Below are 72,089 nucleotides of genomic sequence, written 5' to 3' on the forward strand. Positions count from 1 at the left end.
CTGGCAGCTGATATAAATACTTATAATTGATTGTAACTAACTGTTTATACAGATTTCTCTTTTGAGCAAACTACTTTACATAAAGACTTTTTTTTATTAGTCAGCAGGATACCATTAAGAGCTCACGGGAGAGATGAGTTTTCAGCAGTTTCTTAAACTTTGTCAGGGATTCAGCTGTCCTGGATAGGGTTGGGAAGATCATTCCACCGGCAACGAACAGTGAACAAAAACGTTCTGGAATGACTTTGTGCCGCTCTGAGAAGGAACCCTGAGACGGAGTGGGTGGAGGACGGTGCGGAGCCCGTGGCTCTTCTGTAGGCCAGCATCAGTGTCTTGAAGTCAGTGCAGAGATAAACAGTGGTGTGACGTGGCTCTCTCGGGCTCACTGAAGAGCAGTCGTGCTGCTGCGCTCGGGATCATTTGGTTTGACTGCAGCCAGAAGAGCATGGCATCAGTCCAGCCTGGAAATCACAAGGTGATGAGAAGCTGAGAACGCTCTGATCTTCCTGATGTTGTGCAGCACAAACCTGCATGACCGTGACCTTACTTAGAGTCAGAAGATATTCTGGTTGCCAGAAATTCTAGTTAGTAAATATATTTAATAAATATAAGCAGTGTACACAATCAATGCTCATTAATTCATTCAAAAACCTGTTTATTTAGACATCACCTTCCACAACATGTCATTCTAATTTGACTATTCTTCAGTTAATGTTTGCAGCAGTTTTTTTCACTCATTCATAGCCATGATGTATTTACTACACTGTAATTTCACTGAAAATGAACATCGTAACACCACAAAACGAAGGTATTATTAAAGACATTATTATTTACACATTAGTATGAAACATCAGTTCAAAACAAACAAATCAAATAATTCTCTCTTGGCATCAGTATCAAGTGATCATGCAGTTATATCCAAAATAAATTAGAAAAAAATTGTTAAACTATTTTAAAAGACCATTAAAATGGGCAGCATTTATTTACTTAGTAAAGATGTCACATATTTGCCTCATAGTACAGCACTACTCCAACTGTGTGTTCCCTCATTTCTCTCCAGCTGGTTTTGTGTAAGTATGTGTTTAGTTTGAATAGAGAGTGTGTGTGTGTGTGTGTGTGTGTGTGTGTGTGTGTCTGTGTGTATGGCTCAGCACTGGCCTGAGCAAGAGAAGACCCAGACCAGCTTTTATTTTGTTCACACAAAGTAGTCTTTGTCTGTCAGTGCCTCTGCTCTCTCTCTCTCTCTCTCTCACACACACACACACAGAAGGATTCAGTCCTCCTTCACATTATTGTTGGAATGCCGTGTTTTCAGGCTTTCAGGCTTGAAGCCGCAGGGTTTGCTGGGCAGGAGGATCACGGTCAGAATGCTGATGATATGCACATGAAAGTACATCGATCTGAAGGACAGAGAAGAAACCAAGAGATGAACATTACCAGCACAAACAACAACATCCAACGACACTTTATAAGATAGTCACATTACACCCTAAAATAAACATGGCAAAATAAAATGAGACCTAATTTTAGTACTATTAACTTTTTATTAATTTTATTTATTTTTTTTGTATTGTGACAAAGTTTGTGAGGTTTGTGGCAAGGTATTCAGAGTGTTGACAACTAGTAGTATGTAATAATAATAATAATACATTTTATTTATTAGTGTCTTTCACAGCACTCAAACACACCTTACAGCATAAAAGCAACTAATCACCTATTTAAACACTATATAACATATAATATAGACATACTGTACAAACAATAGCAAAAGGGAAAAACAAAACAAAACATGGATATCAGTTTAATAAAGAATAAGTTACTTTAAAAAGATTTTTGTAATCTGGGATTTGTTTTAATCTGGGATTTAAACCCTGAACGTTTATAAATATGTTGTTCTTATTGTGGTCTGCTTTATAATGTACTACAATACATTGAGGTACAATACAGATGGTTTCAAAGCAGCTTTACAGGGATAAACAAGAAAATAATGATCAATGATGCAAACAGAGTCCATGGAGAAGCCAACGCAAATATAAGAATCTTAAACCTTCACTGAACAAAGCTTTCATAACAGAAGCGGTAAAGCAGCAGAAGTGGACAGCAGCGTGTAAGTGTGTGTTTGTTTCTTTTCTCATTTGATTTTAGCGTAGTTTTCATGGCTTGGAAACATTGTTTTGTTTACTGTCTGAAGTCGCGTTGTTCTCGTGGTCTCTGGTATTGCCAGTCTGCTGCAAACAAGGCAGACTTCATTACATCTATTACTAGTCATTCAGGTCTCAACCTCATGGCCCTGACAGAGAGCTGGATCAGACCAGAGGACACGGACACACCTGCAGCCCTCTCCACTAACTCCACTTTCTCACACACACCTCTGACCATACCATAATTCAGTCGGTTCACTCAGAGCAGAATCAGTATTTTAACGTTTCTGTTCATGTGTTCCTTCTGTAACATTATCATTCTGAAAATGGCTTGATTAGAAAAAAAAAACAGTTAATAACGTTATTTTCTAATTATATTATTGTTTTTTTTTTATTTATATATATTTCAGAGCTTGAATTGAACTTTATACTAAGAGCTTGTGACTAAAGCTCGTGACTCCAGCAGATCTTTAGACTGTCGGTTTTTGTTCAGAATGTTTTGTTTTTGTTTATGTTCCTGTTAAAGTTTCATTTGTTTCCAGTTTTTTTTTTTTTTTCGTTCCTTGAACCGGTTCGGAGCCCTGCTTCCTCCTCACTCTCAACCTCAACCTGGCTCCTGACACAACACACACTCCTCCACAGGTCACCTTTCAGCATAACCTACGCTCACTCTCACCCTCGGACCGATCCTCTTTGGTCTCGTCCACACTTCATCCACCTAATCAATTCTCATCACTACATACTATGCTCTCTTCTCCATTCTAAAGTCTCGTTTAGACAACTTTTGCCCCCTTTAATCCAGGCCAGCCCCCGCCACTCCACCCACCCTCTGGCTATCTGATGTTCTGCTGAAATGACACACTACCACAACAAAATGATCAATTCGTCTCTTGCACACTTTCCAAAACCTTTTCCACTCTTTATAGTCCTCCTCCTCCTTCATCAACCCTAACAACTGACGACTTTGCCATATTCTTCATAAATAAAACAACCATCAGTGGGCATTTTTCACACCACAAACTGACACACACATCTTAACAGCAAACACACACATTCTCCCCTCCTTCTCTCCACTCTCGGAGACAGAAGTCTCCAAACTCATCCTTTCCAATCATCCTACTACCTTGTCTGCTTGATTCTATCCCCACTCATCTCCTTCAAGCCATTTCTTCTTCAGTTGTACCTGCACTCACTCACATGATCAACAGCTCTCTTCACACTGGTACATTTCCCACAGCATTTAAACAGGCTCAGATAACCCACTGCTTAGAAACCCACTCTAAATCCAGGCCTTTTAGAAAACTACATCTCTTCTTCTATTCATTGCTAAGACACTTGAATGAGTTGTGCTTAACCAAGTCTCTATATTTATTTTACAGAACAACAACCAGGCTGGTTTCAAAAGTGGCCACTCAACTGAGACTGCCCTGCTTTTGGTTATTGAAGCTCTGAGACTGGAAAGAGCTGATTCAAAATCATCGGTACTCATCTTGCTGGATCTGTCTGTTGCTTTTGACACAGTCAACCACCAGATCCTTCTGTCAACCCTCATGACGAAGGCCATCTTAGGAACCACACTCCAGTGGTTTAAGTCTTACCTCTCAGGTAGGTCCTTTAGGGTGTTGTGGAGGGGTGAGTTTGCAACATCTAACAACTGGGGTGCCTCAGGGCTCAGTGCTTGGACCACTTCTTTTCTCCATCTACATGTCATCATGTCATGGATCTGTCATTCGGAAACATGTTTTTTGCAATCACTGCTACGCCGATGCCACACAACTCTACCTCTCATTCCAGCCAGATGATCCAATGGTTGCTGCTCACATCGCAGCCTGCCTGACAGAAATTTCAAACATTGCTGGCTGAAGGACCACCACCTTCAACTCAACCATGCAAAGACAGAACTGGTTGTGGTCTCAGCTGACCCAACACTTCGTCACAAATTCTCCATTCAGTTTGGTTCCTCAACCATAACTCCATCCAGGACAGCCAGGAACCTTGGAGTTGTGGTTGATGATCAGTTAAACTTCACAGATCACATTGCTATATCTGCCCTGTCCAGAAGATTTGCCTTATAAAACATTAGGAGGATGAGGCCCTTCCTATCGGAGCATGCTACACAACTCCTTGTCCAAGCTCTTGTTCTATCCAGACTGGACTATTGTAATGCTCTCTTGGCAGGCCTACCAGCATGAACTGTCAAACCTCTGCAACTGATCCCGAATGCTGCAGCAAGAGTGGTCTTTTTTTAATATAAAATCCCACCTTGCTACACCTACTGTGCTAGACTAACTGGGACTACTCACAGCACTTGCATATTGTTGCCCTATTGTTGGTTTGATTGCTTCTATTGTTCTCCTCATTTGTAAGTTGCTTTGGATAAAAGTGTCTGCTAAATGATTAAATGTAAATGTATTTTATGTAAAAGTTAACGACCCCTAGTTACCAAGGTGCTTTAAATGAAAGAGTTCATGACACGAGAAATCAAATTTTCCTAGATCTTTTTACATATAAGATGTCTTTGTACCATTAAAAAATCCTGGGTACATGCAAGGTTCATAGCTTAAAATGTAAAAATGTATTTATTATAAATACTATGCCAATTGATGGAAATGCGGAACACAAAGTCTACAAACAGTTCCTCGTGTCGTCTGTAGAATCGTTTATGGGGACTATTGTACAATTTTTGAAATAACTTTGTTGTATGCCACAGTCTTATTGTGGTACAATTTTTAGATTTACCCAACCCTAAAACTTGCATAAAAACAAAAAATAATTTTATATGTTGGCTAGATAACACTTTCCCTTCTTCATGGTCAGTTCTTGACCAGAACAAGCTGCAGCGTGGACCAGACTTTATGCCAAATGTATGACTACACAAATCACATAACTGAGCCTTTACCTGTAATACTGCATGGTGGGCTCGACGGCCAGCAGAAGGAAGGGCATTACAGTGTAGCAGATAGTCATCTGAGTGGCAGCCCAGGTCACAACATCATAGCAGATCTTGAGCAGGCGAGAAGACAAGAAATACTCCCGGAAGTTTCTGCGTACCTGATTACATCAAACCAAGGCAAAAGGCAATAGTGAGTGAGTGGCAGGTGTGGCTGAGAATGATGGGCAATAAAGTCATTTATATAAATGTGTGACTCATACTGCTGTGTGTGTTGTGAGGAGAAATGGAAAAAGACAAAAGAAAAAAAAATCCCTCGCAGGCAAAATACAGAAAATACATTCTGTAAAATCCTTTTTATTTTGATGATTTATCTGGTCAGAAAGGCAACACCTTGTTTTAACATGTCTTAAAAGCACATTTTGTGGAGAAACTCTCCTCTTATTCCGTCACACCCTACATCAGTTTCATGGGAGAGGCATGTGGGAAAGGGGAAGCTTTTGTTTTGGTGCACCTCTCATAATGAGTATGCGTTAGGTGAGTGGGCAGCGAGTAAGCTGTGATTCACTTCTGTCCGAGACACATTCAGGAAAGATAGTTTTCCAGTATAAATGCGATGCAGTTACGTGTTTTTTCCTTCCATATGTGGAACTTTTTGCACCCCATGCCCATCTGACATCGTGTTCACTGACTACTTGTAATAGCAGGTGGAAACAGGGCCTAACTACTTTTTGAAATAATGCAGCTTTTCCAGTAACAAGCTGCTGTTAACAAGTAACGATATATCGCAACGAAAAACCCTACGGAACAGTTTTCCCCCACTGTGTCGCACACAGCTTATGTTCTCTTTGGTCTCTTAACCTCTGCCATGCTAAAGCTATGTTGGTGTGACGCTGCTGTAAAGCAATCCGCCCTGTTCACAGTTTCTTACCTGCTGACTAAACCTCCATACTCCCAGAACAGACGTTTGGGGGCAGTGGTGTAAAGAAAGAGAAGCTTTTTGCCTTATTAGAAGTCACTGTACCATCAGAATGATTTTGAAAACTGATATTTCAAGGTTAAAATAAATAAATAAATAATAATAATAATAAAAAAAAAATAATAAATATTTATTATTATATAAATAATAATAATAATAATAATAATAATATATATCTCTTACATACACCCCCAGTTTGACAGACAAGGCTTAAGATAGTCCTAGACTAAAATGCATGTTTGAGCTTTTTTAACTGAAAATAACTTGCACCGAAACATCTTAAAATATGTCAGTGCCATTGTTTTGTAAACCCCTACCTGTTATTAGTCAAGTCAAGTCACCTTTATTTATATAGCACTTTTTACAATGCAGATTGTTTCAAAGCAGCTTTACAGTGATAACTGGAAAATAATACAACAAAGTTTGTTTTGGCTGTACAGCGGCTCTAGAAGAAAACAGTGTAATTGTTCACCTTAAGTAAGTTCAGTGTTGATTCATTTCTGTTGCAAAAAAGTTATTAACTTAGTTAAAAGACAGTGATGTCATCATCCAGCTCAGTTCAGTTCTCATACAATAGTGTCAATGCAGGCAGATCAGTAATATTGCTGAATATTAAGTTAATATTAAGTTAATTTAATTGTTGAATTAAATCTTTGAATATTAAATTAATATAAAATTTAATATCGACTAACCGAGGTGGAAAAGCAGCAGCTTTAGGTTTCAGACACAGCCACAGAGAGTGAGATTTGCAGTGTTTTTGCAGTATGTGACAGAGAATGCAGTTCAACCAGACCAACAGCACAAGTTAGATGTGAATGGCACAACAGTGATGCGGGTAAACCAGTAACCTGCAGTGTCTGTACAGGAGAAATGGAGAGAATCTGTGTGTGTGTGTGTGTGTGTGAGAGAGAGAGAGAGAGAGAGACTCACAGTGCGAGCTGCTAAGGTGATGGGTATAGCGGTGATGAATGTAAAGTAGTATCCCGGGTACACTCCATGCCAGATGGCCGACAGCACAAATGTGAGTGGCATGCGGTAAAACGGCGCTCGATCATAACACACACTGGAGCACAACAGATGAAAGTATGTGAGAAATGGCAATGAACAGATATATGCTAATATATATACACATGAGAATTTAAAAATACCTATATACAGTATAGCAGTTTTGGTAACACTTTAGTATGAGGAACATTTCTCACTTTTAACTAGTTGCTTATTAGCTTGCATATTAGCTGCTTATTAGCAGTGATGGGAATAACAGCGTTATAAATAAATGGCGTAACTAACAGCGTTACTTTTTCAGTTACGCTACGCCTTCCCTATTCAACTTAAGACGGCAGTTAAGCTTTCTTCATAATTTGAATACGGAAGGAGGTCTGGCGGAAGCTGGATATTTTACTTTATAACTTGTTAAATATGGATTATTTTTTTACACAAACGCATCGCTTCTCTTCAGAACGTCTTTATTAACCCCCGGAGCCGTGTGGAGTACGTTTATGATGGATGGATGTGGATGGAGACAGTTTCTTCAGCTCAGACTCGTTGTTTCCCGTTCACTGCCATTATAAAGTTCGGATGCGTCAGGATATTTATTAATATTTCTCAGATTGTTTTCATCAGAAAGAAGAAAGTCATATGATGGCTTGAGGGTGAGTAGAGCTTGGGCTAATTTTCATTTGAAAGTGAACTAATCCTTTAATACTGTAATTCTGAGTGGATGAGTCAAGTATAACTATGAACAACAAATCTCCACTTCCCGTTGCGCTTCAGTTGGTCACTTCAAAGCAGCGTCAGTAGTTGATGTTATGGGTAACTCTGCCCCGGAGTAATTCTCTCTGAAACCCGTATAAGATCACACCATTGCCATTCATTGGCAGATGATGCTTGATCCTCCGCTCCACATGAGAGCGTCTCCGCACACACATAAGCACGATGTAATTCTAGTCAGAATTTTCTGTATTTACGTTTTTTTTTTTTTTTACATCATGTCTCAGCAAGCCTGTCTTTGCTTCATTTTGTTGTTTCTTGCACAATTTCAGTGAATTTAGATTATTATTCTTCTTCTTATTTTTTTTTAAATGCAGAAAGATGCATTTCTGCTCATTGCTCTTAGTATTATATCTCTGTACTTCTGTACTTGCATTTTTAAGGATGGCGTACCACATATGTCCGCCTCTATGTCTGTATTCATTCAGTTCTCCGAGGGGCAGGAGCGATGTTCGAAACGCATCGTACACCCCGAGACACACAAGGGACTACCGTGCGGTCAAGGTAAGAAAGAGCACAAAGACTCAAGGGATGATTTGATAATGACCCAGACCTTCTTTTCCTCTCCCTTTGAAGCAACACTTCTCACTGAGTTCTGTGTTCACCATACAGTGTCCTATCATGTCCTACGGGTGAGGATACGTCTATAGACTCACTGTCGCTGGAGGCCTCGGACCGCAAAATCTGCTCTCAGTCAGATGAACCAACCCTCCGAATCTACCTCGAGGGGCAAAGTGACAAGAAAAAGCAGCATCTGAGCAGCTTAAGCTAGATTGTCCCGATCCTGATGTGTCAGAGCACTCTCGGCTGGATGATCTACGCATCATGATAAAAGGCTTCTACAGCTACTGTTTCCTGGTCACCAATATCAGCGGAGGGTTCCAGGCCATTCTGGATCTAAGAGGTTTGAACTGGACACCGAGAAAGTCTCTGTTCAAGATGCTCACTCAGAGCATTTTGTTCTTATGTTCATCCATTGGATTGGCTCATGTCAGACCAAAGAGAGGTGGATGTTCAGAGAGACGATTGCTGAGATTCTCTGTCAGGTGTGAAGGTGTGGCACACTGAATCTCCTCTCCTCTCTCTGCACATTTCTGAACTACTCTTCCCTTAGGGCATTACACCGGGAGAATGGAGGCTTCATCTTCACCTCGGCTTCCCCAAATATCTCCCAAACATTCATGTGGTAAAGTTATTCAATAAATGACATCACAATTCAGTCCGTAACAACAGTTTATGTTCACACAGTGCTTCTGTTGTTATTTCGGCGAGCTTCACATAACCAGGAATTGGAGAGAAAACGTCAGCCAATGCATTGCTCTGACGGTATACAGGCGTCATAGAGCATCACTCCTGAACAGAGTTCCTCAGCGCGTCATCATCTGAGCTACAGACTCATTCCCTCCTGACAGCGAACACTGGTTACACTTATAGCGGAGAAATTCTTCCTTGTCTTGACTGGTTTGGGGGACATTATTTGCACTGGTTCAAAACTTTCCAATAACATTTTCTTGTCAATAGCAACAACATTTAAAACTCACCTTTTTAGCCAAAAAGCAGTCTGTATATTCCAGTTGTCAATAAATGATTTAAAACTTGTCGCTGTCTGCAGACAGAGAAAATATTATATTAATTCATGGAATGAGATCCACAGCCCTTCTGTGGCATTAGAAAATGCAGGACTGAATACACTGTTAAAAAGATGTGAACAAACCTCAATCTCCCAGATGTGAACATTGGAGATGAGGTCCCAGGACACTTCTCCTCTCTCGTTCACACCACTGACTCCAAACCCCGCTGCATTATGGACCGCATCCGCTGTAAATGAAAACAACAACAACAACAAAAAAAAACATTCATTTACTACACAGCGCTAGTCCTTTTAGATAAGGTGTAAGGATACCCACACTAACACACTTCCATGACTCTCCAATCGTTCATTATTAGACAGTCATTTCTCTCGGCAAACACAAAGCCACATCGCTCAAGCGTAACCAAACATTTTTCTGGTCTTCACGTAAACTTATGAAATGACTAAAACAAGAAAGCAGAGCAGTCTGTTTTTTTTTTTTTTTTTAATTAAATTCATATTATCACTGAATTTGCACAGAATTACACTTTCTAAAGCAAAACTGTACCCCAAACGTCTATGGGGTAAAGTTATTCCATAAATATCATCCCAGTTCAGTCTGTTACAACAGCTTATGTTCTGGCGGGCTTCGCTTCAGAAAATCCTCCGTTCTGAAACCAACGAAGGTGACCGGCTTACTGACTGAGGGGCGAAATCAACAACAACAGGAGCTTTAGTGACACCCAATCATGTGTAAGGACACCCACACTAACACATTTTCACGACTTTCCAGTTATTCATTAGTAGATTTGTAAGCACAAGACCAATTTTTCAGATTTAAATGATTATCCGTAAACTTTAATGTACAAACTGATGTCATCACGCTTGAGAGTCAGTTGTGCTCTACACGATCACTCACAAACAACAATTTCTAGCTGAAACAGACCATTGCAAAACAACATTTCCATGATGTTTTAAAGATGAAGGGTATTTTGTTTTGTTTTGATAGTAAGAGTACTTTATCTGATCCAGGCTTAATATGTTAAACACTCTGTGGCTCAAAACATCGTTTGAACATCCTAACCAGCCAAACACAACAGCCGATGCCATGAGTTCGGATTGAACCAATGACAGAAAAACAGTCATTAGTTTTGTAATTCCATTTTGTGAGGCTAGTGATGCAGAAATTACAGGCTTCATCTTTTTTTTTTAATTTTTTTTTTACATGATTTCTCAAAGCCTGAAAACCATACATTTAAAATTCCCTGGCATTGTTCTCTATGACTATAGTAACCCTGTTATCTGCCAGTTAGTTTTAATATTCTGGAACAGATCTATGTTTTTCTGCCAACAATGCATGACAAGAAATATCAGTATGTCTTTCATAACACGTTCTCCTTTCAGCCAATCACACGGTCTCAGGTTTCTGTGCCCATCTGCTTACCGAGGGTCCATGCAAAGTAGAACTTGGGTCTGGCTGCCTGGACGGAAATTAAAGCATAGGCCAATCTGGTAACGAAAGAGGCCTCGCTGACGAATTGCGGGTCCACATTGTACGTTATGGGGAACGCTTTGGTGATGATGAAGAACCAGAGCAGACAGCAGACGCACACAAGAAGCTTGTTAATCACAGTCCTCTGTAGAAGAACAGCAGGAATTCATCTCAGTAGACAAAATTAACACTCAAGAAGCTTCCTGAGAAATGTGCAAGACAACCTGGTGATGTTGTAGTTTAATAGTTTAATCACCCTAAACCTTTCTAAGCATTGATTATTTGATCCAAATAAACATGCCACAAATTAAACAAAGCACACATGTAAATGAATATTTCACCTAGCAATGAATATTCTGTCATCACATAGTCATGCTCACAAGACTTTCTTGCTTCATTGGAATACTAAAGGAGTTTAGCAGAATGTAAAGGCTGCTCATTTCCATACAATGAGACCTGGGACTGTCAAGATTTAAAAATGACAAAAAAAAAAAAAAAAAAGTATGGTAAAAGTACTACAAAAGTTTTTAGTGATGCACCGATATGAAAATCTGTACTGTTAACCGATAATTCTTTATATTTGAAAGCCGATAACCGATATATTGGCCGATAAATCTAAATCAACATTTTTTTATATCATTTTTGAGAGCCTGATTACAAAAACACAAGTTTCACCATTAAAAGCCACATCCCAAGCACACATTATAATGTTCTCATTATAATTTTATGTATCTTATATGACAGACTTGCGCTGCATGTTGCACTGTGTTTTCCTTTTTGAAGTGACTCCAATCATATTTCAAGCAATTCAAAACCATCATGAAGGACAGTGCACATCTGAAGGAAATAATCCATTATTTATTAGCTTTAATATAATCTTAACTGGCCGATAACGATAACATTAAAAATGAACATATATCAGGCGATACCAATATGGTGGCCGATATATCGTGCATCCCTAAAAGTTTTTGTTTCACAGAAGAAAAGAAAGCAAGAGTTTTAATGGCATGATGGTGTTAATGATGGCAGAATTTCATTGTTGGATGAAGTATTCCTGCCCTGAACACACATAAAAGCCTAATTCATGCTGTTCTTAAAGAACTGATTGCTCTTCTTCTGTTTGTGTGTTAATGTGTTGGGTGTCCTGTGTGAATAGCTTTATTTCTACAGCAGTATTTGGATGAATCTGTCTGTGTCTCACCACAGGCGACGGCTCGGGCACTTTATTCCAGCCGTTCTGCTGTGAGCCGATGTCTTTGACTCTTTTCAGCCTGTGCTGCACATGCTGACCCTTTATAAACTCAATGTAGTCTTTATAGATACAGCAGGGGCCCACCAAGACACTCAGGAAGTTGATATTGTAGCTCAGGTACTCCAACAGTGACGGCCTAGAGCTGTAGATGGAGGAAATAGGCGGGTCAGTAGAGAAATATATGACTTATCTAAACAATAATCACTGTTTCAGTCATAAATATGGTCTGCTTCTGTGGGGTGAAGCTGTTATTTCCAAATGAAAGTAGGATGCTCTTTGGTTCACATCTGCATTCATGTTTGTTTTTATTATTTTACACCATTGTGCAAGCTGATATTGTTTAAATATATATTACAAGTTTAATTTGTTAATGAAGTACAAATGTAGGTAACTAAAGGTCAAGGGCTTGCAAAAGTTTTTTTTTTTTTTTTTTCATTTGCATCATGTCCAAATAGGCTGTAATCGCTGCCAAACATAATCGCATAATGTAATCGCTGTCTTCTTTTACTTTTTTCATTTAATAAATTTGTAAACTTATCACAAATAGTTTTTGTGTTTTCATTACAGGGTGTGGAGTGTAGACGGATGACTTTGTGTCCGGGATTTTCCACTATTTCTGACAACTGGCATGAGTAACCACCAAATATCTGCAAGTTTTAGAACAGATTTTGCCCTGTAAGAAGTTGTGGATTCTGCTGAGAATTAATACTCATACTGTACTGCCAGACGCCTCTGATCCTCTTTAAGTTCCTCTCGCTTTCGACTCATACCTGAAACACAGAGAAAGGCAATGAGTCATATTTTCTGAAATCATCAATAGAATTCTTTTCTAAGATGTCAGTGACACGACAATTTGTAGCAAAAAATTCACAAAAAAACTGCATCAATGATTTCTCACCGTCATGCACCTGAAAGGCGAGAGTAGTGACCTTCTGTGTTATCATCATCAAAGGGCTGAAAATAAGAGAAGACAAAGTAAATGAAACTAATGAAACATTTATCATTAAGAGAAACAGTGTTTAAATATGACTAATGTCCTGCTACATAAGCAGAGTGGTTCATTTTCCTTCAGTTAGCGTACACACTCAAGTATAGTGTCCAGCGGAGGTCAGATCCACACTAACAGTCAGCGGTCACACTGAGTTCGACAAGCTTTGAAAGAGAAAGACTGATGCTGATTCAGTAACCAATTCAGTTCTTTCAGTGAAGGATTCACTAAATGGGTTTGATCCAGTAACGTGAGTGAAAACAACCCATTAAAACAACTGAACTGAGTGATTTGTTCGTGAATCGGCTTTTGCTCCACAGGCACAAGACAACTCAGCATGCGCAGGACGAGCACAGTGTTTTCTGTCCCCAGCAACGTTAAAATCAAACTTGCACCCTTGAATTTCGGCAGTACAGACGTCATCCCTGCGTGTACTAACAAGTGTTGTTAGTTTGCAGTGAGAAGCGGTGAACCGTTACAGCCAAATGTACAGAATTAGACTTCTGTATAATCCGCTGTGTTATAAAGAAAAATAAATAATATTGCTAAGTATCTGCGTTGATTTTGTTTGTTTGTTTGTTAGATACCTCAACCTCTAAACGTGACACTGGTGTTCGTGTTTGTCAACTGACCTCAGTTCTGTGTGATTTAGTCAGAGGAACGGCTAATGCAGAGGTGCCAGTAACTTTTTTAGCCATACTTGTCAATAAAACAAACACACAAAATAGCAACTTAAACATCAATTTAATAAATCGTATGATGGGTTGATGTATGTGTTCATCAGAAGTGGAGTGGAGAGAAACAGATGCTGCTGGTTCTTTTATGTTCATATGCTGCAGTTTTGTTTTCTGTTCACAATTTATTTTGTTATTAAATTTTCATTGAACGTCAGCCTCCTCCTTATCTACACAAGGGACTTTGTTACTATTACATTTAAAGAGAGAAAGAGACATTGACAGCCTGACAGCACTGCTGCATGTTATCTCTCCTCTTGTTTATCCAAGGGTGTGTACAAAAACCTTAGTGAAGGAAAACTGACTAAACTGGTAGATAAGAAACTAAGTCAAGCCTCGGGGAGTGGCCACATCACAGAAATCAGAGCATTTGAGTGTATGACGCTGTTTCACGCTAGATGCCAAGCAATGTGTATTTTCAGCGCCCATGTTAACATGTGAGAACATTCAAACAGAAGGAAAGCCGCAAATGTCCATCTTTCCTTCACTACTTACACTGAATTAAAGTGACAGTGCGTTGTTCATGATCAAAATGACAAAAAACATCATACAAATGCCCTCACCCTGAGAAATCTGTGGACAGGACGCCATAGTCGAATATGAAGACTCTGCTCACTTGGCAAAGCGTGAGGTATCCGAGCGAAGCAATCAGAGTATATCTGTAATGAGAACACAAATGAATTCAGTGCTTATGTTCTGAAAAACTCTTCTGAGAAGTGTGTGAGCAGACTGAACTGATACACTTCTACAGATTGATAAAAGATAAATTAATTTACACCATTAGTACTGTACAGCTGTGACCACTGATTCATCATTCATGGACTTCATTAACACACGGTTTTAATGTCAAAATTATAAGGATGTCTCGAGCTGATCTCATGGCCCATTAAGCATTTTTTAATAAATCTAGAAAAACTGCTAATTTTGCAGTGTTGTCTTAATTTTATACCTATAAATGTGATTAGTGTAGTAATTGTTATATTGGAATTGCTCTGTATTTTACATTTGAGCTCCTGAGAAACTCTCTGTACGTCCCTGTAGACACTGGATTGATTTTAATAACTTTAATGTACTTGAAGTTGCAACAAGAACTAAGAAAATACAAGTATAGGATTGGGATGCGGTATCAGCAGAAACTCAATATTCAATGACTCGGATCGGATTGGCGGCTCAAAACACTCGATGGGGTCATCCCTAGTCATAATGTAGGAATTATGATAGTAAACACTTAAAGCATAACCATGAACCGCACAGGTCATTCGTGGATGGAAGGCTTCAGTGCTTTCACCTCGTTTATCCTGGTTTACAAGACAAGAATTTTGCAAGATCCAAACAAACAAACAAATAGCAAAAAACAAAAGCACACTACTCTGAATTATGTTGGACAAGCATTGGGGAAGACTGTGGTTTAGTCCCAACAATATACATAACAAAAACTGTCAGAACATCTGCTGCTATAGTCAGAAATAGAAAATATACATTTGTCCTTTGCTGTGTATTTTTAAGCACTTTGTAGAGTGACAATGTGCTTATATCAGCCAAGTCAAAGAGTTCTGCAATATTTATATAAAAAAAAAAAAAAAAAAAAAAAAAAGAATATTTTGAAAGCATTTTAGAGTTGAAATGCTATGGGGGTAATGCCATCTTAAGAAAGAATCACTTATAAAATATAATATTTAAAATGATTAATTTATTCTAAAGAAAGTCAATTAAAATAATTATTTTCAGTATGTGGTTTCATTTTTTGGCCAGGATTGTGGTTTCTCCCCCAATAAAAACACGTCTGGGCAGAAAACGGAGACGCTGCTCACCTGTGAAGATTGTGGACACTGGCTGTGATCATAATGCCATAACAAGACAAGACCAGGATGAGGACATGCACAGCATACCTGTCACAGCGAGAACATGCCGTCTGATCAGAGAATAAACGATTTAAGATCAAAAATAGACAGACAGACAGACAGACAGACAAATGGATGAAGTGGTCGGTCTGAAGTCTGACCCGAGTTTGGTGTCTGTAGCTTTAAATCTTTGTCTTTTTCTAGGTGATTGATCTAGTGTAAATGGGAAAATTAATACAGATGGCTGGATGTAGAAACATGTAAAAGTGCATACAGCATACTGATCTGAATGATCCATGCTATATATGAAAGTACTATGGTATTACCATCTCATATCTACAGTGACCAGGAGGGGACGTGTTCGGTTCACCTAGTTTTGTCATGGCCACAAGATATTAATTTGTGGGAACGTCATATTAACTTGTGGGAACGTGACAATAGTCGAACCACTGCAGTCATGTTGACTATTTTAACAATAGACCCTGATTTGGACCCTGAATGTGGTAATTTCGTTGCTTTCTATGGGGGATAAAAAAAAAACCTCTCAGATTTCATCAAAAATATCTTAATTTGTGTTCTGAAGATAAACGAAGGTCTTACGGGTGTGGAACGACACGAGGGTGAGTAATTAATGACAGAAATTTCATTTTTGGGTGAACTAACCCTTTAAGAAATGCACAATGTAGCCTATAGACAGCATTCAAATTTACAGTATTTACAAAACAGGCTACATGGTCATGTAAGTAGGCTATTATACACTGCCCGGCCAAACAAAAAGTCGCTGTTTGGATTTTAATAGGCAAATACTTAATAATCTATGAATAGATCATTATTGCAGTGATTATCATATTTATAGCATGTTATATGTTTGGCGAAGGGTCTTTTAACCCTTAAAGATGAAATGTGTTGCTTTTCATTTCTTAAACAACCATGTAGGAAGACACATCATGGCCATATTCCAGAATGACAATGACAATGTGTTAAAATTGTGAAAGAATGGTTCAGAAAGCATGAAAAATAATTTTCACACATGAATTGGCACCTCTGAGTCCTGACCTTAACCTCAGTGTAAGTCTACAGAGTTTACAGAGCGCAGGACTGCATGGAAATAAATGTTGTGAGGTTATTTCCATCAAGAGGTGCATCATTTTTTGGTCAAGATCTTGTATTGACAATGCAAGAGGTGAGCACTCTGTAAAGTCTCCTCCAGCACATCCCAAAGACTTTTAATAAAATTAAGGTCAGGACTCATAGGTGCCAATTCATGTGTTAATTAAAATCCAAACAGCAGGTTTTTTTATGGCCGGGCAGTAAGTATGTATGTAAATTATATATATATATATATATATATAATTATAAACACAAGAAAAATATGTTGTTCCCTCGACAAAATGATCTTGTGGCCACTACTATTATCACCTTTCCACAAATGAATATGTCGTGAACCGAACATGTTCCCTCCCGGTCACCGTACATATCTTATACAGTAATTTTTAGGGTCTTTGTGCAAACAAAGTTAACTGTGAAAATACAATGCATTGATTATCATATCATAAAATGATACATTTTCAAACAGAAAAGGCGTCTCCCTTACCAGCCAAAGCAAAACATGATGATTGAAGCTCCAAAGACGAGAGCGACTGCATGTCGAACCTCAGCGGTGACACGCTGCGGACTGAGAAAGAGGCGAAACCAGAATGCAAGCGCTAGTCCAAAAACCTGGCAGGCAATGAAATTCACCTGAGGAAGTGAGAAACAAAATAGATCATATGCAATAAAACACAGTCCCCCGGTTTCACAAACCAGGCTTAAGCTAGTCTCAGACTAAAACGCATGCTTGAGCTGTTTTAACTGAAAGAAACTTGCACTGACATATCTTAAAATATGTCAGTCATTGTTTTGTCTCACACCAGTAATATTTTTTTCTAAGACACGTTTATAAAAGCTACTTAAATGCCCTAATTGAACTAAGGCCTAATCCTGGCTTAGGCTAAGCCCTGTCTGTGAAACCGGGCCAGTATGTCCAGGTCTCACTTTGTTTTCTCTATATATGCTGCTCTTAGGGTCTCTTCACTGCTTCAGTGCCCTGTGAAAGTATTCAGACCCCTTCAGATTTTTCCACATTATGTTGCAGCCTTACGCTAAACTGCTTTAAATTCCTCTTTTCCACATCAGTCTACACTCCACACCCCACAATGATGAAGCAAAAAACAGATGTGACAACTTTGCAAATTTATTAAAAAGAAAAACAACTTAATTACATTGTACAAGTATTTGGAGTAAATTATATTTTATAGTACTCTATAGGACTGCAGTGATAAAGACTATGTCGATTAGCACTGAATTATAAATATACTTTATTCTTATGAAAATACCCGAGATGTCTAGAAGAACTCAGATAAACCATATATCACTGCAATTGTTAAACGTCTCTATCTGTGTTTTATTCAGCCACAGTGATCTCTGGATGCCTTTGTCCATATAAGGGATTTCCTGGAACGTCATAAGTTTTGGCTGTTTCTCAATATGCGTTCTTCAGCGATCTTGCTCTACGTCATCATCAACCATCGAAGTTCAATTCCAATACTCAAGAATGCAAGAACAGAGGACGCATGAAAGTACCCGGATGTGTTCTTGATATCGAGGATGCATCGAATGCAGACTTGAGAGAATCGAAACGTTAAAAATCCCAGAAGACGCTGCGGGCGGTTGACGTACGAAGCCCTGCAAGCATTAAACTTCTTGTTCTCACCAAGTGGCAACAAAGCCACTGGAGGGCAAGCCTGCAACCTTTAGCCAAAAAAGCGTAACGGCTAATGCTAACGCTCCGCCCCCGGCAGTACGCAGGGAAGGAGGGGCTGTTTTTTGAATGGATGTCAATGGATGAGAGGCTTCACTATGCTGATTAAACAGCTTTTGTGGGGAAATAGCTAATCATTTAACTTATCGACAGCCTGTTTTCTAATCTTCAGCATGTTTTACACTAAACAATACTTTCGTTGGGAACTATAAGTAGATTTTAGCTCGATAAAAATGTATTTTTTTAAGAGAAGGCAGACTAGGGAATGTTGCGACAGGTAGGACTCATTTATGGCATTACCAACAGCAAATGTGCCGCATTACTGTTTAACAGATAGAGCAATAGATGTTGTGTAAAAGCCACTGGAAGGCAAGCCTGCAACCTTTAGCCAAAAAAGCGTAACGGCTAATGCTAACGCTCCGGCTGTGGCGGTACGCAGGGAAGGAGCTTTGAACGGCGGGCACTGATGTCACTGCCATTACACGATAGGCTGAGAGGTGCCGCATGTGATTAAGTTAGCCGTTACGCTTTCTCCAATGGTAAGAGATACAGACCCACTCCCTATAATATACAATCTCTGGCGGCAACCTCCCCCAGTTTCTCGTGAAGCCAATACGGAAGTGACTTAAACTGCAATTCATCGACTGGCCACTAGGGACAGGCTCCAAAAGAGAGCAGAATCTCATTGACCCACATGTTAAAACGGCCAGCAGAAAAACATGTTTACAGCTTGGTACAAATTGTGGTTTTGGTCTATACTGCTAATTTTGCCCTTCATCACAACTCTGAGGGGGGTGAATTTTTTTTATAACTCATCCGTTTAAATTATATTAAGCCTTAAAGTTCTGCATAATTAAGGGCGTGGTCACTTGAGTGACAGGTAGATTGCGCTGCTGTCTGTGAGCCATCGTTCCAGCCGCTGAATTTGGCATCTCAGCCGTATTTGTGCTTTTTTCTGGATTATTTTATACAATTATAAAATAATATAGCTTGCTGCGTTAATGATTGAGACTCGAGACAGATGTGTGTCTGTGTAGATGTGCTCGCATGCGGAAGATAAACAGAACACACGTTGTTGGATCGTGGCATTGGCTTAAAGTTTTGTTCTTGAGATTTACTGCAATGACAATGGCGGGAGGATATGACAGCACTGCTTGGATATTATAACTAAAACTGCTGCATTTCGAAAAATTATATTTTGGACGCAGACTCGTTTGTGAGAGTTTAATGTACGATCATATATAGTTTTACAACATAAACGCTGCTCAGGTTGCATAATGTCTTGAATAACGATGATGGAGAGTAGCATTCAGAAGAAATGTGATGCAAACAATGGATAATCTATCAATATTTCATGGATTTAATGCTTTTGTGGACAAAAAGTACTGTTTTTTTGTCTTGCAATGGACACTCATGGACATTTTACCAAATTAAGCGCCACGGATTGGATTGATCTCGTGATCATCATTTCATTATAAAGGTATGGAGTCCCGTTTGATTTTGCGTGTTGTTATTTGCACACCTGACACAAATTAATTACTGGTGTTGGAGCATCTATATCTTAAAAAAGACACCGTAGATTGACATTACACATTTAGAACTTTCTAATGATATAACTTACCTTTAATAATATTTTAGATAGTATCTTACATGAGCACATGAACTCCATCTGCAGAGTCATTCACCATTTCCTTTAATAAAACTATCATCATATCAAATGCTGCTTAGCAGTGGTGTAGTCTAGTTTTTTGTAGTGAGTATACTGTGATTTTTCCCTCCCAGCCTCATACTCACCCGTCCCAGAGCAACACCCTATAAGCACCGCCACACTCACTAATGCATATAGTATGTATCTGATCTAGGCTACATGTAATTGAGAGCATTCTGAAAGACTGCTTATGTGTGTTTTATCAACATGTCAATTTATTAGAAGCAACACAAGACTTTAACAGCCAATGACATCTACAGCTGAAGAGACTCTGGACTGATTTTCTACTATTTAGTGTCAATCACCATCTAACTCAGCCGTTAAGATAGACTGAGATGTTATATGAATATGGTCCCTGGAGCATATTTTATCAGCTAGGCAAGTTTCAATGCACATTTAAGAGTGCAAGTTGCAACTATCATTACTCTCTAAAAAATGTTTGGTTAAAAACAACCCAAGTTGGGTTGAAAATGGACAAACCCAGCAGTTGGGTTAAATGTTTGCCCAACCTGCTGAGTAGTTTCATTTAACTCAACTATTGTGTAAAAATTGCTGTATTGCTTGCTTAAAATGAACCCAAAATATGTTGGAAATTAACATTTATTAATATTAAATATAATAGCTAAACAATAACCTTTTATTAAATCGTTTAATAAATGTTCACCTTTTGATTATTATTGTTGCCTCTATAATTATGTGTCTGATTTTCAATTTCCAACCTATGGGTTCATTTTAAGCCAGCCATAGTCATTTTTAAACAATAGTTGGGTTAAAAAACTACGCAGCAGGTTAGGCAAACATTTAACCCAACTGCTGGGTTAAAACAACCCAGTTGCTGGGTTTGTCCATTTTCAACCCAACTTTAACCCAGCATTTTTTAGAGTGTGACAATAATGGAAACATAAAGCTTATCAGTATGTCACAAAATCACACTGTTTTGCACCATTTCCTGCCAGTCTGTCATCATAGTTATGCATTTCAATTCACTAACTTGCAATTCGATTCGATATCAGTTATTTTGGATATACTGTATATCAGGTACAGTACATGGCAAATTTTCTCAAGAAAAAAAAAACCTCAACTAATGCTGTAAAATATACATGGGAATCAGTTGGTTATTGAAGGTTAAAATGAACTGATTTGTATACAAACTTAAATTACACTCAAGGAATTTTTTATAATAATAAAGTTATAATAGGCCTACTAACTTTAAATTTATTTCTACTCCAATTCGTTTTTTGAAATATAAACATTTAAATGGTGGCTGTCAACTTGACAGATTTATTCAAACATGCATAATATAGGCTATTAAAGAACATTAAAAATTATGTTAATATGTAATATGGTGTATATATTTAGCTAAATGCTCCTCTCTAAAGCTCCTCTCTGTCACTTAATATGTTTGTTCTGCGGTAAATGTGATGTTACGTGACATTGTTTACAAGCTGTTTTTAACGTCTTTCCGTGGTTGAAACACTGATTAAGCGATTATACAAGACATGATATGGATTTTGTTAAGTTGTACTGTATCTTTTAACATACCTTCAGAAGTTCATTCATGTTTATTTCGCGCTGTAACTGGTATTAAAGCGGAGGAGAGGATCAGTTCACGTGCGCGTCAGGCTGCCGCCTCTCTTGAACTGCTGCTGCGATCTGTCACGATCACATTAAAGAGCGCCAAAACGGTATTTGTTTTTTTTTTTATTCCGAAGTAAAATGGGCAAAATATGAAACTTGAGACTTTGAGAAATATGAGACTTTGTTTCATGTCAAAAGCAACAAACCACAAATCATATTTTGTGATTTATTGGATGGTTACGTATCCTCGCGCTTTTTTAAGTGGGGGTACGGAAATCCTTGAACATTCCTAGTGGGTATACGGCGTATACCTGCGTATCACGTAGACTACACTACTGCTTAGAGACGACAACATTCCCGGAGCTCTTCTCGGAGCTGTTCACGTCAAATTCAAATTACGCGTTTCTGTGGCAACACTATCAACACCAAAATTAATCTGCAGTGATCAGGTGGTACAAGTAAGAGCTCTCAGCAAATTCCCAGTTTACAAGTTGTAATTATGAGTTCTACGAGGACGTGAACACTTTTTACAAGTTTGAATCTTGTAATGACGACATGGTGTGAACACATATACACAGAATCTCAAAGGTCTTCACAACAAGCTGTCAAAATAAAAGTTTGGTTTAACTTATAACAGAAATTATAACAGAAATATATTACTATTGCACAGTAGACTGTACTTCAAGTAATAGTAATAATACAGTTTATTAAAACCCACAGAATCTCAAAGGTCTTCATTACAAGCCGACAAAATAAAAGTTCAGACTAACTGTAGTAAAAATATTTTACTAGTGCACAGGAGAATTGACTTATTCAAGTAATAATCAAAATAATAATTATAAAACAATTTTAAGGAATAAAAAGTTTGCACATTTTATTTCAAACCGTAAACTTGCAAAAAAAATAAAAGGAATTATTACATTTCAATTTGATTATATTTTAAAAGGTTTAACTATATTGTTTGTTTTATAAATTGAAATTTGTAAGTGACATTACAATATTTTATATTCTATGTACTCCTGATGGTAAAATAAGCTGCTATAAATCATATATAAAGGTATATATAAAATAACTGCGATACACTGTGAAACTGACAGAATCGTATAAAATACCATGACAGAGATGTTCGGCCGTACCGCCCAGCACTAGAGGGCAGCATAACAAGAAATTAACACTTTTGCAAGACACAATAAACGATCGCTTGCGGCCAGCTGTCATACACAAATGACGTCAACAGAGATGGGTTATTATTCTTAAAAAGTCTTAATTTGTGTTCATCTGAAGAAAGAAAGTCATATACATCTGGAATAGCCTGAGGGTGAGTAAATGATGAGAGAACATTCATTTTTGGGTGGAGTATCCCTTTAAATACTGGATACCTCTGTCTCTGGTTACCCAATGCAAAAATACTGCCTGAACCAGCCTAACCAATACTAACCAATAAATGCTAACCAATACTAACCAATACTCCTGAACCATCCTTACCAACCATCCAGAGCTTTGATTAATTGCTGTGACAGGTTAAGTTTCTTTAATATTTGTTCCTTAATGGTGTATATTTCAACTCGGAAGACACGCCCACTGGCGTGGAGCTGCGGTCTGACATGGAGCACACCTGTGCGGCGCAATCACAGAAGTGTGTTAGTGGCTTTATAAAAAGCATGTCTAAGTGTGCCGTTGTGATTCTTCTGTGTGCATGTTGTGGGCAGAAAAGGTCTTTTGGCTTATATTTCTTGTTGCTTTCCCCTGGTGAGTCGCCTGATTTATTGCCCTTTTTCGTAGTCGCAGATCACAGTCTAAATATGTGTTTGTTATCAGGGATGTGTGTGTGAAGTGACAATGGAGCGCAGGTAGCATAAAGTTACAATAGTCTGAATCTCGCTTGGGAGGTAAGACACTTTTATAGTGGGTTCTTTTTGGGAAGGGGGAAATCATTTGAAACGTTTTTACTATTTGTTTTTTGTTTGTTTTCAGGTGCGGCCTAAGAGCGCTAGCTGCTGTTTTATATGTACGTGTTTTATACCTGTTTCATTGACTGATTTCATATATCCGTTTCATATTGCTGTTTCACAGAGGATAGGACTGACTGTGGACGTCACGGTTTTGAACCGCTGCTTTACAGTGTTTTAAAGATTATTCTGCCTAATTTATCTGTAAGACAAGTTTGAATAAGTGTTGGACGCTTTCGTCCTTTGTGCAAGTAAACTAACATGCTTTGTATTCTTCTTCAGTGAAGCAGCTTGGACTACTTTTTAAAATATTAATTGTAATTTATCAGTTATTGTTTCTTTATTTTGTTTGTATAAATGTTTGTTGCCGTGTATTTATCCACGTGATTATTTGATGAGCTGTGATATTGAGGTTTAACAGAAGGGGAGAGAATATTTGTCTTTTTTTGGTTTGGTTTTGTCTTTTTGTTTGATTTATCACTTGCTTTAAGAATTATGCACTGATTTGTTGTGTGGTTTGTCCCTTCTGGTAAAGTGGACTTATACTAGTCTCATAGTAACTGGGTAAATAACTGGTAAACTGTTTAAGAAGTTCCTTTTTTTAAGAACATTTTAGAGTAAATGATTTTTGTGGAATAAATTTGTACTATTTTGGAAAGTCACGTCTCTGTCTTTAATTCCATCCAAACCAGCAGGGTCCTTCATCTTATTGTATTTCTGTACAGTAATAAATACTGTATTTATTTTATTTTTCCTAGGTAGAGAAATAACCTAGGTGGCGTAGTCGGGTTTCTTTTTCTACTTTTAGCCAAAGGTTACATATGTCCTTGTTTGTTTGTTTGTTTGTTTATTAGGTGTCCAAGCACCAAAAGTACTAGCTCTCTATTGTATTTGTTTGTGATTTTCTTCTTTCTCTCATATTATTATCATTCTTTTATTTCAGTTTGTATTCATTCATTCATTTATTCCCAAATCAAGCAGCCCTACCGACCACTAAGAAATCTGGCAGATTTTTAGATGGTGTCTAGATTAAATTCCATATAATTAAATAAAGTTTAACCTCAGTTTGCAAAGAAATCTGTATTCTCCAAAATATTCAAAAATCAATAAAGATGCATTTCTGTCCAATTAAATATTATTTGTCTCTTTTAACATCTTCTATAAAGAGACTTTCAACACTCAACAATATATTATATTTGATTATTATTATTATATTTCAACAATATATTATATTTGATATCTGATACGATATATCTTAATGTTATTGTTTTAAGGCACATTGGTCAACAGTCTGTTTTAATGGTGCTAAATAAGTGAATTAAATCAAACTGAACTGAAATGTCAAGTCAGTTGAATGCTTTACAGAAGTTGTATACTGTACATCGTTTCAAAGCAGCTTTACAGAAAAATATTGCATTATGATGTGAAATTCAATAAGTCATCATCAGTTCTATTGAAAGCTTCATAAAAAATTATGCTTGAAATATACTTGTTATTCTCCCAGTAAGCAGGACAAAGGCGACTGTTGCTAACGAAACACTCCAGAAGGTGATACTAGCATTGGAGAGAACAGAAACTTGTGAAACCAGTTCTCCTGAACAGAGCGAATATCGTGTCTGAGTTAACTACTGCAATATGACAAAAGTTTGAAAGTTTTATCTACTTGTTACTGGTCTGGCAAAGACCACTTTAATGATTGTTTACATCTTGACCCAAGAGAAAAACTAAATCAAAAGTGGCCGTCTGTTGTAAAGTTTGACTGGCTTACCTGATCCAGAGGAACGCCAACCTGATCGCTGACTGGACCTAACCAGGTGCATCCAGTGGTTTTAAACGCGATGTCTGTCTTTTCCTGTTCGTCCATCCTGCATGGTGTAGATCCCTGTATCACCTCACTATTATCGATGTCGCATCGCCAAACATTACGGGTGAAAGTGTCATGAATCAGAAGTTCAGTATGATGAAGAAAGACTCAAGCTGAACGCTCCCTAACACTGGAGTAAAGTTGCATGTGTGAAGTATGAAGGCGGGGCTGCTGGAGCTGAGCTGTCAGAGGGCGTGTGGACTGATCTCATTGGAGTGTGTGGAAATCTCACATTACACAACAGCCTCGTCTGAGATGCCAAACGCCTCGCACTGAAAGTAGTCAAGACGGCTGCAGTGAATGAGGTCCAGACGGACAGTTCTCAGCCACCAACCACATCAAAAGCAGATCTCGCGTGATTCACACTCATGCGCTGTGCTACACTGGATAAATATATTTAACAGCTAATCAATGGCTGTGTCCGAAATCGCCACCTATAGCCTACCCTTAAACAGGGCACCATTTGAGGTGCTGTCCAAAACGTTATTGAGTGCACTCATTCAATCCCATAATGCACCGCAACAATCAGTGTAGACTACAACTGATGTACTTAACACTAGAGAATACACTGCGGAAACACTATATTCAGGGCTCGGACTAACATCTGAGAGCAGAGGCGCTGTTTTTTTTTTCTTTTTTCATAAAGGTAATATAATCATATTACTGTTTTGCATTAATAAGTGCAGTTACCAATAATATTTCATGTTTATCTATTGGAAATTTGACAGTAAAGCACTGAGCTTGAATCGAGATGCAGATAAAATTAACCTATTAACAGTAATGTGCAAAAATATTTTTATAGGGAAAAATTTAAATATTCTATTCTTATTAAATATACCATACTGAACTGACTAACAGCTTCAGTGATTATAAAAGGAGCGCTCTTTACTTGATTTCTGTGTAATTTATCCACAATTAGAAGAAGTTTTTGTTTTTCATGAGACTTTTCCTAATTTTCCATATATTCAGAGTCAATAAGTGCTCCTCTGCTGCCATCTAGTGGTAATTTCATGTCTTTTTTAAAAGTGTTTGTTTACCTAGAAGTGTTAGTTTTCCTTCATCTTTAAACTTTTAGTTTTACAAATCATCAAATTAAAAATAACATTAAGTTTGGATAATATTTAGAGCTTTGAAATGCAAGAAAAAGTGTGAAGCACTTTAAAAAGTCCTTGAAAAGTGCTTGAATTTCACTCTCAAAAGTTTGCATGAACCCTGAAATTAAAGGTGCAGTTAGTAGATTTTGAACAATGCTGTTGGACATTGTTGATATTTGAAATCAACCGAAACAAACTCACCCCTCTCTTCATTGCTCCGCCTCCAAAACTCACACTCTAATCCTAACCACCCTCCTCTGAGTCGGTCTCAAACCCCAGCCCGTTCACTGCTGGCATGCGAGGCGAATGCACTAACAATGACGCTAAACACCTCATTCTCTAGCGGCCGTCAGTGCGCAGTGGTTTTCCTGCTCAACTCTCACTATCTGGCCACTGTTACACACACAGTGCGAGAGTGGATGTCTGTTTATCACAGCTGATGCACAACAAAATAATGCTTCAAGAAAAATAAAGTGCAGATGATGAATGAATGACAAGGAAGCACAAAAAAATGTACATACAGTACACAAGAGTAAATACAAACAAGAGTTTGTTGTTAGTGGCAAACAGCACAGCAGCTCCAGACACTCAAACCCAGTGTTACTCATGTGTGGAGCGGAATCAAAGCAGCCTCCGTGTCTGTTTTCAGGCCTTCCCACTTAGCTCTCTCCAGCGCTGGAAAGCTTTTCTAATATTAACGTGGATCCTAAAGATCTTGCCCAGTCATAAACCTTCATTCCAGTGATATTCTTTTGAGCTCTTTTGTATTGTGTCTCTCTTTTTGCAGTTTTTTTATTTTTTTATTTCAAATCTCCCTCTTGCTCGTTCTCTCCTCGGTCTAAAGCAGAGAATTCTGCACTGAATTTAAATGTTTCCCACAAGATCTCGCAGCGATGTTATTAATTCTGTGGCGAATTCAAACTCTTTCTCACTGGATCTCCCAGCGCTGTGTAGTAACGCTGTCGCGTGCTTGAGATTGGCGCGTAATTAAACCTGTTCTGAGCTTGCGCTTCTGTCCATTATTGGTCCGAGCTGATAAATGACCTGCGCTGCACATTTCAAATGATTAGCGCTGTTTTGTTTCATTTTCGTTTCGTTTGCTGTTTGATGTTTCTCATATGAAACAGAAATGGCAGCTCTTATCAGCTGTGCAACGTGGTGGTCGCACCACTGCGAACTCCAACAAAATTTAGTCGCACCGGCATGATGAATGAATTCCCGTGCCTGAACAGAAGAAGGCGCCCGCAGCTGAATCATCCATCCATCTTCCAAACCGCTGGTCCAATGTGGCTACAGCGTAATATCATACACTTATAAATTCCTTTTTAATTATTGAATTGTTTAATTAAGGTTTATGGTAGTTTTTTTTTTTTATGACAGTTCAAGATAAATCTTTTCATTACTACTGGAGCTGCCAGTTTGCTAAATTTCTAATGATTACTGAACAGCAAGCACAAACTATGTAAAAGCGGCAGCCCTTCCAGCCCACTTAGTGTCTGAATTCACTCTCTCGTTTTCATTCACTTCTTCAAGTGGACTATATTAGTGGAGTAATGTATATTTAATCATGTTTGGTAATTTAAAACAATGTTTTATTGGGGTCTCTACAAGTTCAATAAACATTTAATGATCAATAGGCATTTTGCAGATTTCCGTGTACACAAATTATATAAACTATACTGTCAATACACCATACAAATAAACAATATCATTTATTTTCATTCAAAGGGATGGAAACTGATAGAAAAACATTAGGCTTCCTTATCCTGTGGCTCCCTCTAGTGGACAACATTAATATCACAGACTTCATCTTTCAGTTAACATGTCTGATATTTTGGAATTTGCTGTTAGCCTCCCAAGCATAATAAATTCATGAAACTAAGCATGTTTACTCAGAATGACTTGTTCTCCACATGTACAATTTTTTTATTTTTTTTATTTTTTTCATAGTAAAACATAATTAAATATACAATTGACTAAACAAGAGTGGAGTTGTGGAGTTATTAGTGAAAACAAAGTTGCTTATTAGATATTTCCACAAAATTTGGTACACATTCATTTTGTATAAATATTTCTATTTTTGTAATAGTAGGCCATTCAATGTTATTGAGAGACTGTTGGACTGGGAACTGTTTTTTTAATGCAAGTGTTCATGATATTACTGATATATTACATCCTATTTAAATTTCTGTGAAAGCAGTTGTGTTCAAGGTAAAACTGTGTGTATCTACCCAAATAATAAGAACTTATTCACCAAAGATCTAAAATTATGCCTTAATGAGAGGAAGGTAGCCTTTATAAAGGGTGATAAGGAATTAGAGAGAAGAATAGAGAACTCAGGGGGGAAATTATTAGTGCTACATGTGAATACAAAACCAAAATTGAAGGTAAATTTTTTAAGGGTAATACAAAGCATGAATGTGATGATGGGAAAGAAGGGAAAGAAAACAAATCCCACTCATTAATTTGATGCATCCTTTGCTGGTAATTTAAATGTATTTTTTGGTAGGTTTGATACTGGTGAGTGTAGTTGTGAGTTTGATAGGATTTGTTCCAAAATTCCTTTATATGACAATATTGCAGTAGCTTGCAGCTACTGTTAGATCTACCTGAAAATCTTTGTTTATTTGTCATTATTTTATTACTTTAAAAATGTCTGAAATTTATATTAGTCAGGCTAGTAGTTTTGTTGACACAGATCAGTTTTAAAAAGTTTTAAAAAACAACTGTGCCGTGGTGAAGAGCATCTTTTTCTAAGGTCAGTGGCCCAAGTAAAACCTCTGCTGTAGAGAAAGTTCTCCACACCTTCATCTCATCCAGACTTGATTACTGCATTGCACTGTACATTGGTCTCAATCATTCATCTCTGTATCGCTTGCAGTTGGTTATAAACGCAGCTGCTATTGCTGATTGGTACTAAGAAGAAAGAAAGCATTTCACCTGTCCTAGCATCTCTTTATTGCACCTGGGCAGGCTAGGATCCATTTTAAGACACTGTTATTTCTTTTTAAAGCTTTTAAATGGTGTAGCCCCATCTTATCTGTCTGAACTTCTGAGCTACTACCAACAATCTTCAGATTCTCTTCTCCTGCACATACCTCGCTCTCGCTCAATCTTTCTCTTTTCTCAGGATATGTGCAGCACTTTGGTATACACTAGTTCTTCTTAAATGTGCTCTATAAATAAATTGACCTTGACCTTCTTTTGATGATTTCTTTTATTTGGTAGTCCAGTACAAAACAGGGAAGATCAGAGGCTTGGATCAATTTGCAGCAGTATTTACTAAGGTAACAAGAAGGAAATCCATACAGGAGGAAAACAAGGCAAACATGAAGTCAGCAGCTTCAAAATACATGCAAAAACAACGACTGACTAACACTGACTGACCCACAGGGCTATTTATACACAGACAACTGGGGATACAATCAAGAGGAATCAATGAAACAATAGGACTACAAAGTGACTACAAAACTATCACAAGAAACACAATAAAAGTCCTTAAACACTAAACCCATGGGAACCTCTTTTCACTGCTTTTACTTTCTGTAAATAGCACAAATACACTCTTGGTTTTTGCACCGAATGTTTGTTTCTTTTTTTTTTTTTGTATATTGGCGAGAACTGAAATATTTCAAATGAATCGTACACGTCTGACAATAAGGCATGCCAGTTATCCAGCGCTAATATCTGGTTGACATTCCAAAGTACAGGTGTCAGTATTGCACCTTAACGCTGGTTTCCATCTGTCATAAATCACAAGCAGTCACAGCGCGCAGCTGCTACTGCCGCGTAAAGCATGTCGTTAGACGAGATGCTCTACCTGCACTCAAAGAAAGTTAGAGCTCGCCAGTGTGGAAGTTTTTTGGATTCCGCAAAAATGACTCGTTAATCACCCCCGTCCGGATTAACAGTGAGCGCAGAAGGGAGCAAAACCACCCACCTGTTCACCCACCTCCGCCTTGTTATCCTGCAGATTTGGCCACTGTTACAGGGAGTAAGTTGCCATTATTTTGCTAGTCCTGAAACGGGAAATCTTACAGTAACCTGTTAAAGGCACAATATGTCATTTTTCTCCACTAGAGGTCGCTTATTCAAAACAGAGGCGTAGCTTGATGACGCCTTGATTTCACAGAATCATGGGAGGTGTTGTCTTCACGTCTACAGCAAGTGGAAAAGAATCAGGAAGAAATCATATTCTAATGTATTAAAGATGTATTAACATTACTTTAGTATGAAGCAGGGTGTTGGAGCTGAACGAGGCCGCTGGAGTGATTGATAATGATAATAAAATCATTTTGTCAGGGATGTAGCCATCTTTTAAAGCCCCTTTAATAATGCTCATTTATTTCCAGGCCTAAAAAGTGTGCTTAATAACTGTGAAATAATTAAGATAATGTCCATGTAAAGTCATGTAAAGTTCTCCAGTGCCCCAAGGTTTTAAGAGTACATCTGTGAACACATTCTGTGGCTTTACTCTGAGAGGACGGTCACGCTCGGCTGCCGCCATTATCCTGTTTTTTGTCCCGCTGGGTGTTTTCAGGCACTTTCTGCCGGGGCTCCTGCTGATGACATCATCGGAGCTGTCAGTCTCATCTCTGCTCGTTCCCCATGGCTTCAAAGTGGCACACACCATTTCACACCAACATCAAAACCTGTCCGCTAACCTTCTCTGCCGAACAGATTATGGCTAACAACTTTATTTGAGTTGTATTCAGTTCATTTCACTTTTACATGTCTTTCTACAACTAATTACTTTGTTGTATTAACATTCTGAATGCATTGTTGTTTGATGGCAAGTCAAAATGAATCAAATGGAGACTGTTAAATTAAAAATGTTGATTAACTTTTTCCACATCAGCGTTTTTTTTTTTCGTTTTAAAGTTGCGAGACAGTGCCAGCATTTTTGATCATATTCACAAAGCTTTCATGAACCCCTGAATATTTTGTTGTATGAATATGTTAACAGTCAATATATTAAAGAAAGAAAAGCCTCTGCTTTTAAACAAAACAAAAATCCATTTTATTCTAGCTTCACTCTGTCTTTTTTATCGATTTGGCTAAGTTTCATAAAAAAAAAAAAGCAACATTTCGCTAAAAAAAAAGTGTTTTTGTCAAAGACTCTGTCCGGATGGGATTCTGTAGGTCTATACTGTACTAATGAAATACTACAGACATTTAATGCAGTAATCAAATGTAAAAATAAAACACTGCATATTTCCCCCAACTGTTTACTTTTAGACATAACCCACATAACCCACTGTGTGTACGTGAATATGCACCAAGACGGGCATTATTGACAGATTTTTGTGTGTATTTTACCATGTAGGAACATATTAAGACGTGAAAAGTGTACGCCGTCTCAGACAGCGTGCAAGTAACCGAATTCAGTTCTCTTCTGTGTCTTACTGCACTTGAACAATTCAAAATCGCTTAAACGTTTAAACTGACAAGACTTAAAAACACATGCAAATGATAGATTTTCATGATGATGCAGTACTGACACAGTCGGGCCAGTGATATTTCCATCATCTGTCCCAAGCAAATTTCACAGACAGCGCTGGACTCAGTTGCACTCGGAAACATTTTTTGAGTCCCAAGGGATTGAGTCTGATTCAAGTCCGAGTAAAAATGCATCCGAGTGTAATCCATTAAAAATTGCACTCGAGTCTGAACTCAAGAACCACAACTAGAACCAAAATAAAAGGTTTCATACAATCATTATATGAAAACTGCTCACTAAAATGTATTTTGTTAAAAGGTAAATGATAATGTTTTGATAAATCAATAAATTTGAAGACAATTGTTATGGATGCCTACACAACATCTGTAAATTTCAAAAAGATGAAATGCATTTCCACGTAGTGCAAGTAAATATAAATCCTTAAAAAATGACTTTTACATTATTCTGTCATATAATTTAGATGTTACCACATGAGATGTTACAGAACAGCCGCAGACTCCACTTTATCGTACCTGGAGAAGCCTGCACAAAATCCCTTCCCTCAACAATAACATCTACCGTGATCTTCCAAAACTTACAGCTGAATCTGAAAAAATGTCTGAAAACTCTGTCAAAAAAGATTTTCTGTGAACACAACTGTATCCTGCTGATGTTAATTCTCACTATTTCTTATTTCCCTCTCGGTCCGATACTCTTCTAAACAGTGATCAAATGTTCGCTTTGGATAGAAAAGTGTCTGCTAAATGAATAAATGTAAACGTAAGCACATTTTTATGCTACATGAGAAAACAGTAAAGAAAAATGTTAGACACTATTTTTTTTTTTTTTTTTAACAACTGAGATCTAAAATTAAGAAATAAGCACTACATTGATCATTTGGTATTCTCATGTTGTACACACCTTCTGATTGTCTTGTAATTTGAATACCACTGCATAAATTGAGACTCATCATCCAAATGTCCAAATCATGCAAAACTGTCTCTGTCTATTAATCCAATTCTATTGTCAAAGCTATAACAGGAATTACCTGGGCAACTACGTTCTGTCTTCATTTTCTCTGTAACATGCATAACCACCTCTGTTGTCAGTAGTGCATCAGAGAGCAGCTTCTGTTCAACATGACAAGAACTTATAACATGACTGACTGTGAGACATTCTTCTCACTAATGTCTTTTCTTTGCTCAACCTCAATGTCTTGAAGGGAATGAAGATTTTAAACATTAAAAGAGTGTTGACTTCATTTGTTGACAACATCTGACCTCAATATGTACTATAACCTTACATTCAAACCCAAATGTTTTACATAATGCTTATGAATGGTCTGTTTTTTATGTATTGCTTTATTGTGCAATATTAAACACAGACATCACTTTGACCAGCATGTCCAATTACAACTATTTACAATTATTGCCTCTCCATTAATCTCTGAAATGGGCTAAAAGTGATCAATAGTGCTGGGAAAAACCATTATAAAAAGCAGCTATGAACTTAAGATACATGATGCCTTCTTTCATTTGAACCGCAGCTGAGCCATCAACCACACTCAGAGGCCGACAGGGACCATTATGAGAATCATAAATAAATTTAACTAATGAGATATGAATTGATTGATGAAGTGGAGAAAAGTCTGGCGCCTCTATTCACCACTCTGAGATATTAACAATGATTGCCAACCAGTAATTTTCCCCAATTTGAGATTGTCTGTGTTCTACTTTAATGAGAGTTAAATACATCTATCTGTTTTTCACCACTAAGTATATTATTATTTCATTTAGGACTTGTTTGTACATCATACATCATGTCATTTTACTCAATACTCAATTAGAAAATGGCATTATGTAATTTGCTCCACTGGGACACTTAGAGAAGTCTGCTGAGAGAAATAATAAATAGACTACAGTCTTATTCAGATAAAAAAACATTATTATTAAATTATTATTAATTAGGTTTTTAAAATGTGAATGTATTTTTTTTTAAAGTGTTTTTATAACTTTGGTATGTACGTCTTAGACCTGAAATCGAGGCTCTTTCTCAATTGGTAATCATTAAAAAACTGAATTATTGTGCTGTAAGACAACTTCAACACATCTGTTCCAGGGGCCTCAAGTATAAAATAAAACTTACGTAGATTTTATCCTAAAAGTGTGTGTTCACACAAAAGCTAGAGCGCCAGAACCTGCACAAAATTCCCTTTATTAAACCCAGCCGGCAGAAGATTGTGCGTACCTGCATCTCCACCCTGTCTCCTCCCGGAAATATCCATATATGGAGCTCACAACGCCTAGTTTTACTATGCATGCTCATCTGCATATCATTTCCATATGCATATTCCCATCCACACGATACCATGTTTAACACTCTATAAATGGCATTTGTGCAGTGAGATTACATTGATAAAAATAATTTAGTATCCTTGTCTTGTTTTATAATAAATATAGGCTATGTTTATTTATTTTATTAACATCAAATCTAATTTTCCTCTCACACCAAAATCACTTGGCCGAGAGCATGAACTGAAAATGCACGTTATTTAATTTATGTTTTTTAAAATGTTAATTGTACTGTTAAAAATCAATTTTGTTTAACTGTATAAGCTGAATAACTGCTGATTTGCTATGCTTTTCTGCTCTCTCTCTCTCTCTCTCTCTCTCTCTCTCTCTCTCTCGCACACACACACACACACATACACACACACACACACACACACACACACACACACACACACACAATATCAATACATCAATATATGTTTAGCTTTTGATTGTTACTGTAGTGGTTCTGTGTGTGTTAAATAAGTTCAATTCCATTAGGCTATTTTTAACCTATTATTTTTGTTAGTGTAGGCCCATCATTATGTAAATTATTTATCTAGAGTAGTCATTTATCAATTATTATTATTATTCACGTATGGTTGGTGAGATTCACATATTAACGTAATTAATGAGCTCATTTTCTTTCACCTCATGCTCAGTAATGCTCATTAAGATCTATTCTTCCTGTGTGTTGTGTATTTAACTCTTTTATCACAGCATTCTGCTCAATCACACTTCTGCGTTTCTCACCTGTGCACCTCCCAGTATGTCAGTGACACCTAGTGTTCAGAAATATATTTCAATCTAAGACCCAGCAGAGCCGGCTGGTGTTGCTCAAGATTATGCTAAACATTCATCAGTGTGGAAAGAACATCAGCATACAATTTTTTTTATTTAAAAAAAAAAAAAATGTTAAACTATATATTATTACATCAGATGAAAATTGCTCAGTGAAGTTTTCTATTTTCTTGTTTTTGTAAACTATAGGAAAAGCCTGTTAAATGGCAATCAGTTTCACTTACTATAATTGCAATCCCCACTCGTGCTCCACACCGTTCTTGTTTGATATGATTTTATCTATTTGATTTGAAGACGAATATAGAGACTCACACTTCAATTAAACAGAAATCTAGAATCAAATCAATAGTATTTTATGAATGAGCTTATTTTTACAATATCAGTACCTTTAGTAGTGGGGCTTTCTACGCTTTCTTCCCAAACATTTTACACAAACTAATGAAAATAGCAGTTTGAGGTTTATTCTAAAACGGATTTATTTATTTGTTTGTTTGTTTAGCTTTTTTTGTTTTAGTTCTTTATTTAGTCTCTGTCATTGAATTGGGCCCTTTTGCATTATTTGATAAGTTATGAAATCATTTATTACCTTGTGTTGTTCCACATCTGTAAGACCTCCGTTCATCTTCAGAGCTCAAATTAAGATCTTTTTGATGAAGTCTGAGAGGTTTCTATCTCCTCATAGAGATCCAACACAACTACCACTCCAAGGTCCAGAAAGGTAGGAATGACATCATTAAAGTACTCCATGTGACTCCAGTGGCTTAAACTCAATTTTATGAAGCGACGCAAGTGCTTTGTTTGTGCAAAACAAACAAACAAACAAACAAAACAAACAAACAAAAAACATAATTTACCACTTTACTTACAAAAATGCACAAGAGCATCACGACACATGCGTTTTGTGCTCACGTGAGAGCTGGCATTGTTGCATAATATTATTTTGTAAATAAAGTGGTAAATTATGTTTTTTTTTTGTTTTTGTTTTTTTTTTGCACATGGAGAGACAGAAACCTCTCAGATTTCAACAAAAAGATCTTAATTTGTGTTCTGAAGATGAACAAAGGTCTTACAGATGTGAAACGACACAACGGTGAACAATAAATGACAGAATTTTCAGTTTAACCCTCAAACTAACCCTTTAAACAATCAGGAGTCACCATCGCTGGACGAGGCTGTAAATGTGGTAATATTTAGTTCAAATCAGGTTTCATTCAAATCAAAAGTATCCTTTATTATGACTGAGCAACCTGACTACTGTCATGTTCTGTTTGTGCCACTCAATGGACTTTTATTTTGTAGTTTAGCTCAGTTGCTGTTTCCTGTTATTGATTGTTCTCAGCAGTGTTCTGTCACCCTTATTAGTGTCTGTGTATTTAAGCTCTTGTGATCCCAGTGTTCTTGTCTGATCTTGTCCTGTAGTTCTGTTTCTTAAGTTTCTGCCTTTCTGCACTTTGTTTGTGTTTGCTATTATATTTTACATTATTTATTAAACCTTTTCCTTCATTTGGATACTTCAACATGACATATAAGTTACACCAATGAAAGTAATTTTTGTGAATTAGTGTGCATAGAATTGTTCTGAAACAACTCTTGTTTGATTTTGTTGACATATTAGTATTTAAAGTTTTTTTTTTTACCAGAGGGGATTCTGGATTTCTCTTTTTATCACTCCATAAATCAGAAAATACTGTCAACAGACAGAAAACAAATACATTTTCACCATATTTTTAGGAGTAAAATGTTGTATAGATCAGGTGAATGATATATGATAGTTTAGTGTGTGTAAAGCTGCTGAAGTGGAGATTTCTGACTCAAACTCACCGCATTTAAAGATTGAAATCAACAGACACAAATAGATCAAGTGAAATAATGTTTTCTTTCTGAAAGAAGTCAGAAAAGAAGTTGTATTTGAAGCAGAATATTGGTAGTCATTTTGGTTTTTACAGAGTATCCTGATTTAAAATTGGGATTAAATGAAAATTCTAGATTATCAACAGCATTTTTATGAGATTCTGAGGCATGGAGCGAGGAATATCCAAACCAGTTTGAGTAGATGACTTTCAGATGGAATAAAATCACAAGCAGAGGTTGTGATTGGAGGCTGGAGAGGAGGCAGCCTCTCTATAATCCGTGCGTTTCTCTCTCTTCATCTGTCTGCCGGTGGATGAGGAGCGCCGGCTGTCACCGGGTCTGATTAATGACCCGTCGGAGGCACGTCCAGCCATATTAGGGCCCCATGTGTCTAGCAGAGACTGCACGGGGCAAGGGCCTTTGTTCTGGGAGGAAATGTTCTCAGCACCCTACCGCCGCTTGCCACTGAAAAGATAAAGATTTACTGTCATCAAAGGCCAGATTAAAGCCAACAACGCCGACATTGATTTTTACCAAAAATGCACATTTTGGGAAACCCATTTTAGACCCCAGTCGAGATATGATCAGCTTATTTGGAAAGGGATAATATGGAATCTTCTCCCAGAATGAACTTTGAAAGAAGTAAATTGTAAATATTGATTTCTGAAATGAACTGTCAATCTTGGTTGTGCCAGATTATTCCTATCATCCAGCTCAACCCCTGGTGACAATGAATTCAGAAACGCTGACAAAGTGGAGTGCATAGGATTTCTGTTAGGAGCAGTCCGCCTGCCTCAACTAGAGCCGGTAATGGCTGTTCAATTTGATCAGATAACGGAGATCTCATCAGAGGCGAAAAATGAAATGAACTGTGTCTCGGAATCAGGATCCCTGCTCTTATCCCAGCAAAAATCATCCAAGTGAGGCAGAGCGCTTTCCATTATTTCAGGTCACTTCATTACGGAAAGGCACATAGGAGCCAATAGCAGCAAACAAAGCAGGCGTTTTCTGGCTCACACAGGGGTCGAGTGTGAGGGCCAGTGTGATAGGCGGCCCGTGTGTCCAGGGTTATCCTATTACCACTTAAAAGATACGGTGAAAGGCAGCAAATCACAACCACTTGTTTATCTTTTCTCACTCAAGCCCACGTTTTCATTGTAGCATCTGACCTTTCTCCCTGTGAAACACAAAAATGAATCTTTTCCTCATTTACCAATTGTTTTGACATGATTTCCTTTCGCTTTCTTTGTCCCAAATTTCCTCATTGCCCTTTTAAAATAGAAGAACATCTGGTCGTGTGTAGATTCCAAAATGATTATTTGTATAAATGTGGCTTCATTTGAGAAAGGACCTGATTTGCTCACGTCACAGTAAGGTTCGGAGCGAGGTTAGGCCGTCCTTTTCGTTGCATGATTAAAAAAAAAAAAAAAAACACGCCTGCAAATATAGAAATAGACACATTTATTGTTTTGTTTTTTTTTTTTTTGCTGTCCACAAAACGTTATTGAATCAATTATTGCGTTGGTGGAAACTATCTAATGCTGTCCAAATCGACTAATTGACTGTCTCTTTCCTGTTCCTTTTCCTGTTTTTTAACGTTATCTCTGAGTGGCTTTGTCCCGAAATGTGCATACATATTGTCTCACTTTCTTTCCAGTCACGTGAATGCTTCACTTTGCGTTACGGAATGTTTGAACCCAGACCAGGAAGTTCAAATCCATTTACTAACATTTTAAATATATATAAAAATATATTACATTGTCAAATGTTCTGTCATATAACCGGTAAAACAATAAAATTACAGCACAATTTACTTGCCTTAAACAACTCAGAAGGTAATATTAGTATTATTATAATTATTGTTTTTGTTGTTACATTTAATTTATTGCCACACTTTAATATGTGAATTATATTATCTGAACTCATTTAGCGTTGTCAGGCTTTTATTTGTGCTCAGGGGCGCCGCTAGCAATTTTGGGCCCTATGAAAGAATATGAGGTTGGGGCCCCTACCGCACCCATTCCGCACCAAACATACAAGTCAATCTAGCTATCCAAATCTTTGTCTGCAATTTAATAATAATGACCTATTACTTTCGCTATTGCTTTTGACCTCTAGGTATCAGTATTTAGTCAGAGACCTACCATGGCTATAGCACTAGCAGATGATTTATTATGCAAATGTAAATGTAATAGAAAAATACAGTACAGTAATCAAATATTCATATTCATACATTCTTATACAAAACCAATTGTTTAGTCAAAAATTCAAGAAGGTCCATATTTTAAAGTTCTTTCTAACTTGTACTCAGCCTTAAAATAACTGTTCTTGTAATTGTTAACTATAGCATTTGTTACAATAAGGATATAATTACAGGTAAGACCATTTTTTCTTTCTTTCTTTTTATATCTTATATTATGAAAACTAGCAACACAGTTAGAAACTATAGCTACAACATGCCACAGCTGTAATATAAATCTTTAGTGAAAAATATATTCCCTTAACAGATTATCTATTATAAATTCTACAACTAGTCAAAATTTGCCACAATAAATACAACAGAACGTGATCAATTCTAGTAAATGTGGTCTTCATGAGTCTAAAAATCTTGCAGGATGATGTTTTCCCCTCTTTTCATCAGTCATTTTAGTGGCTGTTTTAGATCATGTTCGACTTTCTCCGTGGCGTTATCCTCAATAGAATCCAAATGGGTCGCACATTTTATCATCAGCGTCGCATAGAAATCTTTGAAACACTTTCGGAGCGCGCTGGTGAACGCGCCTACAGTGATTCGCGCGCCACTCATGCAAAATTAAACAATTGGGCTTCAGTCACTGTTATATTGCGCAGACAATTGATCCGTTCAGTTCGTACAGCTTATAAAAGCTCCGAACGCGCGATGTATACAATTGATTAATAGCCTGATGATTTTACGTTTCAGTGTGGGCGTACCGGCCCACTTCGAGCACTGACTGTTACTACTAATAAAATCGATCTCTGGGGGCCCCAAAAGTGCGTGGGCCCTTAGAATCGTCCTAACTTTTCCCCCCTTAGCGGCGCCCCTGTTTGTGCTTAATGGATAAACAACGGAGCTGCGCACTCAGGTTTATGGCTGCTGTAAATTTTACCTGCCACAAGATGGCACTGTTTGCGACACTCTTGATGCTTTGAAACTTTTCCTGAAACATTCAGAGAAAAGCTTTAAAGATTTAAGAGGCTTCATTTCTCCATTCCTACTCAATAGTTTTAGGCCTTTTGCAAATGTTTCAATCAAGTTTAGCTGTTTTATTCTCATTCTCTCTTGCTTTCTTAATATATATTGAGAGTACAAAGATTTTAATAATCAATTTAAAAATTATGTAAAAAATAAAAACGGCATTAATTAGCGTATGGCTGCAGGTGCCACTGCCCGCGAGGACCTTTATTTACATTTTTAAATATTTCCTTCATTTTAATTAAAAAACGAATGTCTTTTCAATTTAATATGTGATGGGAAAAGAGAGGAGAATGAGTTCGGCAAAAGGCAGAGTTGAACTCCGGTCGCTTGTAGCAAAGATTGACATTTATTACTTCACGCCATACACCCTACACCAGCTGAAACTTGAGGTAGTTTGTTGTATTTTTTAGTGTTGTCTACGCTAACCAGACATTGGTGGGTGGAGCTACTATAAATGGCCTCTGCCAACAAAGTGTTATAGAATATGTGTAATAACGATTGCAAAAAAAATAAATAAATAACATGATGCACAGAAATCAGTTTCAATTATACATTGATTTTATTTTATTGACAGATCAAATTTTTTATCATACATACGGCTGTTGAGCTTCAATGGGCTAGTGGCTCGATCCTCGTCGAAAAGATTTTGAGGTTCTCGGTTCGAATCTGACCTCGTATAAGTCTTTTTTTTTTTTTTTTTTTATTATCTCATAAAAACCAAAGACGTTAATCCGTGATTGTTTATCAAGAACACATTTGTGTGCATTTTATTTTGTGATTTCACCACAACAAATTCAGGGTCTGTGCAATAGCGTTAGGCGCTCCTCTGCGTGAACTGTGCACGCCACAAGGGAACGCTGACTGTTGCCTTCAGTCACTGATAACGGCGGCAACGAGCGCTCAGTATGTTTTCAGAAACACATTCCAGCGCCCGATCGCCTCTTTAACAAACGAATGATATGAATTCTCTGCTACCTAAAATCGTTATTGGGTACATCCGTGCAGTGAGGTGTTTGAAAACGTGGTGGGGACGTGCTCACCCGTGCCACCACTAATTACGCGTTTTCCAGTAACACATATTATAATCAGTTAAATAGCTGACAAAATGTAGGCTACATTTGGTGTCTATGTACGCGTTTGTATGGAAATTCACAGTTCTGATCAAAATGACTGTTAAATTCTACAGTTTTTTCTCTGTAAAAAAACATTATTTATGAACGTTTTTTTAAGGACATGTAAGGTTACACAACACAACAAAACGTCACTTCTGTTCTGAAGGACAAATGGACTTGCAATGGTCTGTCATGTCCAGTGTAGACAGCTGTTGCGGCATGACTCCATAATGGTCACATCCAGTTTAAACACAGTGTAACAGCGGTCAGTAGTTCAGATTGTGGTGTGCTGATATTAGTGTGCAGCCCAACTTACCCATCCTTCAAACACATTCTCTGACATTAAACTCACTGCATGTGCAACTGTCAAAACCCATTAATGACATATTATTTAACAATTAGTTAATAGTCATGTGCCTTAACAAGTAAAGTTATAACATAATGATACATTTTCAAATCATTAGTTAATAATTAATTAAAGCAGACAACTGAAAGTTGAAGTACATGGCTTCAAACCATTGTGGTAATTAACACGTTAACTTACACTTTTAGTTAATTAAATGTGTTATTAAGGAATTAATACATTATAACACATTTAATTAATAACAATTCATATATTACTTAATCTATTAATCATATAGAAATTGTATTAGTTGCTGATGCAGTAATCATTAATTAATGGTTTAGTTCTTCATGAGTCATACATTAACACATGATTATCTGTACATTAGTTAAGCATGAATTAATGCATATTACTGCACCCGTATTGTAAAGTGTTACCAGAAAAACTTGACACACAGCTGGCACACTGATAAATTGCTACACTGAGTCCTAGATTTTAAAGAGTAACACCTCATCCTAACCAGAAATGACATGACGCGAGAAAAAGAAGACTGTCCTCCAAAAAAAAAAAAAAAACGACCCTATAGGTCGTTTTTCAAGCACCTTATTATGACCTATATTTACGTTTTAAAGTCATGCGCCCTCTAGCTGGCGTAAAAATAATGGCAGTGTCGTGTTACATCTGTCGTCATGAAATGACGTATGACCATCGTTACCAATCAAAATGCGTGTTCATTTAAATGCAATGTGTGGACTTTTTACACCATTTCTCATATTTCTATTTAGCAAAACTCTTTTTTTATTAACGACTACACCCACCCCATCCCTAAACCTACCCTTAGCAATTTTTTAGTGCATATACTCTTTATGAGCACACGCGGGATCCCTGGGATCGAACCCACGATCGCATGATCACATGATTGCATATTGTTATTGCAATGCTCTGCCAATTGAGCTACGCAAAACCCGAAATGTGATGCAGATAAAAGGGAACAATGCATTAAAATGAAAAGGTCCTGTTGTTGATAGGGGCGCAACTTTAGTAAACGCTCCTGTGGGTCGTATTTCAGGGAAGTGACAAACGACCTATATGGTCGTATTGGTTGGAGAACATGTTGGATAAAAGGCATCTTTTCCATGTTAATTAGAGTTTTTGTCCTGACCAGTCGCAAAGATGATACGCGACGATTCTATTTTAGAAACGGTTTCTATTTCTGCAACGTTGCAGCTGGAACAACAACATACAAACTATGACAATGATAATCTCAGATACTGATTATGTGCTTTATTTAATGTTAAACGTGTCTAATGTGAGTTTGAATATCATTTTAAGTGACCTTTAAAGCTGGACTGGAAGCGACAGTGAATAATTCACCTCAGATCTTGATAATGAATTAAAGGAAACAAGAACATTCAAACTGTAAATTCAATGAGTGTATTCTGGCAAAAATTGTTTCAGTCACTTAGTATGTATTTTGAATAATGTTAAAATGGTGTAATATTTTTGAATTTGATCGTGTTTATCCATTCTGCCCACACACTCTTCTGATTGGCTGTGGTTTTTGATTGATTTGGTTGTGAGTGCAGTGCGCCTGCAGAGAGACTCCGCCCACATGCTCTTCAGATTGGCTGTGATTGATTTTGTTGCGTCTCATAGTCATGTCGGGTCTGCTGTGGACAGACAAACTGCTTGACGCTGGAATCTTATAACATCACATCTGGTTAGGACACGGTGTGAGGCTGTGTGTCCACCAAAGTGTTTTTAGCCAGGCACTTTTTTTTGCATAAAAATGCAGACACAATGTAAAGTACTTTCTCTGGCCCTTGTTTTGCATAAAGAGATGGATGAACTACATAGAAAGAGAAGACAGTTGGTCGGTGTGGTATTTGCCCCGCCCCTCCTCCACTGTGATTGGATGGATAGGTAAAAAGTGATAGTAAAGAGCGCTGCATTTTACCCAAAGTTGAACATTTCTCAACTCTCAGCAACCAGAAATAAACACCAACCATGCAGTGCTCAGCGTGAAATACAGCCTCGTCACACTGCAGCCATTTTTAAATAAGCTCTCCCACACTGATTTCATATAGATGGCATGCTTGGCTTTAATGAACACCTCCTTTCTTTAAATTAAAGTAGTGATGGGAGCTGAATTTTTTGACTAAAGGATCATATTTGTGTATTAGAAGAGATCTCTGTTTCGTCTTGCTTTCCTAATTACCAATTAGCCATTGACATAATGCTTTATTATAATTCTTTATTATTATTATTATATGGACAGTTGCCCTGGATCAATATGGATAAATTTTTCTGGAAATCAGCCCAGATGTTTGTAACCACTAGGCGACACTTCTTTAATTGATCGTTTGGTCTCAGTAGAATTTGATGAGGCAGGCTTGAGTTCATGAATGAGTTTTGATTGCACACTTTGGTATCTTATTCTGAAACTGGAATCCTTTTTCTGTCCTCTAATTGTACTCTTGTTTTCCCATTAAATATGATATTTGGTATTTTTAAGAGAGTTGTAAGTTGACATATTTCATCTGCTATTATTTTAGCAGCATTAATTTTATTGTTATTGTCTGGTCTGTTGGTTCAGTGTGAATTGGCCTTAACAGTGATTTTGGCCATAGTAAAGAGTGACAAAATTTAACAAAAATGATATATTGGGTGAAGCAGAGCACTTGGAAGTAGCGCACAAGATGGATTTTTCAAGATTCTGATCCGCTTCCACCAAACATGTTATATTTTATCACACTCCCGCCCGAAACTTCACGTTTTTTCCTGTTCCCACCCGCAAAAGTCCATAGGAAGAGGTCTACACAGTTTTTCAGTCCCGGTCTGGGTAGGTTCTGTCTTGTTTCGATGTCAACAGGATATTTTTTCCAATTTCCACAAACACAACGCTCCAGATCTTCAGTTACAGACTTCCGCGTGCTGTTATTATAGATAATAATAAAAGATAGATAGCTGTTATTAGATAATTAGTGTTGGTTGGAGCCCATTCGTCATTTCTTTCTCCTCCTTTCCGTGCACATATCAGTATAATCCAGTCCGCATCTGCACTCAACAATTCAAAACTTGTCCCGCGCCGCACTCTGTTGGATTGCAGACCTCTACTTGGAAGTAGGGACAGAGCTTTCGACCCAACAGTCAGAGATGCTCATAGATTTAGGGAAAGCATAAAGAGAACAAAAGGAAGCAAGAGCAACAGAAAGAGCAGGATAGTTTGATGGGGCAGATCGAATTGACCTGTATATCTTTGGAAAAACAACACAAAAATACAATCAAAGCTACAAACAGTCAGAACCAGCAACACGAGGCACACTTTGATTTCAATAGTTAATTGCCAACAATTTCTTTTATTACTGATTAATCTGGTCTGCACACCATGCACAGAACAGACTGTCACACACACACAAACATACATACCGTATACTATGTATACACGTATGTAACATTGGACATTAAATTTAGCTTTTAAATTGACAATATTTAATTCAAATCTACATGTAATGCAGGCAATAAAATTTGAATGAGAACAGTAACTGTTATTAGATTATACAATGTAATGGGATCTGAATGTAAGGTCTCTCTCGTTTACAGGAAAAGTAGATGACTGTATTGTGGCCAGCGGAGCATCAAGGCGGTGGAGTTTAAGTAACCTGAGTTACTCCTGATGCTTTTGTAAACATAGGGTTCGTTAAACCCTTTACACATGGTTTGCAGCCACGGTAACTAAAATCAACAGAGAGTCTCTTTACTTCACTGTCATCAGTTAAGAACAGCGCTGAGTTGTTTTTTCATCTCTCATCTCAGCCAAACTGAAAACAAATACTGACATAAATGGAGTTCTCTAACTGGAATTCAGATTCCAAATTTGAACAAATTGTCTCTAATTCACAGAAAATGTAAAAGCTGAACTTCATATCAATTTAGCAACAAACATGCACTTTTATTTCCTTCCTTTTCTATAACCTTACACATTCTTTCAAATGCGCATGCAGTCTTCTGTTTGACAAGCACGCGGAGAGTCTGCTGGAGGCATGACAAAAACACTCTGACTGGTAATAAATCACAGGAACACTGTGCCTCAGAAAAAAGCTAGATCTTTCTCTCTCTTTCATTCTAGGTGTAACATTTTATTATTATACATATGAACAGAATTATGCAAACAACTTACATGGATTGAAACACTGTGCAGTTTACAGATAGGTGACGATTTTCTTTTTGTTCACTAATGACTTGGGGCAGTGGAAAGTCTGGTGAGCCTGAAACAATGTTTTGCATGAGCTCTAGTCATCTTTTGACTGTTTGATCACAGTCTTAAGGATTCACAGAGCCAAACCAGTGGCAGAGAAATCTCACACATGCTCCAGACGGCTGGATCCATACATTGACCCAGTCTACTATTACACTTGCACAGCGTGTCACACACTTAAATGATATTGATACCAACCACTGTCTCAGCACAACTACTGGAGGACCGAGTCTGGAGTCGTCTGATTCCACTCTCTCTGCACAGGGATAATTTACCAGGTTTATAGTGTGAAAGAGGCTGTAGAGTCTCTGCTGTGTTCTGTTCAAGTTTTTCATTAATGTTTTTAGGGGTGGAGTTAGAAGTGGGCCTTCATGCTTACTTTTTTTCTCCTAAAAAAATAGTATGTTTCTGTATGAATCAATGTCATCGCCATCTCATTAAATATTTAGATTTTCTCATGAGATCAAGTTGAATGTACCTCAGATAAGTGTGCCAGCTAAATGATGCATATGGCAAGTACTTTAATCTAAAAATATATTGTGTCAATCAAAAACAGTACAATTAGTTTTTACACAAGAAGCCACTTTGAATTAAACTCTTACATAATTGCTTCATTTGAGTCCACCTGTGTGCTTCATGTTTTATGTGTACACACAGCACAGCAGCTTTTATATAGTTCCCTGAGTCCACAAAACTGACGGGCGCTGTGACGGGATCTAAAACCTTTACATGACACACAGCTCATGTCTCCGTCACTGTAAGTCACACATGAAAACATGCAACAATGCGATAGACACACGTATGTGCAACGAAGAGTTGTCTTGTAAACCTGTTCAGTGCCAACACACTGAAGCTTCTTTGTTTAAATTAGCTCAAAGCTACAGTTAGATGTAATGTAAATACCTTGACAAACTATACATCATTAAAAACATCTAACACTCAAGCTTCAATTTTCACATCTGTCACCTCTTAAAATCTTATAGTGACTGTAATTTGTTAATATGCGTCAGGAGTTATAAATATGAAATACGGAATCGATACCTTTTGATTGAAATATGAGCGTCAGCCACATTCATTGAGAAAAAAAAAAAAAAAAAAGAAGAAAACCTCCTGTATGATAGTCATGAAAACTATTGACAAACAACATCCTGGGCTTTTAGTTCAAAAGAATGCACATTTGGAGAAATATTGATGGATTCTCATATGTTTATGTCAAATTTCTATACAAAGGAGTGATATTTATTAAATTTTTTAAAATGTGCCGATGTAATCATTATGAGCGCTGGATACTCTGATGAACTGTGTTTTCAATTCATCCTGGCAGCCTGAGGGCGCTCTATGCACATTTTGTCCACAAATGACACTCGTGATGAACAGGCATACCATGTGACATTCAAGGAAATCAAACAAAGGCTTCCAGAGATCGCTATAACATGCAGATAGACACTTTTGAAGACAATAAACATGATTTTGATGATATATGGTTTATTTGTGTTATTCATGCCATGTTGCCATGAGTATTTTCAAAATAGATTATATTTATAATGCAATGCTAATCGACATAGCTTTTATCAGTGTGCAGAATACTGTAAAATAGTGATTTCTGTCTGATTTTTTTGATCCGAAGCCACATCAGATCACAGAAGGTTTTTTAAAACACTTGACTTGTGATATAAAATAAGTTTGGAGCAAAAACATGGTTTTAATCTCATAAAGTGTTGTGTATTGATGGTGTGCTAAGCTAACATGCTAGCTAGCCCTAAGATGCACCTGCCACCTAGCTAAGCAAATATGTTATTTTTATGAATAATTTTGAATAGTAACGCTCACTGAAATGTTTTTTTTTTTTTTTTTTTTTTTTTTCTAAAAAAAAAGGGCATTTATTACAGTTTTAAGGAAGGTGAAGTGAGAAGTTTGATCAAAGAAATGAGGGATTAAAACAGTGTGAATAGAAAGTCGACAGTATTTATAATGAAGACAAAAGAAAAGAATAATTACAGCTATAACCAGACCAGAGAGGTGTGAATGTGTTCAGGGTAGACTCAAACTGAATAAGGCAGTTTGCACCACAAAACAATAGAGACAAAACACTGAATGGATGCTTAGAAGATGACGATAAACATCAGTTAGCATTTTAGAGTCTTCTCAAAATAAAATCACACAACATGATCTTGAAAAACATTTCATAAAATTCAGAGTTTTAGATTTGTCTTCTTCAGATTTGAAATATAACATGGTCAGACATGTGGCGTTGCCTGCAGTGCATTTCTAGATTGAAACAAGGCCAACTTCAATTTTATTTTCATAAGATATTTCATTAAAATAAATTTCTAATAACTTTACAAAACTTTGAAGCTTATTATAACTTTTTTTTTTTCCCATTATGACAATAATTCATTTTACTGCAAAGTTTCTGCTTTCAAATTAGACCATACTTATGCTTTTAGTGCAAAGGCTTCATGAACTGTATCTGTTTTAGTTTGGGTATGCCATTTCTTTTTTCAAAAGCGGGGGTTCAGGCTAACAGGTTAAACAGTCAGGTTCCATTCACAGAGCAGAGCTTTGCCGAAAATGTCCTGAGAAAGTCCTGAAAGTTTACGGTTGTGAGTTTGTCATAGAATGCGGTTGTCGCTGCCATAAATAACTGAACTGTGTGTAAATGTAACTGTATTAAGGACTCAAATACAGCACTGACAGCCGTATTCTGCTGCTGTGTGAACGTGACCTCTGTGTCTGATAAAAAGCATGCAGAATGTGAGATCTAACCACCCATAGCCCAAATAACTAACAAAAATAACCATTTCTTTACCCTCTAGTCAAATTGTGAGCTGCAAACATAAATGACAACTTTAACTTGTCAGTGCTGGCAAGTGACCATGGTATAAGCAGCATAATCCACGCATTACTCTATTGTAATGTATATGGATGTTTACACATAATATGGTGTTAATTAACATTCAGCTTTCATTAATTTTCTTTATTTGTGAAGCATTTGATTCGCAGGAAGCACGTTGATACTCTTGCCTCTGTTTATCTTTTAGCACTTGCAGAGAGCAGGATTTCTTAAGAAAAACAAGTACGCATACAAGTTGATTTAGATCATACTAAGTTGTTTTTGGAGCTATCTGGGTATTTACATAACATCTGAATCAAGCTGTGCCCCAAAAACCTCATTCATTCCTTATCAAAACATAGAAAGTCCAAGATAACTTAAACTGTTTAAAGAGAAGCGGCATCACTCTTCTCCGGTGAAGGCCCTTCTACTCTGCGTATTTAAGTCATCCAGCACTCCATTATATGGCTCTCTCTGGAGAGTCAGTACAGTGCCTCTTTATCTCTCTCCTCACCTTCTCCTCTATAAAAAACAAATTGTGCAGCGGGCAAGAGCATCATCAACATGCACAGTGTGCTCGCTGTCATGCAGATAGCCCCTCTTTTTGGTAATGGAGAGAACAGAGATCGATAAAGAACTGGAACTGGTGCAGACGCACAGGGGCCTGTGTGGTTGGCCCTAATCCTGATGAATAATGTGGCTGTCATAATAGCAGGCAGAATGCAATGCTGCGACTTAGCAGAGTGATGAATAGCCTGTCAGATCAAGTACTGACATTGTCACACATAACGGCATATGAACGAATGACTGTGCAATGCAAAATATATAAATTTCGTTTGTCCGACATTTGCATCTAACAGTCAACTAAAATTTTAGTTAAATTTTAGTTTAGATGGTCTGCAGAAACCACATAAAATATGCATTTATTCAAATAATAATTGACAAATAGTAGCATTCACTGCTGAGGTGTTCAATTGACCATGTCTACACATTGGCATGGCTGTGTTCTCTGTGTTAGTTCTGAAACACGGCCCTGCGTGCAGAAATGTAAATGAGTTTGATTCTGGGCTGCCTTATCTATGAATGTAAGGGGATAGAACTGATTTAGGATTTATTACTTCCAAGCCTCAAAGTCTCCTGTTGACACACAATCCAAGAACGCACTTCTTATCCAACTTCGCCCATCTCTAGCGAAGTAAAGACCCAATACCGATTCATTACGCTCAAACAGACATTTTGATTTTGTTGACAATATTATTAGAAAGAAATAATAACATGATAAAACTGACACAGACAGATTGTTTGATAAATGGCATGTTTGGGAATGTGATGGAGATGTGCCTATTGATTGTGCTAACATATAGATAGGGTAACATTTGTTTTTTCAAAAATCTAATTCTCGGATATCCTGAAGTGAGAGAGTGATAAGAGGCCTGGACATCATACAATTTCCATTATGGTTTATAGAGGACAAGAAGAGATTTTTCTTTGATTTGTCAGAATCAAAGATTTATCATTTAGATTAACATTATGAGAAAGCATTTTGCACATTATGCCACAAATAAATAATAAATAATAACAGTGGCAGAGTTAAATGGGTATGAAGCTGACATAAAATCAAAACCCCACCCCCTTCTCCCCCATCTCAGTAAGAGACCAAATTCAAATCTGAATTTAAGTTAAGAGAGAGCACCATGCTACGCTCCGTTTGACAGGGTCCCTATGCAGTGTTTACTGCTCCTTATGTCATGTGTGTCTTGTTTAGATCTGTGTTTTAGTTTGGCTTTGGTCTGTTCCCTGCCAGACCCAGAGCGCAGCCAGACTTCAGCCACACCCCTTATGGACCAAGAGCCTGAGCCCACCGCAGACGCAGAGCACACGCCTGCTGCGATGCCAACATCAGAGCCCGCGCCTGAAGCCAAATTCACCCAGAGCCTAAGGCCAACAGAGAGTCTGATCAGGTAAGTAAGTAAAGCTTTATTTATTTATTTATTTATACACAGGAAAAAACAAACATACATACACTTATAGAAATAAGATAGTAAAATGACTAAAATCACATAATAGAAATAAGAAGAAAAAAAAAATACAACAATAAAATAAATCAAGGAAAGGCCCTAGTGAATGAATGTGTTTTGAGATACTTTTTAAATGTATATAGTGAGTCGATTGCTCATAGGTTGTCAGGAAGAAAGTTGCATAGCTTGGGACTGAAATGACTAAAGGCTGACTCACCAATTTTTAACCATGTTTTTGGCACAACCGACAAATTACTCATTGATGTGCTCTTCATCCCTCCACCACTTCGGCTCCATCAGGCTCTGCCTTCCCTCCAGCTCTGCCTTGGTCCTCAGTCCTCTGGCACCACCTCGGACACTTGTCGCTGCGGCTCTGCCTCTGCCATAGATTTGTCTTCCAGCCAAGTCTCCACCATTGCACCTCCCTTCCTCGTCTCCGCTGTAGGCCTTTGTCCTGGCTGTTCTCTGAGTTCCCACCTGGCTCCTCCTGCTCTCCTCTCCTCCCTGGCTCCTCCCACTGTCATCGCCACCCTGGTCTCTCCTTACATTTGTGTTTTAGTTTGGATTCGGTCTGTTCCTGTTTCCATGTGTTCCCTGTCATTGTTAGTTGGCCTAGTTTCTCAGTGTTTGCCATTTTGTTTCCATAGTTACTGATTACTTTCTCATGCTTTTCATTTAGTTCTTTTGATTAATCTCCATGTGTGTTAACCCTTTAGTTCCCTTTTTTTCAGTGTTCGGTCTCGTTTATGTTAGTGTGTTTGTGCTAAAATTATTTCAGTGTGTTCTTTGTTACCTTTTTGGATTTATTAAAGATGTGTTTTTGTTTATTTTTGTATCTCCTTCATCTTCATTTGCTCATTACAGCCACAGCGTGATACCCTATTCCCTAAGCATGTTCACTTCACTGAAGAAAATAAATAAATAAATTCTGTGACCATTTATTCACCCTTATTCCATTCCAAAGTTGCACGGTTAGGGTATCTGTATTAGCTGTGCTGATATTGTTTGTGTGATATTGCTTAATTATTACACGACTGTCTGGAATACTTAATTCTGAATGGTCAATAGTGGCATTCATCAGACAGATATTTATGTAATCACTATCATCCATGGCAATGCTATATATCAGACTGCTCATCTGAGTAACTGAAACAAGTGTAACTTTCATTTCTCTAGCATCACACCACAGGAAAAGAGTCTGTTTTAGTCTGCCTCTGGCAAAGAAAAATGTGTGGGGAAAAACGTGTCATTGAGTGAAATGATCTTTTCAAATACATTTTATTTGTATTTTAGGTATGAAATGTTTGTAGGGCTAAAATATATTGCTTTCAAATCTTATGAAGTATATAAATCTTATATGAATCTTATGAACCTAACAGCTATTCATGAAACATACCATAAATGATATCAATCAAATACAGACATGCTGTATGGTAATTATAGCTACAAAACCTACCCCCAAACCTAACCATACTCCTTATATAAAATTTAAAATGACTGCTTAATTTCACAATTAAAATACTTTTAAACCCAGGGAAAACAAACAAGATAAGTTGTGCTGTTTGTGATCTATGGAATACGATGAGTATGCCTTATAACTAGGTGGTGATAGTGATGCTAAAAAAAAAATGAGGAAAGTTAAGTAGAAGAAGAGGACCTTTGTTTGTTGTGTTCTTAATGGGTTTTCTTTACCTTAGCAGAAGCATTAGATGACATAGAGGTAATATAAAATAGAAAAGTTCTGTCATGAAACTCTAGATGGCGCAGACAGACAGGTCCGTAACTCAATCCGCTAGCAATCAACATTGTTCTATACAGGGCACAGCCAAATGGTTCCTGCTGCACCAGCAGCTAATGTGCTTTCTGCTCTACTTTTTAAATACTTGGTCATTGTTTGTTGTAGCAGTAGAAACCCTCCACCTTCCCAAGCTCCACCTGTGAATTCACGTATGCTATATTGTACAGCAACAGCATGTTTTACATGCTCACAACAGCGTGTTGTGTATGTATTCGCAGTAGCAAGTCCTGTACTTGCACTGCAGCAGCAGAAGCAGCAATAATCAACAGCAGCAGCAGCAGCAGATATATTCTGCCAAGACCAAACATATTAACATTGTCATATCCATTACCATGCCAAACACTATGAGAGTTGTCATGACAGAAATAATTTCAAAATCAAATCAATAGCCGAAATATGGGCCCAGGAGAGAAGTAGGTAACCAAAGGAAACAACTGTACTTTAACAGATATGAAAAGAACTACAAACTTTGAGAAATGTTTTTAGGCCATATGCAATTGCTAGGGCTAAAGAATGCATTATTGTTAGAGCTCCCTGCAAGTTATGATGAGAGTGAAGAATATACTCTCAAGAAGAACGAGGAAATATATGCTGAGCTGATTCAGTACCTGGATGACAAAGGTTTGTCTCTTGTAATGAGAGAAGCAGATGAGGACGGTAGAAAAATTTTGTGTAATTAGGGTTAGACATCCATGTACAGAGTTGTGTGCACAGAGTTAACATCCATGTAGAAAATGGCAAATGCAAAGACAAATGACCACCAGTTATACAGATTGCAACGGAAGGGACTCATGGTTGACACAGGTGTGACATCACTCATCACTGGAAAATTTGTTTAACAATACATTCCAACCAGAGAAACACTACACTGAGTTGGTAGATAGGACCAACGTAAATGGAGTGGTGCTGAGAAGAGGTGATGCAGAGGTGATTGACAGCGAGGGAAATCAGGTGAGGATGATGCTGAAGAGTATGTTATACATCCTGTCTTATCTACAGGACATCTTCTATGTTAAAGGGATAGTCCAAAAATAAAAATTCTGTCATTAATTACTCACCCTCATGTCGTTCCAAACCCATCAGACTTTCGTTCATCTTCAGAACACAAATGAAGATCTTCCTGATGAAATCTGAGAGGTTTCTGTTCCTCCATTGACAGCTATGCAACTACCATTTTGACGCTTCAAAAAGTACATTAAGAGATCATAAAACGAATTCAGATTTTCTGTCCAAATTTTCTGAAGAGACACGATCGCTTTATATGATTAACAGTTTGAATTTAGGCTTTTATCCACATATAAGCATTGATCAGCGAACATAAACAGAAGCTCAACCAAACCTCTTGTGGAAGCTCAAATGTGCTGCGTAACACATGGAAATGAACCTCATTGGTTCTCACATGTCAAGCGAACATGCTTGAGCTTCTGTTTACCACAGCTGCAGTGTGAGTTGATTAATGTTTATATGTGAATAAAAGCCTAAATTCAATCTGTTTATCATATTAAGTGATTATGTCTCTTCAGAAACTTTGGACTAAACCGTTCAGTTCATATGGATTGTCATAGCTGTCAATGGAGGGACAGAAAGCTCTCAGATTTCATCAAAAAGACCTTCATTTGTTTTCTGAAGATGAACAAAAGTCTTTTGGAACATAGAGAGTGAGTAATGAGAGCGAGTAATTAATGACAGAATTTTCATTTTTGGGTGAACTATCCCTTTAAAGAAGCAAAGACAAATGGAGCCTTGGCACAAAATACTTGGTCACTGAAGGATGCAATTATAATGATGTTTCCAAATTGCAGAATGTTGTAGAGGTAATGAAAACCAAGGGTAAGCTTTATAAGTCTTACCTAAACTGTGAAATTTGTACAGATTTAGCTGGTCCTATTGTCCCAGAGGCTAAAGATGGTTTTAAGTATGCTCTAGCATTTACTGATGACTACTCAGGTTCAGTGTTTGTGTACTTTTTGAAAGATAAACATGACAATGTAAAAGAGTTAGGGTTAGGTATGGGTATGGGTTTTTAACCCTAGACTCAGGCTCCTTTGGGTTAATACTTTTTACTCACTAGGTCTGTGCTTGCCTTAATTCACAGCTTGGTTGGGTAGGCATTTGGTCAGTATGGCAGAGTGGGTAATAACGTTCCCATAGTGTCAACACCATGATGCAGTGTCGAAGTTCCCTTGAAAGGGAATGTCTCAAGTTATGTATGTCCCTGAAAAGGGAACTTCCTTCAGACAATTAGAATCTGGAGATTCCATGATGCAGGTGCCAATATTATTGGTGTGTTTTTACACGTGCTTCAGAGATCGGTCACACTGGAGATGTTCCTATAGCGTTAACACCATGACACAGCATCTCGTTCCCTTCTCAAGGAACTGGGTAACATAACCTGAGATGTTCCTTACATTCCCAAAGCAGGCCATGATATTTCTGTGTTGCTGCACCCCATTGTCTGTGCGTGTCACTTCTTGAAAGTTTTCAGTGTTTGAATTGTTGTTAGTTCGATTTGCATTTCAAATTTGCAAATATTGCTTCCGACAGATTCAGTGTAGGTATCAAGTGTAATTTCTGTGACAATCTATTAAATTGCATTTAAGTATGAAGTACTCCTCAAATTTTGGCAGTACCTCATCAAATTTCACCTTATCATTATCAAAGCTAAAGGAAGCTAGAATCTTCTCAGCCTTGCTTCTTATTGCATAGACTAGAGTATAATAATGAAGTTTATCAACTTCTTTGATTGACAGAGAGTTATACAGGCTGCCAGAGAGATGAGAACAGTAATATATGAGGAACAAGGTGATGATATTCCCGGACGTTTCGGTTGTGGTGAGACAACAAAGAAAGCTTTTTGCCTCTGTACAAAGCAGACTGATTTGAGAGTCGTTGATGCTCAATCTGAGGCACGACTGCTGTTGTCTAAAGTGCCTTGTGCATTGGACTTAACAGAGGGCAATGAGGAGAAAGACGAATACGCCTGGTGGTTCGCAACATTCCTTCAGGGGAGCTAATCATGTAAATAAGCCACACATTCCGTGACAGTCTTTGCAGTACCATCCTTGTGATCCTAACATTAAGGAAGCGTGGATGAACTTTCTTTTTAACGGAGTTCCAGTCAGATTTGTTTGATTGCTTCATTTTACTGCGGATTAGTTTTTAAACAAAACACAGTTTGATGCAAGCTTTTCAGAGAGACTGAAAATAAAAGATGATGCAGTGACAACTACATTGGATCTGACAGTAATGTTGCAACACACAAGAGTGAGTAAAAGTGTTTTTACCATGTGTCTCTATTGCATTGTCTGTTACAGACTGTTTGATATGTACTGAGTATTTATACTGTAGCGCCACAGTCACAGCCATAGTTGTGATAGTTCTGTGAAAGATTAGATAGATAGTGATAGATTTGCTGTTCTTTCCTTTGCTTCGGCATTCATGGTGTTAATGCATTTAGTTATCTGATACGGCAGCAAGCACATAGAAAACGTTGCTTTTGTTATTGTTTTGATCGAAGCCATTCACTGTAATCCTGAATAAAAGCTTCAGTGAGCAAGATATTCTGTTTTGTCATCAGTAAGACATTACAACACATTTCATTTTTATTTGTCAAGCCAACATAATAAACACCACATGCAACAGCTTAACATAGGAGCATCAAGACAAGTTTGAACAAATGACTAAGGAAACGAAGGGCCATATACAAAAGTATAATGAGGGGCTAAACAAGAAACAGGTGTGCACAATCAGTAACCATGGTAACATAATCAGTAACTGTGGAAACTAAGAGGAATGATATTAAACAGGACATGTGAACACAGATACCAAAAAGGAACAAAACCAGGAATACAGGTGGAATGTGACAATCAGGACTACCAGCAAACTGGTGGCAGCTTCAGTCCATTTAGGATCATCTCATGGTTACGACCCCAAGGGACATCAGTCTCTATTTTAGATTAGCAGCTCACAATCTCTTATCATTTTCAGCTGTCCAAGCGTAAACAACCAAGAGAAATAAATTATGGCTACCAGGCAACTTTGGGAATCAATTAAATTATTATTATTATTATATATATATATATATATATATATATATATATATTTTTTTTTTTTTTTTTTTTGTAGAATTTTAAACTGAAAGGGAGGGGGAGAGAAAGACAGACTTTCAGAAGCTTACAAATAAAATTCTACCCCATGAAAGTTGCTTCTTCAAGGACTGTAAGGCAATTTAAAGCTAAATGCCATGGTTAGTGATTATTGCCTTATGTTTGCGAGGAGCCAAGCTATTATTGCTCAAGCAAACACATTGTGTATGATCCATGCATCATTTGCTTAATATAATAAGGTAATACAATACGTTTTCAACTTTGCATAATTAGTTCAGTCGTTTCATTATTGCAAACTGAGGTATTTGGGAAAAGGAACGGTAGGACTAAAGATTCCCGCCTGCAAGCAGGAATGCTAATCTAATTATTGAGGCAGTACATTTTATCTTACTTTGCATTCGCAGGTCAGGCTTTGTGGAGCAGATGTGCTGTGAAATTAATTTTCTTTGGTGTAACAGCAGACATTTTCTCTGTCTTTGTTATGCAATTTCCATTTCACAGATGATAACCTATTATCACTTTATTCAAGGGAAACATGCTAATGGCCAGGAGGTAGACTGAATTATTCATATATTTTCTCACTTCTATTCTGCGGCGTAGCCCCACTCTGTTCATGCACTAGGAAGAGGCTAATGCAAACATGACCAGATCCTTGTAAATTGGCTTGTAGAGGAGGCTGTTAGCATAGTGCCTGGGGACGGATGGTGATAACAGCTGATATCTCGAAAGTACAGCCTATTTGTTTGTGTCTAAGTATACGCATTTGTTTAAAGTGTGTATGTGCCTGAGAAAATGCATGGATTTTATTTATTTTTTTTTTTTTTGCGCAGCATCATGTACTTCTGCAGGCTGACAGGGCATTTTCCAAGCTAATCTGAATTTAACAGCAGCATTACAGTTTATTTGCAGCAATATCTTACTTCGACTCCAGTGTAAAAAACCTTTACGGTCAAAGGGTTAATATTTCAATAGCTGAAGAATGTAGAAGTGTAATAATATGATCGAAAAAAAATCTCCTTGAACAAACAAAACAGTGCAACGCACAAATATGCAATGCAATATTTGTTTTGTCCGAGCAATGTTAATGAAAGTAATCTGTTAGAGAGGAAAAGTTGACAATCTTTGAGGGAAAACATGCTATAGGGACACGAGAAAGGGGCCATTCAGCAAGTAATGAGGCCCTCCACGTGACGCAACCTCAACATAATGACTAATGTATTAAAGTGTAGCCTGAGGCGGCAGCAAACTATCGTCTCCAGGAAAAGGGGGGACTGGGGGGGGGGGGTTTACAATTTTAGGGTGTTGGTAATTGGCATCACCAAGCAGAAAACAGTTTGCAAAACATACATCAAGGGAGCAATCAAATCAAAAGAAGCCTCACTTAATGCTGAGCAGATTTGCATGCTTAAATGCTGATGGACTTTGTTGCTCAACATTTGCTTGATCTGGTTCAAGTAAATGGTGATTGGTTGCACTGGACAAGCTACGGTATAAAATTATGATAAAATTATCAGAAAATCACAGCTTCTTTACACAATTCAGGGGACAGCTGTGTCTAGAATAATTATGTCAATAATGTATGTAATAATGCTATTATACTTTTCTTGATAAAAATGTAATCACTAGAATAATTTCTCAAAGTGATTATGGTTCCTTTTTAGTTATGCATAATAATACATTTGGCATATGGATCAAGCTATATTTATACCCAACTTTTAGTAAAGCAAATTATATTTGGCTTGACAAAATGACAGATGCCAAATCTAGAAATTAAAATTCTTCACACTTGAGCCATTAACAGCAGTGCTGTCCACTATTTCCCTTGACTTTTATTATTACTATTATTACTATATACAGTACATATCCGAATGAACACAGAGTGGCTGTAGTTGGTGAAACGATAAACATTTTCCCTTAATCTAGAGTTCATGGCAGAGTCAATGATGCTTCTCTCATGGCAGAAGAACATTAAGATTACATTTCCGCTAAAATCCAGTTATAGGAAGCTAAGAGGGGCCAAATACATTGTAAGCGTTTCTCTAAAAGCTTTAATTGAGACTCTTTTTAATTTTTATGGCAACAAATTTGATTAAATTTGACCTGAAATGTAGTCATCTTCATTTTGCAAGCTTCCATCATTAGAGTGGTCATTCACCCAATTATGAATCAGAAGTCTGATGTTTGATGCCCGTGACTTTAGAGAACATGACAAAAGCCTTTGTGCAGACACCATGAGTCCTTTTCAATTATGAGGACATTAATAAATTATCTGGAGAACATTTATTAATCATAAATTATCATTATTCATCATACATGTTGCAACCAGATTTTAGTATGGTGTTTTGTTTTAGATTAATATGACTATATGGAAGAAAAACAAGCATACAACACATCATGTTATGTATTTGAAAATACATTTCTAAAAATTACAAACATGCATTTAGTGCTGCATGTACCTGACAGAGGCTGTGACAGAAATGCTCCGAAGGGATTTGTGGAGTCACTAGATGGCAGTATTTTACCCTGAATCACAAACAACATGTGCTCATTTGGCTGATTTTGCATATGTGTCCAAGTCTGTAAATAGTTAGAGAACTACTGATATGATTACAATTGTTATAGAGTACAACTTTTCCTCCATAGAATTATGGGTCAAATGGGTTAACTAAATGTTAAAATGTCAAAGTGAAACTGAATCATAAAGGTCAAGGCACCTCTAATAGTTTATAAAATGATGATAATAATAAACATTTAAAAACATTTGTTTAAAGCACACAATAACTGCATGCTACTAAAGACCTCAGAGTCTCACAGAGCCGGACTCTAATCTCATATGATTTATTATAATATAGTCTCTCCATCTCTTATATAAGACAGAATTCAGCTGAAGAACATAACTGTCACAATCCTCATTGATTGTCTGACCACAGTTTATCTTGAAGAACTCTTTATTATACTACTTCCAAACCCCGATCTATATCAATTCAAATCCATATCAATATCAATTTACTCATATCAATATCCGTTCTGGTCCCATAGCTCGTCTCATGGTGTTGCCCTTAAAGGCCCCTCAGTTTCCTTGACAAACAATCACACACACGCACTAAACCTTTGACTGAGGCATCAACTAGACCGACCGTTTCTGTGACTGTATTAAATGTTATCAAGAATTCCCTTGATTCATGCCTGTCTATGTTTAACCACTGTGGTACCTTGCACTTTTCTTTTAATATTATTAGAGGCGCCTTTTTAGATGACATTTTCTTTGTAAATACAGAAAAAAAAAAAAATACACTTTCAAAGGTATTTTGACAATTTTTCTTATCAAAAGAAAAAAAAAGAATAATCATGCAAATCAGAAAAACCACAGTACAAATATTTGTTAGCTGGAATTATTGGCAAAGTTGTGTGTTTTTTTTTTTTTTAAATTTATTACAACAGTTAATATTTTGTTTTTGTGTCATTTATCATTGTAATTGTAGCATTTATTAAGAATAGAGTAACTTTAATTTTTAGACTACATACAGGAATAGATTCTAACTTTAAGATTCTGACAGAGAAAAGAAGAAGCCACACAAAGAGCAAATTGTTATTAAACTAAAATGTTTGTGGAATATCCTTTTTTTGTAATAATCGCCGCCGATCATGGATGCCTGAGTGTCAAGGTCTCACATACATAATATCACAATATCAACTGGATGGATGCAAGTTTGGAGGAATCTGATATTGTGTTTATTTGTCCTCAGTGTCTCCTCTGCTTTAGATTGCCTTCTCATTCAGCCTCAAACAGTACAAAAGCATTGTACAAAACATGAAGCATGTGTACGTCCTGATCTCTCATAATATTAGTTATAATCAATGGCTGCCTTTTTAATTATTGCTCATGGTACAAAGCAGGGAAGGCTCATTTAAGGGCGGATCGATATGTGAGAGTGATTGGTGGATGGTGGAGCTGTACATCAGGTGGCTTGATGTGAAAATCATTGGGGCCTGTGCGCGCGCTGATCAGAGCGGTTAGTCCCCCGGCTGGCTGCGGGCTCCGGGTAATGGGTGAACCTTCCCTGAACCAACATCTGCGGCCTTCTCTAAACAACATCATATACGTTGTACGAGGAATGGGAGTTGAGTAAAATTAAGGGAGGGGGGTGGGGGGGGGGGGGGGGACTTTGCTGTCTTCGGGTTGAATTTTTCTTTCCTGCCTTTGTCTTTAGCTCCTCACGCCTAATAATCTTCTGTTAATTTTCATTCTCTATTCACCCCCTCATTCTATCACGTGAGAGGTGATTGTTTTTCCAAGATCATCTCTATTACCTTCTTTCTCTTGCTCCTCTGATTGTAACCCGCCTGGCCAAGCTCTAAAAGGTTAATGACTTTGGCCTTTGGACGTTATTTATAGCGCCGGTAAGAGGAAACACATCGCCGTTCTGTGTAGCTTTACCTTTTCCTCTGATCTATGCTGTTCTCTCTCATGAAAACCACCACTTTGCCTCTTCCCTTCTCCTTTTCTGCCACGTAGTTTGCACTTTTACATCTCCTTAATCATTTATTTTCTCTTTCTAGTGCCTAAACTGATATAAATGATGGTAATCTAAGAATGTGTCAATGGTAGCGTTTCGTAGCTGAGTGGCATTATTTGTCACCATTCTTGCCCTTAAATGAGCTCCTTTGCACAGCCATCCTATGTTAAATGGGCAAATAATTGTTTTCACCATTTGTCAGGGAGTGTGTTTTTCAACTCATTTATATTAGTCATATGATTAGCAGACATCTGCCGAAGGCATATCAATCCCAATGAGCTCTGCCCCAACAGCCCAAAAACCAGTTAAACCCTAAACAGTGGCATGCATGCTTTGCCTTTTGCTTCTAATAATAAGTCGGTTCATAGAATGATAAGATTTTGTGTTTGTAATTTTTGCCAAACTTTAAACTGAATTGTGTCAGAAAACTCTTCAGAAAGTGATGAGGTTAAAAATCACATAAATGAACATGGCTTTACTGTAGGGTATAAGGTAGGGTTCATTTTAATAAATCAAATGAAATTGCAACTCTCTGCCAGTGGTTAGTAATTTGATTAACTTGATCTCAAAGCAGCGATGAACTCTGCAGTTTCTACGGCCGCTTCACTTAAAAACAAGTCTGATCCAATAACTGAAGTAATTAATTCATTCGTCACTGTGGAAATGGAGGCTCAAGTTGAGCACATTGCATTATTTGCACAGTATTACATGCAGTAAGCTGTTGTATAACTGCACATGTTGGCAAATGTAGTTGGCCATTCAGGAATTCCCTACATACAGAAAATTTGCATAGTGTACAGTTTGTATTGCATAACAGTATACATTCACCGCAGAGATGGCAATATAGGCTTTATGCGGAACGTCACGTGAACAAACAGGTAAGCAGGTCTCATCACTTCCGCTTGGTGGAGAAAGTGTTAACAGCAGTACGAACTAGTTCTTTTTATTGTTGCCGTTTTATTCTATTTAAATATCTAAATGTTAGTGAGAAATGGACATCAGTTATGCTAATTTTTGCTAGCTCCTTTGAAGGCATCTTGAATAAAATGGCTCTACATTTAACAAAGCACATACAAAAGACCTGAACCGGAAGCGATGCGACATGTTTTACAGAATACAGAAGTTTGTTGTGCATAACCCCTATTGTTGTATAGTACCAGTATAGTACTGACGTGATTAAAAACTGAATCTCTGTGGCACTTGTCTTTAGCTTTGCTAGTATGCATTATTGACGTGTATAACTGCCTGAGCTGATTACTGTGATATGTATGATTATTATGACAACACTGACCATTGTTAAATCAATCTGTGGTTCACAAAGGGGTCATATGTACTAATTAAATTTTTTTTAAAAATAGCATAATTACAAGGCACTAAAGCATTAAATCTTTTGAAAAGGCCTTGACAATAAAATCAATCAAGGCAAATGCAAGATATTAATCAAGGCCATGTAAAGTGCTGTAATGAGCTGAACTGTCTGATCACCGAGGTTGTTTTTATGTCATTTATTCCTGTTCTTAGTAAGGTAATTGTGAAGGGGACAAACCAGTACAAGCATGCGTCAAATCAAACACAACACTTATATTAGTTCTGGGAGGGTTTCTATAAATCACATGGCTTGTTGATGCTCTGAAACACACCAGTCCAGATGTCTGTCGTCTGTGCAATTTGAAAGTTGCATTTTATTAAAATGAAGGATGATGGAAATGTATTTGGTTTTGGCATGGTTATGATGCAAAGAATGTCTAAATACAGCTAAAAGCAATTAAGTGAAATGAAACACGATTCTGATAACATTTTATGTAGCTTATTTCATTGAATATGCAATATTCACTCGAATAAACATAGAATGTAGACTGTTCAAATAGACTGCTGTGTTTGTCAGATGTATTCGGCTTCACGTTGTTATTCACACCACTTCTTGGCAGTCTGCTAGGTGTTCTGGGCCCCCCATACAGTATATTTCATCGGGCCCCCTCGGTCACAGCGATCTATCCCCCAAAAGATCGTTGTGGGCCCTCCGACAGCTCCGGACCCCCTGCTCTCAGTCCCCCACCGCTGGGACGCAACCTGTGCTTTCAGTCACGGTAAACAGATTCAAACAATACACACAACAGTGTCTTGATTCAGTCATCTTGTCCTCTTTCATTCTGATATCTCATAATGCCTTAGTCCACCTGTCATCTGCCTGCCTTCATATGCAGTCTTTTTACATTTCATTGTACCTCCTCTTCTCCCAGATTAGCTTATTCATTCTTCACATATGACCGCCAGCCTGTTAAAGTCATATTAAAATAAAGCAATCCACTTTAAATGGGTGTCTACTATGAGCATTAAAAATCTCTTTGCTGGCCTTTAAATATTTTGATTGGGTGATGAGGAGGGGCCGTTTCAGAGCGCTGATCTCTCTCCCTGGAGGCCGCTTCTGAATATAAATTGAGTAATATTATAAAGGCGTGGAGAACGAAAGGACTGGCTAATGAATGGGATACGTGATCTACAAAGGAACAGGAGGTCATGCTGTGAAGTGAAATACCCTTATAACTTCAATGCTAATTCCCACAGATGATGATACATTAACTGAGGGCTCTTATAATTCTATTTTTATCAGCCAAGTACGCAGAGCATTGACATATTTGTATTAAAGGGGATTAAACTGAATTAAAATCAAATGCAATCATAATTATTTCTGTAGTGTATTGCTTGACCCCAACCCTGGATGTACAACATAATCAAATGAAAAACAGGGCATTAAGAAAGCTGATTTGTATTGCTGGGATGTATCTAGATCATCTGCAGATGTCTCAAGGAGTCTAACAATGTCCTGGATCAGATTACTTAACATTAAGACTTAATACTAGATATTAATACAACATTTAATCCCATGTCTATAATTTATTTTTCATCTCTACAGGGAATTAAAGTCATACCCTCTCATATATTTGTTCAGATGTCATCTCTGAATGTCTTAATAAAGTCTTAAATATCGGTGCGGACAGTGATGCCTTTCAACAATAAAACCTAAAATTAGGTAGAAGCATAGAAATAGGTATAAGCTTAGTTTGTACTAATATTAGGACATCATCAGAGCTCGGTGTCAGCTGTCAGCCATTTGACTGGTTCAAACTGTTTTTTTTAAGGGTAAGCAGAGACACCTATAGGTCTTTGAATACAAGCGTATTTAACGTCATTGCGATATACAGTACAGTAACAGCAAACCTGTGTGCAACTGTTGAAACCGCTCTGCATATTCTGAGTCAGGTGTGCATCAGTCAGCTGAACTTATTTTCTTTCCACTCAGAATGTAATTTCTGCAGTGTAGAATATTTAAAGCAAAAAAAATAAAAAATAAAATAAATAAATAAATACAGCCAAGCAATCCTCACTGTCATTAAACAATAAAATGTATGGGAAAAGTGCTCCAAAATCAGCGCATCCATTATATTTCTATTTATAGCCTACCTTATTTTTAACTTCTGGATAATTATGATTTCATGTAATTTGTGTGCTTAAATGAGAGTGACATATACTATATATAATCTAAATTTGTAAACTGAATGCATTCTGTTGACATTTTTGATCACTTCCATATAATAAAATTATGATGAATGACAGATCGGAGATCTCAAAATGTGGTGGGAACAAAATCAACTATTTGGTTTGGACGAAACAGTGTGTAAACAGGGGTGGGGGAATGTCCTACCGGTCCCACCCACAAATAATAATTACACCTATGGAATATCACCATAAAGATTAGCCTACTAATTACACAACACCGATCCCAATAAAGATCAAATACTCATAAAGACTGATTTGTACATCATCCTTTTTTTCCTACATGTTTTCCTATCTTTTTTTTTTGTTTTTTTTGCCATCACTGCTAATTACACAATATAAAAGCCATTGTGATGCTCTATGCAGGCACTGCCGTACCTCCACACTACTGAATACAAGTATCTCAACCTGTCTAAATAATTATGGGAGGAAAAAAAACCTTTGCAAAAGAGCTGATGTTTCAAAAATTTTATATGACTTTTTTTTTTTTGTTAACCATTATTAGTCTAAAAAGACAAGACAAAACATGTCATTTTTACCAGTTTGATAATTTTTTTTTTTTTTTTTTTTAATTTAAATATTTCTAAGAGCACATTATTATGTGCAGTAAAGTCTTCATATCCCTAGCAAGTAGCATAGCATAGACTACTGCACAAATAAAGCAAGACATTGGTGTCAGTGAGTAGATCCAACTGCAATCCTTTTTCAGAATCATCTGCCTTTGGCCAAAATGCCATTAATACAAGTGTCAGCAGGGTGAGTGGAATAGAGCTGTTGCAATGTTTTTGACTAGCTAGAAGACAAAACGTCCTAGATCCAAGGGGTACAAATCTGTCTAAGACATTGTCTGTTTTTCAGCCTTTTGTGATGCTGCTTCCTTGGGACTCTGTCTTTTATTTGTGTTAAGATTAAATTGCACGGTTTCTAATGTTTTCACCCCTCTATCTGTCATAGGTCACTGACCTTGGTAAGGCTCAGATAATAGATACATCTTCTGTTTGTTTCAGAAGGTGAAACACTTGTCCGCCACAGCCTAGTGACTCACTATTGTCGCCGTCTCAAGCAATTAAGAAAAAATACTGAAATCATGCCTCACTGCATCGTTTCAATATTTATTATGTTTCTTTTGCTCAAAGCCATTTTGCCACATTATCAGAAATTATCTTTAACACAATTAAAACTGCATTTAGATTGCACATTAGAATAAACATTTAGACTAAACATCTTGTGGCATTCTCAAATTGAAACCTGAAATAGAATATATAATAGAGTACCACAGACATGCTGGTAAAATGAATGAATTGGAAATTATTTTATGATTTTTGTTTACTAAATTATAATGATGCACTGTAAAAAGTAATACGCTATATCTACTCAATAAAATTGTAGAAACAGATTACAAGCAATATTATTAATTAAATTCAACATATAAGAATAGAGTTAGAATTAATCAAATTAATTTCTTAAAAGTCAACCAATTAAAATGTGTAAAGTTAGCAAACACCATTACAAAAACCACAAACTTACATAAAAAGCAAAGAGACAAACTGCCCAACTAAACGAAACACTGATCACCATAATGGTGGCCAAACATTTTCAATAAAACCAACATCAACATTCTTGTGTTTCTCATTCCTTCAGTGATTCTGCTTGTTATCATCAGGTTTCTTCAATGTTGGCAATAAAAAATAAAGAGTTCTTAATTCATCTTTGACACTGTTTGTTATTCAGATATTTTTGTTTAAATTTTACTTAAATTTTACTTGTTTTAAATGGTTGACATTTAAGGAATTAATTTGATTAATTCTAACTCAATTCTATTTGTTGAATTTAATTAATAATATTGCTTGTAATCTGCTGCCAAAATTGATGGAGTAGATATAGCGTATTACTTTTTACAGTGTAGGCAGAATGTACGGTTTGGTTTTGGGGTTCAATTCCAGTGCAGCGGTCTTGAAATAATGTATTTTATAAACACAGTGGTTGCAATAATTCTTATTATGAAGCTACTCATTTGCATGTCATAATGTGATTGCATATGCATGTCATAACATTACATTTTTTTAGCATTAACCATAAGTTAAAACAGTAAATCTAATAAGTAACAGTAAAGCACTGTTCATTCACTCTCCCCGCCTTCAATTCCTGCCAGTGCAAGAATCAAACCAGTGACCTTCGGGTTACAAGCCCGACTCTCTAACCATTAGGCCATGACTGTTGTTGTATTTTGTGCTTAAAATTAAGCATTAATCATTAAAATAAATAGACACCTTAGGGTTATGGGTTTGTCATTTTTTTAAAACATAGTTAACAATTAATATTGTTCCTTTAAAGTGTTTATAGTACATAAATTAATTAAAATCAACACCTGACAAAGGAACCATGCTAGAGGAAGAGACCACAGTGGATCTGGAGACCCCCCTTGGTGGAGCCGGCAGACTCTTTAACACAGGTAATGAAACTGAACCAAAACTACACAGACAACTCGTGACAATATAATTATACTTTATTAAAACATTGCATACATTTAACATCTAACCCTAACCCTTTTGAGAGACCAATTCATCCAGGTCCTTATCCCTGTGGAGCTCCGTAGGCAGACACAACTTGCATCTGCAAGATGGGGTTTTAGACACTGGGTTTCAAAAACACTCAAACGTGTCAGACAGGGTTTTTACTTGGGATTTCACGAGTTCATACTTACAAATAATCAGATAGTTAATAGTATGCGTAATAGTATGTGTTTTTGGCGTGCTGTCCGAGGAGAGGGCTCCGAGCTCTGTATTTGGCCCGAACCCAGAGTACTCCCCCGTATTCTGGTTAGGAAAGTAACCAGGCAAGTGTAAGGAGACGGGGTGGTGGAGGGATGCTGTAAAACTGTCGAGGAATATGGGTGAGTCGACTTTGTCTATATATGCTTTCACTCATGCTGATTGGGTAGATATGTTGATTACTGATTGCTAACAGCTGGCTGAAATTATGTGATGATTAGTCAGATTATTTGAACATTGCTCCTCCCGAATTTTGTTAATAAAACATCATTCATTAGGAGAGATGTGGAAGATTTTTGTCGCCGGTGTGATGATTGTACTGCCCACAAGAGCCTGTCTGGCCAGTCGCTTGCTCCTCTGCAGCAGTTCCCAGTAGGGGGCCCAGTGGAGAGAATGGGGGTAGATGTAATGGGTCTATTCCCACACTGGGAGAGGGGTAACAGGTTTGTGCTGACGGCTATGGATTATTTCACTAAATGGCCAGAACCTGACCAAGAGGCAGAGACGGTGGTAGACACTCTAGTGGATGGCATGTTCAGCTGGTTCTGGGTCGCAGAATCCACACACAGTGTACTGAACCAGAAGATTTGTTTTCATGTTCTGTTTATGTGTTTAAACAATTTGCACAAATGTTCTGTTTATGTGTTAAGGGATGTGTTAAGCATGTTTTAAAAAATTGTGAGTCTGCGCACTCTGTGTTTTTGCGGGGCTTGTAAGCTGCTCACGCCAGCAAGTGTGAGGCGAGAGCATAGGCCAAACAGGTGCTCGCTCATATTAATGAAACTTCTAAAATGGTCAAGAGTGTCTGAGAGCTTTCTCTGATCATTACAATACTGAATACATTACAACAAAACACATAAATCGTTGCTTCCTGTTTACTGTCATACGAGGGATCATGAGGGGGACATTGTGACACGTGTGACGCAAGTGCATTGTGAAGCTCACGGGAGAAATGGTGGTCCTCTGTGCTTCTGCATAATTTTTTTGAAAATCTAACTCAAGCTGACAAAATAACACTATTGTCTTCTGTAGAGCTGCTGTAATGTGTAATACAACACAAATTACAGTAGTTTCAAAAGTTTTTTTTTTTTTTTATAAACAAGGAGAATACACAAGAGAATGAGAATACACGGTGGGAGGAGCCAGGGAGGAGATGAAGGCAGGGGGAGCCAGGTGGGGACCCAGAGTGCAGCCAGGATGAAGGTTCACAGTGGAGTAGAGGGAGTGAGGAGCCATAGTGGAGACTTGGCAGGCAGACCCAGGGAGACGACAGACTGAGATGGAACAGATGGAGGTGGAAGACTTAGGTGGAGCCAATGAGACCAAGCGACACCAATGCATACACCAAGGTGTATCAGGAGGGATGAGAGAGCCCGGTGGAGCTGTAAGAATGATGGCCCCAGGTAGAGGCGAGGGAAGGAGGGGCCAAGGTGGAGCCGACCAGCCGAGGTGAAGTGACAGGCTCAGTGGCTGGATGAGGAACCAGGGGATCCCCTTGCCAATGTGGAACTGGAGACCGGAATGTGGAACTGGTGACCGGAAGACCCGAGTCAGATCCATGCAGCAGAGTGAAATTAACAGAGGGGGAGCCGATGGACTGAAGGGAGTCAGCGAGTCAGGAAGGCTGGGTGGGATAACTGGAGATGCAAGAGGCTTGGAGATAGGCGGGACCAGCGGAGACGCTGGAGACTTGGGGCTTTGCGGGACCAGTGGAGACGCAGGAGACTTAGAGCTTTGCGGGACTAGTGGAGACGGGAGACTATGGGAATAATCCTCTTCCAAATCCTTATCAAATATTACAAAGGCCAGCTGCAGCTCACCCTCAGCGGCGTGAGTATGGGCGGGGCTCCATGAGAACTGAACTGAGCTGGACGATAACATCACTAGAGCTGGGTTAAAAATATAGATTTCTTGATTTTAATTGATTCTCATTCTTAAATCCCAAGAATCGATTAGTCTAGTCTGTTTTCATTTGCTGAATGAATGGAACATTATAGCGCACCTCCCATCCAATAAATGGAAATAAGCTTTGTGCTTTGTTAATTTGGTATGAAACAAAGTCTATGATTTCAAATTCTGTCCATTTTGTTACGAAATTTAAAAAATTACCATTTTGGCGCTGTTTATGTGGTGTGACAGATAGCTGTAGCACCTCAGTTCAAGAGAGGCGGCAGCATGAAGCGCACATGAACTGATCATCTCTTCCGCTTTAATACCAGTTGCAGAGCGAAAATAAACGCGAATCATTCAAACAGTGTTTCAACCGCGGAAAGACGTCATTAAAACAGCTTGTAAACAATATGTCACGTAACATAACATTTACCTCAGAAAAAAACATATTCAGTGGCCGTTAGTCAGCTAGAACAATGAACTCTAGAGAGGAGCATTTTTCTAGCTAAATATATGCACCATATTACATATTCATTATCATTTTTAATGTTCTTCAATATTTGATGCATGTTTGAATAAATCTGTCAAGTTTTTATGACAGCCACCATTTGAATGTTTATATTTCAAAAAATGCATTGGAGTAGAAATATAAATGTAAAATTAGTATTTTAACTTTATCATTATAAAACCTTCCTTGAGTGTAATTTGTGTTTGTATACAAATCAGTTAATTTTAACCTTCAATATTATAGTACTGTAGTACCAACTGACTCCCATGTATAGTTTACAACCTTAATTGAGAGATTTTTTTTTTTTCTTGAGAAAATTTGCCATATACTGTTCCTGATATATGTATATCCAAAATAACTGATATTAAATCAAATCAAATTTAATTGGAATCTAATTGAATTGCAAGCTTGTGAATCGAATCAAATTTTGAAATTTGTGTCAATATCCATGTCACAGTTCGTAGGTCTGTGGATTCTTCCTTGTCTTGTGTGTGTGTGTGTGTGTGTGATCACCTGCGGTGCTGGGCAACTCATGATCGCTGATTAGCGATTGGCTTCAGCTTGTGCTGATCAGCTACGCCTTATATTGAGTGTGTGTTTGTTCATTCTCTGTCGGATCGTTGTGTTTGCTCGCTGTTGTTCTTTGACCAGTGTCACCTGTTCTCCTGTGTGCTGTGCTCCAGTGTTCCTGCCGTGTTTGGACTACCTGTCATTGTGGATGTTACTGCCTGTCGATTGTGCATTTTCCCTGCTATTATGGATTATACTGCCTGTCATTTGTGGATCACGTTTTCACTGGACTTCTGTCTTGGAATTAATTCAGCTGCCCATTGTAGTCCCTGCGCTGCCTAGGAGACCATCTGCACCCACAACTTTCCTGTTTTATTCTGCTGTTGTCCATCATGTTGAGTTAATAAACTTTTGTGCACTTGCAACTGAATCTTGAGTCATTTATCCTGACATAACAATCCGACCAGGATGGATTCAGCAAGTGGCTTTGAATGGAGAGAATTCATAACCAGCAACAACACTCGTATGGATCAACAGGAGGAACAGATCATGGCAACGGGTCGTGCGGTGCAAGCCTTGGTAGCGCAGGTGTCCGAGGTTACTACCCAGCTCCGGCAGCTCGGGACAGATACAGCCGGAGTGCCCACTGTGCCACTGTCTGTTCCCCTTCCATCGGAGCAAGTGGATCATCGCGTCAAGCCTCTTCTTAAAACCACCAGCTCCTTATTCTGGTGAGCCACAGTTATGTCGAGCTTTTGTGGTGGGAAAATCAACATCATCGCTGCTCCTCGTTCCAGGCGTTTGCTGAAGAGTTAAAGAGAGTGTTTGATCGCGTGGGATTTGGCGGATCTACAGCAAGGTAACTGTTCGGTTACTGACTACTCTATTGATTTTCGCACTCTGGCAGCGGAGAGTAAATGGAACGAGGAGGCACAGTGGGATAAATTCCTGCATGGTTTGGCTGACTGTATCCAAAGGGAAATTTTCGCCTTGGATTTACTCACTAATCTGGATGGTTTGATCGAGCTGGCGATTCGTGTGGACAATCGTCTGCAATGCCGTGATCAGCATTTCCTGTTGTCGACTCATCCAACGTTATGGTCAGCCCCGCCTTCGATCCGGAACACATGCAGGTGGGCAGAACCCGACTGACCAGGGAGGAGAAAAATCGTCGGAGAAGCAATGGACTGTGTCTGTATTGTAGAGCGGCTGGTCATTTTGTTACCAATTGTTCGGTAAAAGCCCAAGCAAAGTCGTGTATCTCTAGAAAAATCCTCTTCAACTACTCTCCTCACAGTCAGGCTACAATGGGCCACACCTGTCAGGCTTTGTTGGACTCTGGAGCGGAGGGTAATTTCATCAATGCCTCTTTTGCTTTACAGCTCAACATTCCTGTGGTCAAGCTTTCTCATCCCATTTCTGCTCATGCACTCAGCGGTCAAGTTCTGCTATCAGTCATCCGTAGTACTGGTCTCATCAAGCTCATCACATCTGGTAATCACACTGAAGAAATTTCTCTGTTGTTAATTGATTCACCCCTTGTTCCCGTGGTCCTTGGACATCCTTGGCTTTCCTGTCATA

At 37.7% G+C, this 72,089-nt stretch overlaps 1 protein-coding gene across 1 annotated transcript; it reads right to left on the reverse strand.

The window, feature by feature from the left end:
• Positions 1–638: 638 nt before the first annotated feature.
• Positions 639–25,940, reverse strand: mboat1 (membrane bound O-acyltransferase domain containing 1). Its single transcript, XM_051866285.1, has 13 exons — positions 25,461–25,940; positions 17,252–17,397; positions 15,628–15,705; positions 14,380–14,475; positions 12,993–13,048; positions 12,810–12,864; positions 12,044–12,236; positions 10,795–10,987; positions 9,495–9,598; positions 9,322–9,386; positions 6,941–7,073; positions 5,041–5,192; positions 639–1,400 (listed from the first exon to the last, which is right to left on the reverse strand). The coding sequence occupies exons 1-13, from the start codon at positions 25,554–25,556 to the stop codon at positions 1,274–1,276; spliced, it is 1,494 nt and encodes a 497-aa protein (XP_051722245.1). The 5' UTR covers positions 25,557–25,940; the 3' UTR covers positions 639–1,273.
• Between the last annotated feature and the right edge of the window lie 46,149 nt (positions 25,941–72,089).

Source organism: Ctenopharyngodon idella, chromosome 16, assembly GCF_019924925.1.
Source record: "Ctenopharyngodon idella isolate HZGC_01 chromosome 16, HZGC01, whole genome shotgun sequence".
In the NCBI taxonomy this organism is placed as follows: Eukaryota; Metazoa; Chordata; class Actinopteri; order Cypriniformes; family Xenocyprididae; genus Ctenopharyngodon; species Ctenopharyngodon idella.

Coding starts and splice junctions, on each gene's coding strand:
- mboat1 (XM_051866285.1), bottom strand. CDS start 25,556: ATGGACGAACAGGAAAAGACAGACATCGCGTTTAAAACCACTGGATGC. Junction 9,599..10,794: donor CTACTTTGCATGGACCCTCG/GTAAGCAGATGG, acceptor TTTCATTTACAG/CGGATGCGGTCCATAATGCA. Junction 9,387..9,494: donor TTCACATCTGGGAGATTGAG/GTTTGTTCACAT, acceptor CTCTGTCTGCAG/ACAGCGACAAGTTTTAAATC.